This window comes from Zingiber officinale, chromosome 7A (assembly GCF_018446385.1).
Source record: "Zingiber officinale cultivar Zhangliang chromosome 7A, Zo_v1.1, whole genome shotgun sequence".
NCBI classification, from domain to species: Eukaryota; Viridiplantae; Streptophyta; class Magnoliopsida; order Zingiberales; family Zingiberaceae; genus Zingiber; species Zingiber officinale.
Window position 1 is genome coordinate 102,116,908 of NC_055998.1, and position 72,089 is coordinate 102,188,996.

The window sequence follows — 72,089 nt, forward strand, 5'->3', positions numbered from 1 at the left end:
GTATGCACCAGCCGACTGGTGCCTAGCCAACGACTCTCTACCAGTCGACTGCTAAAGTGTACCAGTCAACTGCTACAGTATACTAGTCGACTGCTACAACACACCAGTCGACTACTATATCGCACCAGTCAACTGTTACAGTGTCGTTAACTGCTACAGTGCCCGTTGGCTGCTATAGTACCCCTCCCCCCCGGATTTTTCCCTGAGTACAATCTCTCATGCGCTCGTACCCTCATGACTCACTTGACTTTTCTTTGTAGCCTTGACCTCTTGCCTTCAAGCCTACTTCCTTTGGCTCTCGCCCCTCGGATGCATCCAAGCTCACGGCTTGTCCCCAATGTCATCTTTCGCATATGCCTCAAAGTTGCTTCCCTCGACCCTTGTCCTTGCTACCTTGTCCACAGTCCCTCGGATGCTCCATCCTTCACGGACCCGAATCCATCAAGCTAAGTCATATGTGTATCTTGCAAATATGTACATTCACATGCACATATCAAATAACAAGAGTAAACCTAACTTAAACCCTTTGTCCAAACATCAAAAACATGGTCACACCGGACCATTGGGATTGCTCCAAGAATCTCCCCCTTTTTGATGTTTGGCAATACGTTTAAGTTAGGGAAAATAAATAGCAAATAACAATGCTAATAACAAATGGACTTACGTTGCCAAGACTACACACTTGAACTTACATCGCCGAACGGACTTACGTTCCTAAGGCTACACACTTTGACTTACACCGCCGAATGGACTTACGTTGTCAAGACTACACACTTGAACTTACACTGCCGAATCGAAATGCAAACATGCATTAGAACCTCCTATCACAAGGCTCCGCCTACACCTAAGCTCCCCAATGAGTTAGAATTTTTCCACAGGAATTTTTAAGAATCTATCACAAGGCTCCCCCTACACAAAGGCACTAAAGGTTTTCTCAACTAAATCTTACTTCTCCTTTTCCTACATTCAAAAAGCTCTTCAACAATATCCCAATTATTGAAAACTTATCATCTAAACTGACCATAAACTCATGTATTTATCCCCCATGGATCTCATACATCTGAACGAGTTGACACTATCAAAATTAGTGCTGAAAAATACTTTCAGGCTGGTACCAGTCAACTGCCCTCAAGTACCAGTCGACTGCCCCTTTTGATTTCAACTCAAAGAGCCCTCTGTGTTCGAAATTCACTATTACCAGTCTACTGGTATCTACACCAGTCGATCGGTACCCATCAAAATAAGCTTACAAAGATATTATGTGCTAAAAAATACTATTACCAACTGCACCAGTCGACTGATACCATATTTCTGTAAAAATCAACCTTTTTTAATCAACTTCATAAATACACCAGAAATTTCATAGACCTCCAAAAATTTTCAAATTTTGTAGAGAGGTCCATTGTACTCATGTCTACTTGGAAAAAATACATTACAAAATGTATCTATCACGAATCCCAAGATTGACATAAAACTCAAAACTATCTAAATGGTCCAATTGAACCTTGACCTAAAGTCTAGTTTTGGCTTCTTCTTGATATATTTGCTCATACTAACCCACAATACATCCCTAGTATTGGTTTATATGGAATCTATACATCCAAAATAAATTATCATGTAATATAACCCCAATGTCATATTTTCTTGCATGAAACACAAACCACGTGTGCCAATTCCCTAAGTTTGAGACTCAAATCCGTCTCGAAAACCCTTTGACACATTTCATGGCTCCTTTAGACTCCCAAATAAAATCAACTTGAGATCCATTGGCCATGGGTCCCAAATTAACTCTTTGAACTCCCCCTAGAGCTCTTAACCTTGATCACCTCCCTAGGTGACTCATCCACAATTGCTAGGTCATATTGGTGCACCTTCAATGACACTTAGCCTACAAACCTAACCCTTTTAACCTTGGACACCTTGTCCTTGGTTATTTTATTCTTACCATTAAATGTCTTTCCCTTGCCATTTATTTGTTTCTCCTTACTATAGTCATATGCAATCCTAGCATAAGACTTTCCCTTAGTCTTGGAGACACTAGATCGGTATCCCAAACCCGATATATATTTGTTGGATCTTTGGCTACCCAACACTATACTTAACCCTCTAGATCCAACATTGAATCTATCTAGAGTTTTCTCCAATTGATCAAGCTTTGCTTTCAAAGCTTGATTTTCCCTTTCTAGGTCCCTAACCCTAGAGTTGATTTGTTCACATTGGATATTCTTAGACCTACCCTTTCTAGACATGTGTCTCCCCTTCTTGGGATTAATGCCTTGGTTCTCCTTAGGTCTACCATTTTTAGAGTTATTATGAATGGGTCTCTTAGGGTTGTAATCTACATTGACCCTATCTCTATCATGATACCTAAAGCCAAAATTTTGCATGGGTAAATAATGAAAGTTATTTCTAGCTTACATAGGAGCATAAGAATTTAAATTTGAATTACACTTCAAATTAGGGTATACCTTCCTTATCCTTGAAGCTCCCCCTTGACTTGAGCTTCTCTTCTTCTCCCATTTATTAAATGCGCTAGCTTCTTCATCTCCCTCTTCTTAGGGCATTGGGTGTGGTAGTGGCCCTTCTCTCCACACGTGAAGCATATGATGCGCGATCTCTTTCTTTGGGTTTCTTTATTCCTATAACCCATGTTAGTATTTAAAATAACTTAATAGGATGTTGATGATGCTTCCTCATCCACACTTGTGGAGGGCATTTCTTCATCCTTCTCCTCCTTGGATGTTGAGCATGACTCAATTTTCGGTTGCTCCACCTCCTCTTCTTGAGCTATTAAACCCATCTCCTTGGGCTCTTCTTCTTCTTATATAGGTATAGACTCTTCTCATTGAACTTTCTTTATCTTGCTCCACAAATCGCGAGCATTTTCGTATTCACCTACATGACTCATCACATCATTCGGTAAAATATCAATCAAAATAAATATTATCTTTTAATTTACCTTCGATCATGTGATTTACTCCTTCGTCCAATATCGTGGTCGGAGCTTCTTCCCTTTCTTATCCTTCGGGACTTCAAATGGCTCATTGACAACCATCATGGTGTCCCAATCCGTGTCGAAGAAGACCTACATCTTCATCATCCAATAGGTGATGTCCCACAAGCCTTCGCCTTCAAATTTCGGTGGTTCAATCAAGCCGGTCATCCTCACTTCCTTGGCGGTTAGTCCGAAGGAGAGCATCCTTGTTCTGATGCCAATTGTTAGGGATCTTGCGGCCGGCTAGAAGGGAGGGGGTTGAATAGACGTTGACTCCAAATTATCGCTTCCTACATATTCATTAGTGCGCAAGAAAAAAATACAAATACTAATATGAATACAAAAGCTAAAGACAATGAGAAAGAACAATTAAACCAATGCATGTCAATATAACGTGGTTCAGAGATTAGGGCTCCTACTCCACGGCTGTCCTTGAGGTGGACGATCCCTCAATCCGTCAATGGATTAGTTCTCGAAAATTTCGGCTATCTCAAACCTCCTTATGGGTGGAGAAACCTCACCACAACACTCACTAAGAACACTTGGACATAAAGGAAACCGTGAGCACTTAGTGATTACTAATTAGACTTTAACCAAGTCTAATTTCGTCACCTTGGTCGGTCATCCCGAGCTCCTTCTTATAGAGCTTGAAAGAAAATAGCTCTGTTATTTTACTATTACCAATCGAATGGTGTATATGTCGACTGGTGCTTAGACAACGGCTCTCTACCAGTCAATTGCTATAGTGTACCAGTCGACTGCTACAGCGCACCAGTCGACTGCTACAACACACTAGTCGACTGCTACAGTGCCTATTGACTTCTACCGTACCTCGTTGACTATTACAGTACCCCCGGGATTTTTCCTTGAGTACAATCTCTCGTGCACTTGTACTCTCACGACTCACTTGACTCTTCTTTGCAACCTTGACCTCTTGCCTTCAGATCTACTTCATTTGTCTCTTGCCCCTCGGATGCATCCAAGCCCGTGATTCATCCCCAATGCCATCCTTAGTGTACGCCTCGAAGTCGTTTCCCTCAGCCCTTGTCCTTGGTTCCTTGTCCACAGTCCCTCGGATGCTTCATCCTTCACGGACTTAAAGCCATCAAGCTGAGTCATATATGTATCCTATAAATCTGCACACTCACATGCACATATCAAATAACAAGAGTAAACCTAACTTAAACCCTTTGCCCAAATATCAAAATACATGGTCACACCGGACCATTGAGATTCTTCTAACAAATACAAGTCGCCTCAGAGAAAAAACAAGTGACTACCGCCGACCACGTGTTTGTCACATAGAAATGGTCGTAAAACACCGACGACCAAGTCGAGAGGATAGTCATAGGTGTCCTTGGCTAGCTAGCGCTAGAAACGGCGCTGGAAAGATGACAATTGATTATAGTAGTCGGCAACCTCGCCACTGCATGGGGTGGCAGAAATGACATCGATGTGCTCATGGGCGTGGCTTCGGCGGAAGAAGCGGACATGATTCAGCGTTGGGCAGAAGACATGATTTCATGAAAAACAAAATAATGTTTATTATTAATGCATGTTAATTGCATATTAATAAAACGTAATTTGTTTTTATTACATTGCATGACATATCAATTAATTAATTGAGCCTAGATTTAATTAATTGGTTGGGTTTGACTTAAAATGAATTTGGTTCATTGAACTAAACTAAATTGGTTTGAACCACTTTAATTTAAAATCAGACCCGGGTCTGGTTCAAACTATTAGTTGGTTTAACCAAACTAAATTAGTCTAATTAGACCCATATATGATTTAAATCATTGATTGATTTAATCTGACCATGATGGTTCAATTAGACCCTGGTCTTATTCAAACCATTAGTTGGTTTAACCAAACCAGTTTGATATAAATTAGAATCGATTTGGGTTGATTTAATAGGGTTTGAACCAGATATGATCAAATGACCAGATTTATTCTGTGGGTCAAATTCGATCAAATAGATTAGATTTATTCTAATGGATCAGACTTAATCCAATGAAATTAGGTTGATCAAACGGACTTGAGTTTGATCAATAAGTCTGAGATTGGCTTAAATAGACTTAGATTAAATAATAATAGAACATAGGTACAAAAGATCTCTGTCTAATTAGATTAGTTCTAACGAGGACATTGGACTAAACTCAAGATCTGAATTCCTAATCGACCGATCAAATGGGTCAGTCGATTTAGACTCCTGAAAATCAAGAAGATTTGTTCTTGATTAATAATGTTAGTTCTATGCTTATATAAATTGAATTAATCCAATTTTGTACTAGTTAGTTGGTTTTGTACTAACTTATTTAATTTCAATTTATAGATGTCACAAATGATTACTAGTCCTAGAAACTCAAACAAGAAGAGTTTCTAATCCTGGATAATTATAGGACATAGGCATTGATTCGTTCATTGCTGGAGAATCCAAAGGTGGTAGCACACCAAATATGGAGGCTCTCCGAAGGGAGAATCTTATATGTAATATTGTGTGTAGAACTACTTCACCAGGAGTTCCTAGAGGAAGATCTTGAAGAATTTAAGAATGATCCAGAGGAGGATACTGAAGAATCTGAGGAGGATTCTGAAGAAGTTTCGATGATAGATCAAATTGAAAATCTTGAAGTTGGTCAATCTGAGATTATCTCAAATGAGTCCAGTTTGAAGGGGATTATGTTGACCACTACACTAGCGTCTTCCTAGTGGGAGTGGTGTTAGCCTATATAGTTTGTTAGAGTTCTGTTATTGTTACTGTCATTATGAATGAACAGTATTAGTCTATTTAGTTCATGTCAGTTTGCTATATGTTAACAATATGCAACATGTTTATGTGAATGATATGTTCATTTATATGCTGATTACTCTACATGATAAATGATTAGTTCATTTTATTAAATGATTAGTTCATTTAATTAAAGAAATCATGATAGAATAATGATTAGTTCATTTGTTGGGATATATGTAATAGTATTGATCAATGTTGATTTGATATGGTATCAAAAAAGGTATTTTAAGTAAAAACATTAGATTAAGGTGATAAGAAAAGTGGGACCGAAGGGGAGCCGTTAGATGGATTGATAAGGCAGTGGGCATAATGAGATAGGCGCATATCCAACGTCATAGGCATGCATGTCACCAATACGGAAATAGTATTGTTGGCCGATACAAAAGGTTACGTTCTCGAGATATTAAAACCATTACCAAGGTTGAACTTAAAAATTCTGAGATCCCAAAAGAGATTAAATATTATATACTTCTTGCATTATGAATTCGGTCGGTCATTACCAATTGATTGAATTATATATAAACTGATCGAGTCCGAAAATAAGTTAAAGATATATGTATATAAACTCGACCGGTCATTAAAGACCGATTGAGTATTAAATTGGAATGAAATTAAATATAGAAGTGAAGGTGCCCGGCCGATAAAGGTTGGATAAAAATTGTTAAGCTCGGACAACTGTTGTTAGCCGATCGAATCTAAAAATAAGTTAATGATATATGTGTATAAACTCGACCGGTCATTAAATACTAGTCAAGTATTAAATTTGAATAAAATTAAATATAGAAGTGAACGTACCCGGCCATTAAATATTGGACAAAAATTGTTATCAAGAAATGAGGTATAAATTAAAATAAGGATAATCTACTTGTAGGAAGATTAATAAATAGTAACCCTAAGGACAACGAAACAAATTTGAATGTAAACTCTGATTGAAAATACTAATTCAAACCTTCAATAATGAAACCAAATCAACTACAATCAACATAATGTCATATAAATTTCTGGGTACTCAACAAGTAAGTGTTGGGATGTATACTAAAAGCCTAACTTTTTGTATGAACATAAAAATTACATTGGTCAAATGTCTATATTTATGTTATATACAGTTGTCCATTTAATTTATATTGTAGATAACATGGTGTATGGTGCCACACAGAAGATCATGTTATCATTTCCTTATAAATTATAAATAGTAGCTCACAACCAAGATGGATTGGGACAAACCATTGGAATTGTTGTAGTGTAATTTGGTATTAGTTTATCTTGACTATAAAGTTACACTAGTACACTATGTGAGTATTGAGCAGGACCATTTGAGGTTATTTTTTTTATACTGACTGCATAAAAGAACAAAACCTCTATTATTATAGATGTGCGTACTCTTAATCCCGATATAATAACAAACACATAGACTTAGTATTTATTTCTTTAATTTATCAATAGGTGAGATTTAGTTCGTTAAATCAATAGGCCCAATGAGTTGGGAAATGATATTATTTATATTGTGTGTTGTTGATTATAGAAGGAAACTGTGTCCTAGTAATCTAGGTTGATGATGTCCCCTTGAGGAGCTCATAAGGATTGTCATGTAAACCCTGTAGGTGGACTTAGTCTGACATGACAATGAAGTTAAGTGGTACTACTCTTGGAGCTAGATATTAATTAAGTGAGTTGTCAGTAACTCATTTAATTAGTGGGCATTCGATATCTTAAACACCGGGAGATTAATGCACTCATAATAAGAAGGAGCCTATAATGTAATTTAGGATTAGTGCGGTAGTTCAATAATAACTCTTTAGTGGTATGAGTTATTATTGATGAACTTGAGTTGGATGTTCGGGGCGAACACAGGAAGCTCAAGCTCATCGAGAGACCAAAACCAATTTCTCCTCTCGGTCCCTGTTGTAGTCTCTATAAAGCCTTGTATCCACCTTAAGCCCATCTTCTAATACATGTTGTGGCCGACCAAGCACATCTTGGTGTCCAAGATGTGGCCGACCAAGCCCTTCATGGAGCCCAAATAGGGGTCGGCCAAGCCATGCTTGGTGACTAGGCATGGGGCCGGCCAAAGTAAAAGGAAAAGGAAGTTTTTGATTAAAAACAATTTTTTTTTAAAAATCTTTCCTTATTTGTAGTTATCTACAATGGTTAAAAGAGAGATTTTATTTTTATTAAAATCTTTCCTTTTTTGTAGTTATTTACAATGGTTAAAAGAAAGATTTTAATTTTGTTTAAAACTTTCCTTTTATAGCCATCTACTAAGGGAATTTAAAAGAGATATTTTAATCTTTCCTTTTATAGCCATCCACATGGTTTTAAAAGAGGGTTTTAAATTTTAAAATCTTTCCTTAAAAGAGAGATTTTAATTTTTGATAAAACTTTCCTTTTTTGTAACCATGATTTAAAAGAGAAGTTATAATTCTAATCTTTCCTTTTTTGTAGATGTCTACATGATTTAAAAGAGAGATATTAATTTTAAAACTTTCCTTTATTGTCATGTACAATAGGAAATTTAGAAAATAGAGATTTTAATTGTTGTTAAAATTTTCTTTTTTAAGGGGAGGCTACAAATAAGGAAGTTTTAATTATGTTTAAAACTTTCCCTTTTTGCCATGACCAAGGATTATAAAAGAGAAGGAGAATGGTGCCTCATGAGACACATAACCTAGGCTTTCTCCTCTTCTATTCCCTTGGTGGCCGACCCCCCTTCCCTTCCCTTCTCCTCTTGTTTTCCTTCCTTGAGGGTCGGCGGCTTGCTTGGAGGAAAGGAAACAAAAGGGTCGACGACATCAAGCATTGGAGATCTCTTGGTGGTCGGATTGTGTTGGTGCAGTGAGCACCAGATGATCGAACCTGAGTTTTGATTATGACAAAGAGTTCAAAGTTAAGCTGTGGTGTTATCTAACAAGGTTCATGGAGCTTGCAGGAAAGTCCTAAGTGATACTTAGGCAAAAGTCCTAGCTGCAGTTAGGCAAGGTGAAAATCCTAAGGGGCGGTAACCTTAGGTCCTAGGGGTGGTAACCCTAGGTGGAGAAAAACCCTAGGGGGCGGTAACCCTAGGTCCTAGGGGGTGGTAACCCTAGACGAAAAGTCCAGTCGGTCTGGAGGACCGGACTGACATCAGGTAATCTCTCCTGAGGGGAGTAGGTGAGGACGCGTTCCCCGGAAGAGGGAACAGTAGGCGTTGGTTCGACTTAGGGTTTCTGATAGAAAATCTGAAGTCAGAACTGGACAGTCCAGAGACTGTCAAAATATTCTATTCATATTATTGTTTTGTGCTAACTTTGTTTTGCAGGGTATTTTTGGGACTAACATACTTTGCAGGTACAAAAGAGCACCTTAAGCCTCGGATGAACAGTGTCCGAGGTGCCTCCATGGAGCTTGGAGGCACCTCGGGTGCAGAATGTGAGCTGGCCGCGAAGCAGTGCTGGAGGCGCCTTGGACCAAGGCTTGGAGGCGCCTTGGAGTGGCTTAAAGGCATCTTCAAGTTGATAAGGCGCGACGAGTTCAGCAATGATCCGTGCGGGTGACTCGGAGGCCTGGAGGCGCCTTGGATGGTCTTGGAGGTGCCTCCAACAGGCTTTAAAAGAAGGCTTCGAGTAGCAGGTTGAATCATCAATTGCTAAGCGATCATTCGACTATTGGCTGCTCAAGAGACGACCCAGAAGTGCTGAAGCAACACCCCGACAACCAGAAGCTGTAATTCTACTATTCTCTGTTGTCGGTATAAGATTTCTATTGTTTTACTTGTATTGCATTTTTGTAAAACTTTTAATGATTATAGTTGTTGCCCAAAGTAAACACTCAACAAGCGTGGGCCTTGGAGTAGGAGTCGCCCTAGGCTCCGAACCAAGTAAATTCTTGGGTCGTTCTGTGTGATTGTTCTTCTATTATTATTTCCGCTGCTTAAAGTCTCGAATGATTTCCAAATTCGAAACGCGTGAAAGCCACGAGTGTTATTCACCCCCCTCTAGCGCTTCTCGATCCAATAGATTGCTTAAAGAAGAGGAAGAAGAAGATAATGAAATTTCCTATTTTGGCATCCCTTGGTGGCTCGAGAGTCTTGGAGGAGAAGAAATGGTTCGGGTAGATTCTATCTTGGTAGATCATTGCCCACACAACATCCAAGAGGAGGAGAGGAGTACAACAGAAGATCAAGAGGGCATTAGCTACAAAGAAAGGTATAATTAATTAATGGTTTTCGCTTCAAATTAATTAGTTAGTTTTCCTTGTATGGATTCTGAAACACCAACACAAGAGGCTAGCGATTTTATTTTTCGATTTCGTGCTATTGATTTTGTATTTCGATTTTGCGTTTCGATCTTATGTTTCTATTGTGGTCTCTGTAGTTAAACCAAGGGTTACTGTAAGAAGTTAAATATCTAATTTCTTTGAAAAACTTTGTCTAGGAAGTTGTGGATGATCCCATAACCAAGAAGGCCTAGTGTCTCGTCATGTTTAACCTGGAAGTCAATCTTTGAAATAGATATTTAATCAACTTCTGTAATATGGTTTAACTTAGGAAGATCACATAGTTTAAACTTGGAGTAAAAATATTAAGTATCGTTTCCAATCCAAGTTTAACTTCTAAAGAGCATCTTGGATTAATAATGTTAAGCATTGTTTGTAATCCAAGTTTAATTTTAGTAGAGCACATGGGTAGCTACGTTAAGTTCTGTACTTGTACAAATTTTTGTATAGGGGAAACAGAACGGTATTCCGAGTAGCAACCAACAGTAAGGACAGAAACAAATTGCACAGATAGTTATAACATCATGAAAGGGTTAACATTCAAAATTGTTCTTCATCATAAAAACATCTTGTTAATGAGATAAAAAACTAGATCAGCTTAGGGAACAAATCAGGGGGTATGGTGTCAAGCAATTGCCGACGATCAAGAAAGTTAGCTGGAGGTTTAGAAGCTAAATGCCCTTTGTTTTTTTAGTTGCTTTATACCCCCCTCAACCCCATGAGTAAAAGCTCTGGCAATCGAGGTAGCAATGTGAGCATTAAATTTAGGAGATTCTAACAATATTCTTTTTCTCTTCTCAAATCTGTCATCTTCACCCTCCTTATAATCTGTCAAAGCATCTTGAGAAGGTTTTAATTCAAACTTTGGAGGAAATTCCGCTTTAGCTGCAGATAGAGATGAGTATAGAGAGTCTAGCTCAGAGTCTTTAGATTGTAAATCAAAGTCCTTAGCAGCCAATCCTAGAGCATGAGAATCCTTCAGCGCTTGCAATTGAGAGGATAATTGAGCATTTTTTGTAGTACATCTATCTAGTTTGGATGCTAGCTCAGCACGAAGGTTAGCCTCTAATTTAACTTGAGACTTAAAATTCTCTAAAGAGGTTTTCCATTGACTTGAATTTTTAGACTCTGCCTCAAGAAGTTTGCGGGTCTGTTTTAGCCGATCGGATAATTCCACTAATTCTTTAGAGGCATGAGAAGAAGACGCTTCAAGGGTTTGCTGCCTCATTGTGTCATTTTCTTGAGCCAAATCATATAATTGGCAGGCTATACTCATATTTATTATCCACTGCTGTATGAAGGAAAGTTATTGTTAAAATGCATTAATGAAAAAAAATAAAGGGACGAAAGGCATGCCACCTTAGTTTCCTCGAAAGAAAACCTATCAGCCAAATCAGCAAAGGTGAGCTTTTCAAGTTCTTTACATGCCTCTGTCCAAACTGGTTTTGGAAAGGTCATCATGAACTCAGGATCCAAACTGGCACTTTGAGTGGGAGGATCTTCTGGTGGTTGAATAGATGGGGATGTAAGCATAGGGTATAAGGAAGAGAGGGTAGGTTCCGGAGAAGAGGGTTGAATATCTCCTACAGGGATGCCCTTAGGAGTAGAAATAACTCATTTCTTGGGGAGATGCGCTAAGGTTAACCTCCGCCTAGGGCGTTTTCTCATAGGGGTAGTTTCAGGGACCTGCACTTGTAGGTCCAAAGGGGCATCCTCCATTAGGGGAAGTAAACTTGTGGAAGTCTGCTCAAAAGTAGTGTGAGAACTAGAAGCGAGCATAGATGGCTCAGGTAAAAGAGCATCGAAAGCTTGAGCTAATGCAATGTTAAGCTCCGCCTTGAGCTCTCATTCCTTAGTCAATAATGCCTCCTCTTCTTGGCATATTTCCTTATCAACCTAAGCTCTAAATACATCATCCACTACAACAAATAAAAAATTATTTTAGTTAGTAAAGGAGTAATAGTTACAATGTCAAAACTTACCAAAGGAACATTCTAGGCTCTTTTGAACAGGGCTTAGGCCAAAAAGGTATAGAACATCACTGCATATAAATTTGTGTATGTAAAAGCAATAACCCAGTAATTTGTTGGAATTTTCAGAGAAAATTGGTTGTTAATGAAGCTCTCTTATGTCAGGAAGAGGGGAAAAAGAAGATTGCCACTTAGTAGACCATGTGACAAGCCTAGGAAACTTGATAAAGAAAAAACATGATTTCCAACCCTTGATGGATGAAGACATTTCTTCAAAGAACATCATCTTTGGGCGAGATTGAAAAAGAAATACTCGTGGCTCCTATTTTTTAGGATAAGAGAACATGAAAAAATTTTGAGGAGTAGGAGGAATACTGAAGACGTGAAATATCATGTACAGCTCGCATAGATATCTAAAAGCATTTGGAGCAAATTGTTGTAAGGGAATACCAAAATATTGACTTATATCTGTCGAGAATGGAGAAATAGGAAAATGTAAACCTACAACTAGCTGACCTTTGAAAAAAGTAATGTAGTTATCAGGAGGAAGATAGGGATGAGCGTCAAGTTGTGGGACCTTAATGCGATATTCTTTAGGGATTTCTATTAGAGTGTATACTAAAAGCCTAGCTTTTGTAAACATTTATTTGAAATAAAAGAATCACATATGTCAATATTTGCATTTATTTGTTAAATGTAATTGTTCAATTAATTTATATAGTAGACAACATGGAGTGTGGTGTCACACTCAGAAAATCATGTTGTCGGTTCTCTATAAATTATAAACAATTGCTCACGACTAAGATGGAAAGGAACAAACCATCAGAATAGTCATAGTGTAATTAAGTATTAGTTTATCTTGACTAATAAATTACACTGATACACTTTAAGTGTATTGAGTAGGATCATTTAGGTAAGTTCTTTTTGTACTGACTTAGTAAAAGAACTAGACCTTAGTTATTGTGGAAGCGTGTGCTCTTAATCCTGATATAATAACAAGCACATATATTTAATATTTATTTCTTTGACTTATCAAAGGGTGAGGTTTAGCTCGATAAATCAATATGCCTGATAAGTTGGGAAATAATATTACTTATAGTGTGTGTTGTTGATTATAGAAGGAATCTGTGTCCTAGTTATCTAAGTTGAGAATGCCCCCAAGAGGAGCTCATAAGGATTGCCATGTTAAACACTGCAGGTGGACTTAGTCCGACATGATAATAAAGTTGAGTGGTACTACTCTTGGAGCTAGATATTAATTAAGTGAGTTGTCAGTAACTTACTTAATTAGTGGACATTCATAATCTTAAACACAGGGAGACTAACACATTCATGATAAGAAGGAGCCCATAATGTAATTTGGGATTGGTGCGGTAGTGCGGTAATAACTCTCTAGTGGAATGAGTTATTATCGATGAACTTGAGTTGTGTGTTCGGGGCGAGCACGGGATACTCAAGCTCATCGGAAGGCCAAAACCAATTTCTCCTCTAGGTCCCTATCGTAGCCTCATTATAGTCTTAAGTTCATCCAAATGTAAGGCTCTTCTTGGTGTCCAAGAAGTGGGCCGGTCCAATGCTTGGTGACCAAGCAAGGGCCGGCCACATCCTCTTCTATAGGGGTCGGCCCTTTGCTTGGTGACCAAGCATGAAGGGACCGACCACAATATTCAAACAAGGAGGGTTGTTTTTGAATTTTTAAAATCTTCTCTTTGTAGAAAACTATAAGTCTTAAAAGAGATATTTTAATTTTAAAAACTTTCCTTATTTGAATTTGGCCACATGTTTTAATAGAGAGTTTTAAAAGTTTTAAAACTTTCCTTTTTTAATCATCCTCATGGTTTAAGAAAAAAAGGGAGATAAGTTTTAAAATTAAAATTTTCTATCATCATGTTAAAAAAGGAAATATTATAAGAGAAGTTTTAAATTTTAAAACATGGTTTTAATTTTTTTTTAAAACTTTCCCTTTTTAACTCTAGGAAAGAGAGCTTGTAAAATTTTATAAGAATTTTTTCTCTTGTAAAATTTTATAAAAAAAATTATTATTCCTTTCCTAAAATATGGTGGTCGGCCACCTTGCTTGGTGCCCAAGCAAGGGGCCGCCCAAGCTTAATCCTAAACCAAATAGGATTGATCTCAACCATTGATTGATGATTGATTCAATCAAGAGGAAACAAAAGGAAAAATAAAAAGGGAAAAGGAAAAACTCTTGGATGATTTTATTTTTTGTAAAAGGTTTTTCCTTATTTGCCTTGGGCAAGTAATATAAAAGAAGGGGTGAGGGGGCTTCATGAGACACAACTCTTATTCTTTTGCTTGGACGATCTCTTGGTGGCCAGCCCTCTCTCTTCTTCCTTTCCCTTTGCTCTCTTCTCCTTGGTGGTGGTGGCGGCCGGATTTTAGAAGAATGAGGAAGCTTTTGGGTGGTGTTCATCTTGGAGGATCGTTGCCCACACGACGTCCAAGGTGAGGCGAGGAATACGGCAGAAGATCTTGAGGTCATTAGCTTACAAAGAGAAGGTATAACTAGTATTTTTCTTCCGCATCATACTAGTTATTTTTTCTTTGTATGAATTCTAAATACAAGAGGCAATTAGATCTAGTTTATCGAATTTATTTTTTGATTTTGTGTTTTCTTCTTTTTCGAATTTGTGATTCGATTGTTCTTTTTGGTTAACTTAGAGTTATTTAAGGAAATAAATATTAGCTTTCCTTAAAAGGCTTTGCCTAGGCGGTGGTGGTTGCTCCATTATCCAAGAAGGTCATGTGCCTCGCCATGCAGTCCTGGAAGCCAATTTAGGAAATTAATATTTATGGAATTAATAACTTAGGTAGATTTGAATCAATAGTGTTAAGTTCCGCTTGCGATTCAAATCTAAACCATTAAGAACAGATAAGTTAAATTTGGAATCAATGATGTTAAGTTCCGTCTCCTATTCCTAATTTAACTTCTAAAGAACACAATAGGTTATTTAAGGAAAGGTTCGACACTTGTACAAAAATTTTTGTACAGTGGAATTGGTACGTTTTCCTAGGATTAATCAACAATTTCATATTGAGAGCGGATGGAAATTTGATCAGCAGTATTAAAGGAAGAATGAATTTGAGCATACTAAGGGGTTAAGGATTCTTCAGCCAGGGTGAAATACAAAAATGCTTAAGGAGCAAGCGACTTACTGGAGCCTTAAGGATGGAAGGTAACAGAAGAAGGTCGGGGAGGATGAAGAAGGTCGAAAAAGAAAAGTGCTAGAAAATGAGTTAAGGAAGACGAAGAGTAAAGAAATAAAAAAGAGTTAGGGTTTAAGAGGGTATAAGGATCTCCGTCAAAACGAAATGGCTCACGATGGGAAAGGCATTGATTTGCTAAAGGGCATATGATAAAACATCAATAAAGAAGCATGTTAAAGGTTGCTTCAAGAAATAGAAAAAAAAGGACCACGTGGCGATCACTCATAAAGAGGCATTTATGATAGACAGAACAAACCAAATCATATGCCGAGATGCTATATCTTCGAACACCTCTGACATTCTCTTTTCGTTGAAGGACTAATTACCAAAGAGATCATTTTAAAAAACTACACGATTCTCAAAGTATAAAAGGAGAAGAAAGAAAAAATAATGACTTAGGCAAATAAAGTAAACAAACAAAATTGAAACTCATGTCTAGTCAGTCGTGTTGGTTGCTACTCAGAATATAGTACTGGTTCCCCTGTACAAAAATTTTGTACAAGTCCTGAACCTTTCCTAACAACCTATTGTGTTCTTTAGAAATTAAATTTGGAATCACAAACGGAACTTAACATTATTGATTTCAAATTTAACTTATCTGTTCTTAGTGCTTTAGACTTGGATCGCAAACGATGCTTAACATTATTGATCCAAATCCACCAATGTTACAAATTCAATTAAATATTTATTTCAGAGATTGACTTCCAGGTTAAACATGGCGAGGCACTAGGCCTTCTTGGTTATGGGAGCATCCACCACTTCCTCGACAAAGTCTTTCAACGAAATTCAATATTTAATCTCCTTATAGTAATCCTAGGTTTAACCAAAAAGAACAATTGAATCACAAGATCAAAAAAAAAAGAAATACAAATTGAATCACAAATCTGAAAAACCTAGAATCACTAGCCTCTTGTGTTTGGTATTTCAAGATCTAAACAAAAGATGAACTAGTTATGATGCGGAAACTAATAACTAGTTATACCTTTCGTAGCTTACAGACCTCATGATCTTCTGTCGTATTCCTCTTCTTATCTCAGACGTCGTGTGGGCGATGATCTACTGAGACGAGAATCCACCCAAGCTTCCTTCTTCTCCAAGCAAGTTTTGACCACCAACAATCTTCAAGGGATGGAGAACTTTCGGCCACCAACCAAGCTCCAAGGGATGCAAAGAAACAAAGCCTCCTATCTCTCCTTCTTCCTCTAACAAGATCCGGCCACCACCAAGCTCCTTGAGATGAAGATGTCACCGGCCACACAAGGAAGAAGAATAGGAGGAAGAAGAGGGATGAGGGCCAGCCACCACCAAGGAAGAGAAGAGAGGAATAATAGAAGTATTGTTGTGAGGTGAGGCACCTCTACCCTCTCTTTTATATTCCTTGGTCTTGGCAAATAAGGAAAGTTTTAATAAAAAACTTCCTTATTTTCCTTGCCAATGAAAGGAAAATTTAATTAAAATTTCCTTTTCTTTTTTCTATTGGCCGACCACCTCAAATCCTCCATACAAGGAAAGTTTTAAACACAAAATTAAAACTTCCTATTTTGTTTCTGAAAATTTTTAAAATAAAAATTTTTATTTAAAAAATTCTCTTCATGGTTGGTTGTAAAAGGAAACTTTTATAAATTAAAATCTCTCTATTAAAACATGTGGATGATTACAATAAGGAAAGTTTTCTCCAAAATTAAAATCTTCCTTTCAATTTACAAATAAAGAAAGATATCAAATCTTTCTTTTAATCTTTTGTAGAAAGCTACAAAAGGAAAGATTTATAATTTTTAAAACTCTCTTTTAAAACCATGAGGATGGTTATAAAAAAGGAAAGTTTTATCAAAAATTAAAATCTTCATTTAACTACAAATAAGGAAAAATACCAAACCTTTCTCTTAATCCTTTGTAGAAAGCTATAAAAGGAAAGATTTATAATTTTTAAAACTCTCTTTTAAAACCATGAGGATGGTTACAAAAAAGGAAAGTTTTATCAAAAATTAAAATCTTCATTTAACTACAAATAAGGAAAAATACCAAACCTTTCTCTTAATCCTTTGTAGAAAGCTATAAAAGGAAAGATTTATAATTTTTAAAACTCTCTTTTAAAACCATGAGGATGGTTACAAAAAAGAAAGTTTTATCAAAAATTAAAATCTTCCTTTTAACTACAAATAAGGAAAGATATCAAACATTTCTCTTAATCCTTTGTAGAAAGGTATAAAAGGAAATATTTAAATTTTAAACTCTCTTTTAAAATCATGGCTTCCACATAAGAAAAGATTTTAAAAATTAAATCCCTTTTAATTTTATTGTGGTCGGCCACCTAAGCTTGGGTTCAAGCTAGGGCCGGCCACCTACTTAACTCATCTAACCTAGGTTTGGCCGACCCTAGCTTGGGCTCCAAGCTAAGCTTGGTCGGCCACCTTAAGGTGGGTAAGAAGGTGGGTATGGGTGGGTATAACACTTTATAAATAAGAGGTTACGACAGGGACCGAGAGGAGGAATTGGTTTTGGTCTCCCGATGAACTTGAGCTTCTCGTGTTCATCCCAAACACACAACTCGAGTTCATCAATAATAACTCATACCACTAAAGAGTTATTATTGAACTACCACACCAATCCCATATTACTATATGGGCTCCTTCTTATCATGAGTGTGTTAATCTCCCTGTGTTTAAGATATCTAATGTCAACTAATTAAATGAGTTACTGGCAACTCACTTAATTAATATCTAGCTCCAAGAGTAGTACCACTCAAATTTATTGTCATGTCGAACTAAGTCCACCTGCAGGGTTTACATGACAATCCTTATGAACTCCTCTTTGGGACATCATCAACCTAGATTCCTAGGACACAGTTTCCTTCTATAATCAACAACACACACTATAAATAATATTATTTCCCAACTTATCGGTCCTATTGATTTAACGAACTAAATTGCACCCTTTGATAAATTAAAGAAATAAATATTAAGTATACGTGCTTGTTATTATATTAGGATTAAGAGCACACACTTCCATAATAACAGAGGTCTTGTTCTTTTATTTAGCCAGTATAAAAAGAAACTACCTCAAATGGTCCTGCTCAATACACTCAGAGTGTACTAGTGTAATTTTATAGTTAAGATAAACTAATACTAAATTACACTATGACTATTTCAATGGTTTGTTCCTATCCATCATAGTCGTAAGCTACTATTTATAATTTATAAGGAACTGATAACATGATCTTCTGTGTGTGACACCACACACCATGTTATCTACAATATAAATTAATTAAACAACTACACTTAATTTATAAATGTAGACATTTGACCAATGTGATTCTGATTTCTAAATAAATGTTTATACAAAAAGCTAGGATTTTAGTATACACTCTAACAATCTCCCACTTATACTAAAAGACTATGCTGCCATATACCCAGCCATACATCTCATTCCCAACCCTTCAACATGCCCATTAAAAGCTCTTGCCTTAAGGGCCTTAGTGAAAGGGTCTCCTAGGTTATCATCTGATGCAATTTAGGCGACAACAACTTCTCCTCGTTATACGATGTCTCGTATTGGGTGGTGCTTGAGCTCAATGTGTTTACTTGCCTTATGGGCTTGTGGTTCCTTCGAGCATAGGTCAGGGTACGCGGACAAGAGCTCTTATGATTGAGTCTACTCATCAGAGAGTGAACGCGGACAAGAAGAGGAAGCAGACTGATCGGACTTCCGGACAAATCCAGCAGCCACAGATTACGGGACAACAGCAGAGCAGTCGCACTCAGATAGGTCAGGGTACTTCTGGGTCAACTGGACGACCCCGGAAGTCAGGACGATCTTCATCTGGACGTTCCCGATCGGGACAGTCAGTTTGTTATTAATGTAAACTGCCGAGGCACATGAGCCGAGATTGTTCGCTGAAGGCTCAGCATGTAGCTTCCGGGATTTCTGTTCCGGGAGGACAGTTTGGTCAGTCTGGGACTCAGCGAGGCGGGCCGAAAGCCAAATCTTCACATCGTTAGCATAGGACAGCCCCCCCTGCAGCTGCATATGACATGCATGGGCAGGAGCAGTCCGGTGTCCTTGTGGAGAACCCCACAGTATTCCGCTTTAGTGTTCTCCTGTACTATTCGTCAAGAAGAAGGATAGTACTCTGAGGTTGTGCATCGATTATAGGCAACTAAATGCAGTGACTATCAGAAATAAGTACCTCTTGCCACGGATTGAGGATTTATTTGATCAACTTAGAGATACATCAGAGTATTCTAAGATTGATCTGCGGTCTGAATATCATCAGCTGAGAGTTAGAGATTCTGATATTCAGAAGACAGCATTTCGCACCAGATACGGACATTACGAGTTTTTGGTAATGTCATTTGGGCTTACCAATGCTCCAGCAGTATTTATGGATTTGATGAACCGTATCTTTCTGGAGTATCTAGATCAGTTCGTTATTGTATTTATCGATGACATATTGATCTATTCGCGTTCCGAGGAAACATCTTCGCATAGTCTTGGAGACTCTTGACGACATCATCTATAGTTGAGCAAGTGTGCATTTGGCTTCCCTCGGTTGGTTTTCTAGGACATGTGGTTTCTAGCTGAGGTATTTCAGATCCTCAAGATCGAGGCTATCACTAGTCGGGAGTGATCCGTAGTTTCTTGGGATTGGCTGGATATTACCGACGATTCGTTGAGGGTTTCTCCAGCATTGCTATGCCGTTGACACGTCTGACCCGGAAAGGCGTGAAATTCACGTGGTCAGAGGCTTGTGAGACCAGCTTCCAGGAGCTGAAGCGGAGATTAGTATCCGCACTAGTTTTGATTTTACCTTCTGGTGATGACGGATTCGTACTTTACACAGATGCATCCCTTCAGGGCTTAGGCACTGTTTTGATGCAGCACGGTAGGGTAGTCTCGTATGCTTCTCGTCAGTTGAAGGAGCATGAGAAGAACTACCCAGTACATGATTTAGAACTAGCCGCTATTATCTTTGCTTTGAAGATTTGGCGATATCATCTTTATGGTATTACTTTTGAGATTTTTACTGATCATAAGAGTTTCAAATATATTTTTACACAGAAGGAACTCAATTTCCGACAGAGGAGATGGATGGAGTTCCTGAAGGATTATGATTGTACTATTAGCTACCATCCGGGTAAAGCTAAGGTGGTTGCTGATGCACTGAGCAGGAAGTCCAGAGGGACTTTAGCTTGTCATCGAGTTACAGTCACGGACTTGATTCAGGGATTCGCCGAGTTGGGCCTTGAGGAGCAGGGACGGACAGAGTAGGGTATTCTTGTTACCATGGTTGCTCAGTCGTCGATCAGGATGAGGATTCGAGAGGCCCAGGCCGGAGATCAGCATTTACAGTTCATTAGTAGTCAGATAGCTTCCGGACAGCAGACCAAGTTTACACGAGATGACGAGGGTATTGTTTATTTCCGAGGCAGATTGTGTGTGTCTCAGTCTCACCCGGTCATGGAGGAGTTACTTCAGGAGGCTCATCGTTTTAGATTTGCTATCCACCCAGGTGGGACTCGTATGTATCGCGATTTGAGACGTTCCTATTGGTGGAACGGCATGAAGAAAGACATCGCAGATTTTGTTGCTAGATGTCTTATCTGTCAGCAGGTGAAGGCTGAGCACCAGACTTCAGAGGATCCCTATTCCGGAGTGGAAGTGGGAGCATATTACTATGGATTTCGTGGTAGGATTGCCTAGGACTCGACGAGGCCATGATGCGATTTGGGTAATCATTGACCGATTAACCAAATCACATTTTATAGCGATCCGTAAGAGCGATTCTCGGATCGATTAGCGAGTTATACCGAGAGATTATCAGATTGCGGAGTTCCGTTGAGTATTATATCGAGATAGAGACCCACGATTCACGTCCGATTCGCAGTCGGCGGGCCTTGGGCACACCGCTCAAGACGGCATTCCATCCGCAGCGGATGGGCGGTGACCATTCAGACTTTGGAGGACTTGCGAGGTCGTGCGTTATGGATTTCGGAGGCGTTGGGAGGACCACCCGCCATTAGTGGAGTTCGCCTACAACAACAGCTATCATTCGGCTATCCAGATGGCACCGCTTGAGGAGTTGTATGGTAGGCCTTGTCGGACACCCACCCTTTGGGAAGAGGTTGGGAGGCCCATGATAGGGCCTCGAGAGCTCAGAGATGCGAGTTGATTCGTACTATACGGAGGATGTCGAGGCTGGGACCGTCGAAGAGTTATCTTGATCGGTGAGACCCCGGAGTTCTCCATTGGTGATCATGTATTTCTTAGAGTTTCACCCACGAAAGGGGTGAAGAGATTTGGTCTCCGAGGTAAGCTAGCTCCCCGATATATTGGACCATTCCAGATCTTGGAGAGGATTGGAGCAGTAGCTTACCGTCTGGCGCTACCACCATCTCTAGCTGGCATTCACGATGTATTCCATGTATCTATGCTGAGGAGATACGTATCCGATTCGGCACATGTTCTGTTAGATATATCTGTTCCTATTCAGCCTGATGTTACTTACGAGGAGGTTCCGGTGCGGATTCTGGACCATAGAGAGCGTCAGCTGCGGAACAAGACTATCCGACTGGTTAAAGTCGGATGGCAGCATCATTCTGACGAGGAGGCTACTTGGGAGCTGGAGGATACGATTCGAGCCCGATACCCTCATCTCTTTACTTGAGGTATGTGGGTTAGAGTTTCTTTCAGCATTTATACTGTTTGGTTATATTATACTGTGGGCTGTTGGTTATAGCGAAATTTGGGGACCAAATTTTTATTAGTAGGGGAGGATGTGAGATCTCGGAAAATTTAATTAATAGAGTTATTTGAGAAATAGTCTTATAGAATTTTTCCAGAATTTTTAGAAGTTTTCTGGGAATTTTTCGGAGCTCGTACGACGAGTTTTGAGGGGATTAATTTCGAGCGCAGATAAAGCTTGTTTGGGGATACCGTTTAATGGAGGAAATGTTTTATTTATAAAACATTTTCATTTTCTTTTTATTTCTCCCAAACGCCGAACCCGACCCTCCTCTTCACTGCGATTTCCTCTTCTTCCCCGACTCCCTCTCTCGGTTCCTCCTTGAGCCGAATCCTCTCTTCTTCCTCTCGCCCGATCTCTCTCGATTTCTCTCGCCTTCGCCGCCGATCCTGAGGAGCTCATCGCCGGATCTTGACGGTGCCGAGGAAGACCAGGCTGCCTTCGGCCGAGGGGTCTCTGCTCCAGTGGTTCTTGCGGCCGAACGACGACCCTTGGTGGCTAGGGCACGGTGAGGAACAAGGTTCGTGTCATCTCCCAACCTACCGACTCCCTCGTCCATCTTCCTCTAGTTATTCATGGAGCGATCTGCGTCTTCTCTAGCCGAATCAGACAGTGATGCCATCGGGAGGTGATCTAGAGAGGTAAGGCTTCGTTAGATCTGTGTTGATTCATGGATTCTAGCTAGATTAGGGTTCTTATTTCGGTATTGACTCGTCTTGTGCTGGATTTTTCTCCCGATCAGATTGGTCCTCCTCTTCTTGCGGTTGAGTGGGGAATTCGGTTGAAGAGGTTGAGACCAGTGAGTGGTGCTTGGGCTGTAGGGCAGAGACTTTAGGTGTTGATGCTTGATCAGTAGTCTTCCTGCTTGATTCCACTGTGATCCGATTGATTTCCTGTGAGGTTGAGTGTCCTGTGGATCTGGAATTGTGGTTCCGGCAACACCTCAACCAGTAGCTCCTTTGGTTTCAACAATCAACAGCGGTTGCTAATTGAGGATCTTGTCTGGTCCAGCAGATCACTTTGTTTTCCAACAGCTCAATTGAGGTATGTTGAGGAGTAATTGATACATGTTGTTGAATTAGGATTGATGTGTTGAATTGTTGATTCTTGATCCGATTGAATCCAATCCAGTGAGGTTCTGTTGCTGTGATGCTGGAATTGTGATCTTTGAGGTGTATCCAGCAGCTTTCCCTAACCGGCAGCAACACCTTTGATTGTGATCTATTGGTGATCACTTTGGGTTTGAGGTAAGGAATAGGATAATTGATCTTGTTGTAGATCATGTTTCGAATTTGAATACTAGTTGGATGATCTTGTCCTAGATGGATTAGGTTAAGTGTAATTGGTTAGTTGATTGTGATTAGATATAATTGTTGGAATTAATCTAATGGGTTAATTAGGGTTAGGGTAATTAACCCTAATTAACTATTAGATTTAAATTAGGAAGGTTGAGATGATATCGATTTGGGTTTTGCCCTAATTTGTTATTAGGAATTTTATTTAGTTATTCTTTTGGATTTATCTAAATAAAATATATATATATTGTTTGATACAGGACTCTGATTTGAGACAGGCGTCTCGACGTTGGATTTAGCGTGATTGTACCTTCTATTTGAGGCGGGTACCCTTTGACTTATCTTTTGATAATGTCTTATGACATGTGTAGCTTATATATACTTACTAGTGGTAGATAGTAGATTATTCTTTCTCTTGGTCTTAGCTAGTTGATACCTATCACATGCTTCATTTGTTAGTTGCGTTACTTCAGGATTGGGTATTTTATCTCTTGCCAGGTGTATATATGTTCATAGAGATGCATAGCTATAGTGCTCTACTCTACTGGATTAGTTGCTTTACATGGGTGATACATGCTCTTCGATTCATGATACTTACATCCTTGTTATATGTGATATCTTTGGATTTATGCTGTTTATATCATGGTTATATATACGCGTTTACCTTTTGGGCACACACATATATGGAGGAGGCTATGTTCAGGTATGTCATATTGTAGCCGCATGCACCATATCGCATGATTGCATGTTTGATCGATTACTCCATTATTGTTGAGCTCGTCGGCTACACACAACGTGTTTCCGCATGGGTAGTGGCACGACAGGGGTGGGGTATGGCTGTGCGCAGCTCTGTGGTGATCCGTGGTCCTCCTCGGGTAGTGTCAGCAGGCAGCAGACGGGATCCCTCCCGTCATCGCGTCTGCGGAGTTGAGGCATCTCCCTCACTATGTTTGAGGTAGGAGGATAGGTGTACTCCAGAAGCATCCGTCCCGTCCACTCGGCCACTCTTGAGGCGGTGATGGCGAGTGCACGGTCACAGCCCTACCCACTCGGTCTCACCATTGTGTGTGTGTGGTGGCTCGTTGTGGGGGTGACCATGTATTGCATCATATGCAATTGCATTCGTTATGATTGATGCATTTTGGTGATTGTATGATTGACATGCATACGGGATACATGCTTTTGCTCACTATTTTTTATCTCGTATGTTGTGACCGATGCCGAAGCCTCGCTGAGCCTCATTTCTTATCAGAATCATTCTTATTACTTCTGTCTCAGACATACATACCTCTATTCACATTACATCGTTATTGCTAGACTGTTAGTCTATCTTGTAGGTCCTATGGTTTGGAGGTACCTTAGGATATTCTTAGTAGTTATATGTGTTTTGTACATATCTATTGGATTACCAACGAGTTCTTGAACTCATCCCGTTATACTACTTTTAGGGTGTTGAGGCAGAGAGATCCTCCCGCGTTGTATCGCGAGGATTTTCTTTGTTTATATTTTGCTTTGCATCTTATATACTTGTATTGTGGGTGTATTGTGGACTTCATTGAACATTCGGGTTTGCTACTTTTGTCACAGCGTTGTATTGTCATTACCTTGGATTTGTTTCTTCTTGGTAGTGGGTAGGTATTGCATATATCTTCGAGGTTCTATATCGCTTTCCTTATTGAATCGTGATTGATCATATATTATATACATGTGGAATGTTGATATAAATAATGGGCTTGTTCTTTTGTATTATTACGTATAGTGTGTGGGGGTAGAGATGAGATGTATATCTGAGCTTGCTTCATATTGTCCATGGAGATGCTGCCAAAATTTCTTCGGACGGGGACTACCGACGTGACAATTTTTGGTATCGAGCAAAGTTTTGCGATACCTACTTGTCGGGTTTCGGATTTACGAGGCTTACTTTCGTAAGCATTTCTCGGTATTTCGGATTGTACAGATTTTCGTCGATTTTATCATTTCGGAATTCCGAGGTATTTTGACGCGGTTTTATTGGTTCTATTTGGGGCTAAGCAGTGACAGGACATCTCCAGACGGCAATAGGTAGATGCGGTAATTTTTTAGTTTTCATACCTGTAGTGATATCTGGATAACATTTTTTTACATATATGATACGTGTTCTAGTACTTAAACGTGGTCGCACATGTATGAGGGCGATCGATTCTCTAGAGACAGAGTCTCCAGAGAGTTCTGTTAGGGTTGAGCCTGTCCGTCAGGGATAGACTCCTCAGGGTATTGTGACCACGTTAGGCTCCGGATCCCGATCACCGACCGGTTCGGGCTTGTACCTACCTCGCATGTACCGCCAGTGGTACCTACAGGTACTCGACACCTTCTCTAGCCAGTGCTCTGCGTACTCGGTACCACCACGGACATCATCTTTGGTTACTACATACTCGGTACGCACGCAGTGATCGGTTACTCCTTATCCGTCGTCCACCATGCCTCCAGATCGCCCCTACTTACGCCTACTGCCGGTTCCACCACACATCCACTCCGGTTGCTCTGGCGGCAGAGTGGTACCTCTTCCGCTTATACCTCGGTACCACCCATAGGACCACTCGGTGGTTCTACCTAGTTCATGATTCCTAACGACCTAGTTGCGGCGCGAGCACGGATCGCTTTAGCGAGTCGGTGAAGAGCCGATTCACGTATTCCGCGGAGACCGATCCGAGCGTGGCTCAATCTTGGATAGAGTCTATGGAGCGGACATTCTTTACATGGCCTGCTCCGAGTGGGAGAAGGTGAGTGGTGCACCACTTACGAGACGGGGCAGAGATCTGTGGGACACGCAGCGCTCGATTATAGGCGAGCGGCATGTTATATATACGAGATTTAGGGAGGCATTTGAGAGTCAGTTTTTTCCCGCGTATCGGATGACACGCGGTGAATTTCCTTAGTCTTCGGCAGAATAACCGCTCAGTGATGGAGTATAATGCGAATTTAATCGATTGGCCAGATTTTGTCCCGAGTTGTTGTCGAGGATTGATCTCGTATGCTTGAGTTGTCCAGGCCGGGCATCTTCTTAGGTGAAGATTGCTGGTTTGGTCATTCATCATACTCTGGAGGCCTTGGGTAGAGCTCTTATGATTGAGTCTACTCATCAGAGAGACGCGGACAAGAAGAGGAAGCAGATCGGACTTGACAAATCGACCACAGTTACGGGACAACAAGCAGCGGCTTTCAGATAGGTCGTACTTCGGTCAATTGGCCGACCTAAGTCGGGACGATCTTCATCTGGATGTTCCCGGTCTTCTAAGCAGAACCGAAAATAACCCACCGGTGACACTGCACCCGATGCGGATCCCGAGATCACATCACCTGTGCATGCACCTTGGGACAGTCAGTTTGCTATTATTGTAAACTGCCTGAGCACTTGAGCCGAGACTGTTCGCTGAAGGCCGGGAGGACAGTTTGGTCAGTCTGGGACTCAGCGAGGCGGGCCGAAAGCCCAATCTTCGCATCTTTAGCAGAGGACAGCTCCCCCTGCAGCTGCATATGGCATGCATGGGCAGGAGCACTCCGGTGTCCTTGTGGAGAACCCCACAGTATTCCGCCTTAGGATTCTCCTATACTATTCGTCAAGAAGAAGGATGGTACTCTGAGGTTGTGCATCGATTACAGGCAGCTGAATGCAGTGACTATTAGAAATAAGTACCCCTTGCCACGGATTGAGGATTTATTTGATCAGCTCAGAGATACATCAGTGTATTCTAAGATTGATCTGCGGTCTGGATATCATCAGCTGAGAGTTAGAGATTGTGATATTCAGAAGACAGCATTTCGTACTAGATACGGACATTATGAGTTTTTGGTAATGCCATTTGGGCTTACCAATGCTCCTGCAGCATTTATGGATTTGATGAACCGTATCTTTCTGGAGTATCTAGATCAGTTCGTTATTGTATTTATCGATGACATATTGATCTATTCGCGTTCCGAGGAGGAACATGCGCAGCACCTTCGCATAGTCTTGGAGACTCTTCGACGACATCATCTGTATGCGAAGTTCAGCAAGTGTGCATTTTGGCTTCCCTCAGTTGGTTTTCTAGGACATGTGGTTTCTAGCCGAGGTATTTCAGTAGATCCTCAGAAGATCGAGGCTATCACTAGCTGGGAGCAGCCGAAGTCAGTCCTGGAGGTCCGTAGTTTCTTGGGATTGGCTGGATATTACCGACGATTCGTTGAGGGTTTCTCCAGCATTGCTATGCCGCTGTCACGTCTGACCTGGAACGTGGTCGAGGCTTGTGAGACCAGCTTCCAGGAGCTGAAGCGGAGATTAGTATCCGCACTAGTTTTGATTTTACCTTCGGTGATGACGGATTCGTACTTTACACGGATGCATCCCTTCAGGCTTTAGGCACTGTTTTGATGCAGCACGGTAGGGTAGTCTCGTATGCTTCTCGTCGGTTGAAGGAGCATGAGAAGAACTACCCAGTACATGATTTAGAACTAGCCGCTATTATCTTTGCTTTGAAGATTTGGCGATATCATCTTTATGGTATTACTTTTGAGATTCTTACCGATCATAAGAGTCTCAAATATATTTTTACACAGAAGGAACTCAATTTCCGACGGAGGAGATGGATGGAGTTCCTGAAGGATTATGATTGTACTATTAGCTACCATCCGGTAAAGCTAAGGTGGTTGCTGATGCACTTAGCAGGAAGTCGGAGGGACTTTAGCTTGTCATCGAGTTCTAGTCACGGACTTGATTCTGGGATTCCCGAGTTGGGCCTTGAGGAGCAGGGACAGACGAGTAGGGTATTCTTGTTACCATGGTTGCTCGGTCGCCGATCGGGATGAGGATTCGAGAGGCCCAGGGAGATCGGCATTCTGATTCATTAGTAGTCGGATAGCTTAGGACAGCGAGACCAAGTTTACGAGATGGCCGAGGTATTGTTTATTTCGAGCAGATTTGTGTGTCTCGGTCTCACCGGTCATGGAGGAGTTACTTGAGGCTCATCGTTTTAGATTTGCTATCCACCCAGGTGGGACTCGTATGTATCGCGATTTGAGACGTTTCTATTGGTGGAGCGGCATGAAGAAAGACATCGCGATTTTGTTGCTAGATGTCTTATCCACGTGGTGAAGGTTGAGCACGAGACCGCTGGTTTACTTGAAGGATCCCTATTCCAGTGGAAGTGGGAGCATATTACTATGGATTTCGTGGTAGGATTGCCTAGGACTCGCGGGCCGATGACGATTTGGTCGTTGGCGGGATTAAACACATTTATAGCGATCGACAGGCGATTAGCGATGTTATCTTCGAGATTATCAGTTAGCGTGCGAGTTGGTATTATATCAGATAGACGATTCCACGTCCGATTCTCATGGGCACGGGGCATGCACGGCATTCCTCTGCGGCTCGATTCGCATCTGCAGGCGGACCATTCCATGACGACTTTGGAGGACTTCCGCGGAGGACTTAAAGCAGGTCGTATGATTTCGTATGAGTGTAGTTGGGAGGACCACACGATGGCCTGATCGTTGGGCTATCACGCCGCAACATGGTAGGCCTTCGGACGGACACACCACCCTGCAGAAGGTTGGCGGGAGGCCATTGATAGGACCTGCTCGGACACTCACCCTATCGAGAGGTTGAGTCTATCAGACGGATAGGATGTCGAGGCTCATACGAGAAGTTATCTTCTATCGATCGGACCCGATTCTCCATTGGTGATCATGTATTTCTTAAGTTTCACCGACGGGGTGAAGAGATTTAGTCTCTCGAGTGAAGAGCTGAGCTACCGATATATTGGACCATGGATCATGGCTTTGGAAGGTAAGTTGGACGCTACCACCATCTCTAGGCATTCACGATGTATTCTATGTATCTATCTTTGAGAAGATCGTATCGATCCGGCACATGTTACATCGGATATATATGTTCCTATTCACTGATGTTACACGAGGAGGTCCGGATTACGGACCATAGAGAGCGTCGTGCCGGAACAAGACTATCCAAGTGGTTTAAAGTCGGATGGCGACATCATACGGCGAGGAGGCTACTTGGGGTGGAGGATCTGAGCTTATAATACCCTCATCTCTTTACTTGAGGTATGTGGGTTAGAGTTTCTTCGGCATTTATCTGTTTGGTTATATTATCTATGAAATGTTGGTTATAGCGAAATTTGGGGACAAATTTTTATTAGTAGGGAGGATGTGAGATCTCGGAAAATTTAATTAATAGGGTTATTTGATAAATAGCCTTATCAGAATTTTAGTAATTTACTTGGATAACGTACGATGAGTTTGAGGGATTAATTTGTGCGGATAAAGCTTGTTTGGGAGATCCTTAATGGAGAAATTGTTTTAAAACATTTTCATTTCTTTATTTCTCCCAAGCGGAGACCCCTCCTCTTCCTCTCATTCCTCCTCTTCCCGACTCTCTCCGCCTCCTAGTCGAATCCTCTCTCTCTTCCTGATCTCTCGATTTCTCTGGCGCCGATCTGAGGAGCTCGTCACGGATCTTGACTTGGAAGGAGAAGGCGCCGAGGGTCTCTCTCGGGTGGTTCTTGCGGCGAGCAGCGACCCTTGGTGGCTAGGGCACGGTGAGGAACAAGGTTCGTGTCATCTCCCAACCTACCGACTCCCTCGTCCATCTTCCTCTAGTTATTCATGGAGCGATCTTCGCCGAATCAGACAGTGATGCCATCGGGAGGTGATCTAGAGAGGTAAGGCTTCGTTAGATTTGTGTTGATTCATGGATTCTAGCTAGATTAGGGTTCTTATTTCGGTATTGACTCGTCTTGTTCAGGATTTTTCTCCCGATCAGATTGGTCCTCCTCTTCTTGCGACTGAGTGGGGAATTCGGTTGAAGAGGTTGAGACCAGTGAGTGGTGCTTGGGCTGTAGGGCAGAGACTTCAGGTGTTGATGCTTGATCAGTAGTCTTCCTGCTTGATTCCACTGTGATCCGATTGATTTCCAGTGAGGTTGAGTGTCCTGTGGATCTGGAATTGTGGTTCCGGCAACACCTCAACCAGTAGCTCCTTTGGTTTCAACAATCAACAGCGGTTGCTAATTGAGGATCTTGTCTGGTCCAGCAGATCACTTTGTTTTCCAACAGCTCAATTGAGGTATGTTGAGGAGTAATTGATACATGTTGTTGAATTAGGATTGATGTGTTGAATTGTTGATTCTTGATCCGATTGAATCCAATCCAGTGAGGTTCTGTTGCTGTGATGCTGGAATTGTGATCTTTGAGGTGTATCCAGCAGCTTTCCCTAACCGGCAGCAACACCTTTGATTGTGATCTATTGGTGATCACTTTGGGTTTGAGGTAAGGAATAGGATAATTGATCTTGTTGTAGATCATGTTTCGAATTTGAATACTAGTTGGATGATCTTGTCCTAGATGGATTAGGTTAAGTGTAATTGGTTAGTTGATTGTGATTAGATATAATTGTTGGAATTAATCTAATGGGTTAATTAGGGTTAGGGTAATTAACCCTAATTAACTATTAGATTTAAATTAGGAAGGTTGAGATGATATCGATTAGGGTTTTGCCCTAATTTGTTATTAGGAATTTTATTTAGTTATTCTTTTGGATTTATCTAAATAATATATATATATATTGTTTGATACAGGACTCTGATTTGAGACAGGCGTCTCGACGTTGGATTTAGCGTGATTGTACCTTCTATTTGAGGCGGGTACCCTTTGACTTATCTTTTGATAATGTCTTATATATACTTACTAGTGGTAGATAGTAGATTATTCTTTCTCTTGGTCTTAGCTAGTTGATACCTATCACATGCTTCATTTGTTAGTTGCGTTACTTCAGGATTGGGTATTTTATCTCTTGCCAGGTGTATATATGTTCATAGAGATGCATAGCTATAGTGCTCTACTCTACTGGATTAGTTGCTTTACATGGGTGATACATGCTCTTCGATTCATGATACTTACATCCTTGTTATATGTGATATCTTTGGATTTATGCTGTTTATATCATGGTTATATATACGCGTTTACCTTTTGGGCACACACATATATGGAGGAGGCTATGTTCAGGTATGTCATATTGTAGCCGCATGCACCATATCACATGATTGCATGCTGGGCGATTGACGACTCCATTATTGTTGAGCTCGTCGGCCGGCTACATAGGCCTGCACACAACGTGTTTCACTGCATGGGTAGTGGCACGGCACGATGGGGTGTGTATGGCGGTAGCTCTGTAGTGCTCCATTGGTCTGCTCATGGGTAGTGTGTGCAGCGTGGTAGGCGAGACGGATCCTCCCGTCATCGCGTCTGCGGAGTTGAGAGCATTGCGCTCCTCACTATGTTTGAGGTAGGAGGATAGGTGTACTCCGACAAGCATCCGTCCACTCGGTCACTCTTGAGGGGTGATGGCGAGTGCACAGGTGTCACACCTACCCACTCGGTCTCACCATTGTGTGTGAGATGACTGGCGTCAGAGGTGACCATGTCATATTGCATCATATGCACGGATTGCATTCGTTATGATTGATGCATTTTGGTGATTGCATATGATTGACATGCATCTGGGATACATGCTTTTGCTCGACTATTTTTATCTCGTATGTTGTGATCAGATTTGCCCAAGCTCGCTGTGAAGCACGATTTATTTCGTTATGCATTTCTTATTATTCTTCTGTAAACTTCATTACATGCTTCGGTTACTCATTATCGTTTATTCAGCTATGCATACTGTTATATTGTTAGGAGATCAGTAGGTCCTATGGTTTAGAGACTGATACCTTAGGATATTACCGTAGTTATATGTTCTTCTTACATATCTATTGGATTACCGGTGAGTTCTTTGAACTCACCCGTTACTACTTTTCGGTTGGTCGAGGTCAGAGAGATCGCCCCAGTTAGCCCTGCTCGAGGATTTCTTTGTCGGATTATATTTTGCTTTTGCATCTTATATACTTGTATTGTGGGTTTGTATTGTGGACTTCATGAACATTCGGTTTGCTACTTTTGTTTTTCACGCGTTGTATTGTATTGTCATTACTTGGATTTGTTTTCTTCGTTGTAGTGGAGTAGGGTTTTCATATATCTCTTGAGGTTCTATATCGTCTTTTCTTATTGAACTGTGTGGATTGATCATATATTATATCATGTGGAATGATATAAAAAGTGGCTTGTTCTTTTATATTGTATTGTATTATTCCGTAGTGTGGTAGAGGTATGGAGATGTATGTAACTCGAGCTTCATATTGTCCGCCGACAGGGAGATCTTCAAATTTCTTCTGTGACTACAGGCGTTGCCTCTACCGATCATCAATTCACTATAATAATTTTGGGCAAACCAGGAATCAGATCTAAGTCCATCATGAAGTTTTTGAGCCATACAACTTCTATGGTTGCCTCAGAGGCTGTCACATACTCAGCTTCCCTGGTGGAATCCGAAAAAACACCTATGCTTTACATTCCTCTATAGTTATGACTTCACCTCCTAAAGTAAACATAAAACCCCAAAGTTGACTCACTATTGTCCCTATCAGATTGGAAGTCTGAATCCTTGTAACCCACAGAAAGCAAATCATCTGCCTTTATAAACTAGCATATAATCTTTAGTCCTTCTCAGGTACTTTAATATATGCTTTACGGCAGTCCAATGTCCCTGTTCTAGATTACTTTGATATCTGCTAACCATTCCCTCAGTAAAACAGATATCCGGTCTCGTGCATAGCATACATTAAGCTTCCTACAGCCGAAACATAAGGAAATACCTTCATGTCCTCTATATCCTTTGATGTCTTCGGAGACATCTCTTTAGATAAAGCTACTCCATACCTAAAAGGTAGAAAACCTTTCTTGGGGTTTTGCATGCTAAAACGAGCTAGGATCGAATCGATATATGAAGTTTAGGATAAGCACAACATTCTTTTCTTGCGATCCCTTATTACTTTGATCCCGAGAATATGTGTGCATTCTCCCAAGTCTTTCATATTGAATTGCTTGGATAACCATACCCTTACTTCCGACAACACTTTGATATTGTTTCTAACTATCAAAAATGTCATCTATGTATAGTACAAGAAATACCATCACGTTTCCATCACACTTCTTGTATACACAAAACTCATCCGGGTACTGAATAAATCCATAAGACTGGATTACAACCGGATGTTCCAAGACCTTGAAGCTTGCTTCAATCCATAGACTGATTAAGCTTACATACAAGATGTTTTTTTTCCCTTTGCAATAAATCCCTCTGGTTGCTTCATATGGATGTTTTCTTCAAGACTTCCATTAAGGAAAGCTGTCTTGGCATCCATTTGCTAAATCTCATAATCCATATGAGCAGCAATAAATAAAAGAATCTGGATAGACTTAAGCATGGCTACCGGTGAAAAGGTTTCCTCATAATCGATTCCCTCTTTCTGAGTGTACCCTTTCGCAACAAGCCTTCCTTTGAAGATTTCCACCTTCCCATTTGTCCCTCTTTTCCTTTTGTAGACCTATTTATATCCAATGGCTTTTACACCATTTGATGGTTCTACAAGCTCCCAGACTTACATAGATTCTATTGCTCTTTGCCAAGATGTTGCATCTTTATCTTGGAGTGCTTCATCATATGTCCGAGGATCAGGTTCATGTTGTTGGTTGCTATGCGGAATATCATACCGGTTCCCCTGTACAAAAATTTTGTACAAGTCCTAAACCCTTACTAACAACCTATTGTGTTCTTTAGAAATTAAATTAGGAATCGCAAGCGGAACTTAACATTATTGATTCCAAATTTAACTTATATGTTCATAGAGGTTTAGACTTGGATCACAAACGATGTTTAACATTATTGATTCAAATCCACTTATGTTACAAAGTCAATTAAATATTTATTTCTAAAATTGACTTTCAGGACTGCATGGCGAGGCACTAAGCCTTCTTGGGTATGGGAACATCCACCACCGCCTAGACAAAGCCTTTTAAAGAAATTCAATATTTAATTTCCTTATAGTAACCATAGGATTAACCAAAAAGAACAATCGAATCACAAATTCAAAAAATAAAAAAAAAACACAAACTCGAATCATAAATTCGAAACCTAAGATTGTGAGATCTCGGAAAATTTAATTAATAGGGTTATTTGAGAAATAGCCTTATAGAATTTTTCCGGAATTTTTAGGAATTTTCTGGGAATTTTTCGGATCTCGTACGACGAGTTTTGAGGGGATCAATTTTGGGTTCGGATTAAACCTATTTGGGATACCCGTTTAATTGAGGAAATGTTTTATTTATAAAACATTTTCCTTTTATTTTTCTTTCCCCAACTCAACGGCGACCCCAACCCTCTCCTCACCCGAACCCTTGTGATCCCGACTTTTCTTCCTCCCCCGACGCCGAGTTCTTCCTTCTTCTTTCCTCTGGCTCCGATCTCTCTCGGTTTCTCTTGCCTTCATCGCCGATCCTGAGGAGCTCGTCGCCAGATCTCGACGGTGCTGAGGAAGACAAGCTGGATCTGGCCGAGGGATCTCTATTTCGGTGGCTTCTTGCGCTGATCATCGGCGACTCCTTGGTGGCTAGGGCATGGTGAGGAGCAAGACTCGCATTGTTTCCCAGCCAATCGTCCACCGAAGCTTGGAGAGGTGCTCTGGTCTGGATTTTGTGCCACTCGATCGCCGGCGTGGGTAAGCTAGCCTTAACCGAAAACCCCTCTTCCCGAATTGCCTCTTGATTCATCACTGGATCCTTGTATATTCAAGGGTTTAGCTAGATTAGGGTTCTCCTTTTGGAATTTAACTATTCTTGTGCTGGATTCTTTCCCGGATCAGATTGGTCATCTTCTTGTGGTTGGTTTTAGGTTTTGGTTGAAGATGATGGGCTCTTGAGCTATCGGGCAGAGGCTAGAAAGTTTTGCTTGATCATTGCTTTCTCCTTCTTGAACCGATTGATCAGTGAAGGTCAGTTCTGTGATGTTCTTGATCCAGTAGCTACTCACCTCACGTCTGGCAGTAAACCATCCAGCAGCAACAGCAATTGGGATTGAGGTAAGTGGAGAGGAATCCAGTAGGTGGTTCTGTGAGATTTCTTGCTCTTGGTTCTGTTAACATTCCCACCTGCAATTTCCCCTAGTTCCAGCAGATCACTTTGTATTCCAGCAACACAGCAACTGGAATTGGGAGGGAGGTTCGTTCTGTGCTGTGGGGTTATCCTTGTTCCGACAGCACTCCTTCCAGCAGCTTCTTTTTGGCTGCGGAACAAGAGCAGTGGCTGAATTGAGGTACGTGTAGAGGTAGTTTATACATGCTGTATTGGATTAGGAATTAATTGGAGATGATATGTTAGTATATTATTAGTTGAATATAGGTAATTGATCTTGGATGTAGATAATATGGATTAGGTTAAGAGTAATTGGTTAGTTGATGGTGATTAGATATAATTGGTTGAATTAATCTAATAGGGTAATTAGGGTTAGGGTAATTAACCCTAATTAACTGTTAGATTTAATTTAAATGGTGATACGTGTTATGATTAGATATAATTGCTTAGATTTAATCTAATGGAATGATAAGGGTTAAGACAATTAACCCTAGTCAACTATTGGATTTAAATTAAGTTTATATTTCTAATCTAATTGTTGATTAGGGTTTTGCCCTAATTTAGTTTTGGGAATTTTATTTAGCTATTTCATTTGAATTTAGCTAAATAAAATATATATATTGTTTGACGCAGGATTTGATTCGAGACAGGCGTCTCGACGTTGACTTCGGATTTGGATTGTACCTTCTACTTGAGGCGGGTACCCTTTGACTTATCTTTTGATACTGTCTTATGATATGTATAGTTTATATATAGTTACTAGTGATAGATGGTAGATTTATTTCTTCCCTGGTCTTAGCTTAGTTGATACCTATCACATGCTTCTACTGTTAGATGCTTTACATTAGTCTGGTTTACTTTTATCTCCTGCCATGTGTATATGTGTTCGTGGTTATGGTTACTTATAGTGCTATCTACCCATGATTAGATGTTGGAGATACTTGTTATATATTGCTGGATTCATGTTGTTTATATCTCTGTTATATATCTACGTTTACCTTTTTGGCACCTACATATATGGAGGAGGATACGTTCAGGTATGACATTCTGCATCCGCCGCATGATTGCATGCTGGGCGATGGACGACTCCATTATTGTTGAGCTCGTCGGCCGGCTACATGAGGGCCTGCACACGACATGTCTACTGCATGGGTAGTGGCACAGCACTCAGGGTGTGTATGGCAGGTTGCTCGGTGGTGCACCGCCGGGGTACTCATGGGTAGCACGATACAGCGGGGTTGCGGTAGGATCCCTCCCCCGTCATCGTGTCGGGAGTTGAGAGCATTGCGCTCCCTCACTATGTTTGGTAGGAGGATAGGTGTACTCGACATCCGTCCACTCGGTCACTCTTGAGGGTAGTGGGGCAGTGCAGTGTCACACTACTACACCGGTCTCACCATGTGTGTGATGTCGGTGCGTCGGTGACCATGTATCATATTGCATCATGCATGCATTGCATTTATTGTGATTGTTGCATATTGGATGATGCACTTGGGTGATTGCATATGATTGACATGCATACAGGATACATGCGATTTGTTACGACTATCTTTATATGTGTATGTCCAGATCATTCGGACCTCAGGTGAGTCTGATTTATTTCAGTTATGCATTTCTTATTATTCTTCGTAAAATTCATATTATGTAGTTACTCATTCTGTTTTGTTATTATGCATGTACATTATATTGTTAGGCCATCTTAGGTCCTATGGTTTAGGAGGCCATTTAGGATATTTCTTTATGGTAGTTATATATATCTGCATATCTATTGGATTACCTGTTGAGTTCTTTGAACTCACCCCGTTATTACTATTTTTCGAGTTGAGGCCGTCGGGATATTCGATCGCTAGCCCCATTATCGCGAGGATTTTCTTTGTCGGATTATATTTTGCTTTTGCATCTTCTATACTTGTATTGTGGGTTTGTATTGTGGACTTTACATTGAACATTCGGGTTTGCTACTTTTGTTTTCCTGCGTGTTGTATTTTCATTACTTGATGGATTTGTTTTCTTCGTTGTAGTGGGAGTAATGCATATATCTTGAGGTTCTATATCTTTCCTTATTAAACTGCATTGGATTGATCATATATTATATCCGTAGAAATATTGAATATAATCTGTGGATTGTTTTACTATTTGTATTATTGGCGGTAGAGTGTGGTCGGTATTGATATATATCTGAAGCTTCATATTGTCATGCGACAGGGAGATCTTGTCGAAATTTCTTGTGACAGGACTACTACAGGCGTGACAATTTATTTGGTATCGAGCTAGGCTCACGATACTTGCTCTTCGTTTGGATTTTGAGGTTTATCGATACAATTTATTTGGTATATGAGCTACGCGATATCTACTTGTCGAGCTTGTTCTGAGGCTTACTTGTGAGCATTTCTGTATTTGGATTTGTATGGATTTTCGTCGATCTTCCTCTCGTTTGAATTCGAGTATTTTGTGAGTTCTATTTGGGGCTAGCTGACAGGACATCTCAACGGCAATAGGTAAATCGGTAATTTTATAGTTTTCATACGTAGTGATATCTGGATAACATTTTCTTACATATATGATCGTGTTCTAGTACTTAGCGTGGCACATGTATGAGGCGATCGATTCTCTAGAGGCAGTCTCTCCTCAGGAGTTGAGTTAATGTGGATAGATTCCTCGAGTGTTGTGACCACGTTAGGTTAGATCCGTGATTCCGACCTTGATGAGGTACCTACCTCGCTGTGCCGCGATGGTACCTCACAGTGCTCGGCACCTTCTCTAGCCGTGCTCATGCGCTGCTCAGTTGCCACCACAGGCGAGGTCACATGCTGGCCGCACCGACACCCTATACCGCCAGTTACATCACCTCCGCCCATCGTACCTTTAGTCGTCCCTACTTATGCCTACTCTGTAGTTCCACTAGTGGTTCCTACCCTGCTTATGTGGAAGCACCGGTGGCACCTCTTCCAACCTATCCATCAGGACCACCCATAAGATCAACTCCGATGATTCTGCCCGACTGCAATGATATCTACGGATATGTTGGCACGAGGGATCCCAGCCTTGAGTTGGTGAAAAGCCAATTCAATGCGGACGCCTCGTGGCTCAATCTTGGATAGAGTCTATGGAGCGGACATTCTTTTACATGGCCCCGCTCAGGGAGAAGGCGGCCGCTTACCAGAGGCGGGTAGAGATTGCAGGACATGGATTTAGCGAGTGGTGAAGGCATGTTATATATACGATTTGAGAGGCATTCGAGTAGATTTTTCCTCGGGCGACACGGATGACACGTTCGGCGATTTTGAGTCTTGACGCATCTGCTCGATGATGCGATATAATGTCGAATTTAATTGGTTGGCTAGATTCTATCACAGGTTGGGTTGTTCCGGGCAGATCTCGTATGCTCTAGTTTGTCCAGGACTAGAAGGGCATCTTGATTGAAGATTGTTGGTTTTAGTACTTCATCATCATACGAGACCTTTGGATGAGCTCTCATGATTGAGTCTACTCGGGAGTGAATCAGATAGGAAGAGGAAGGTGATCGGACTCGACACAAAGCAGACCACATGATGACGGACGGCGGCAAGCGACTCAGAGACGCAGGGTATACTGGTCATCGGCCAGGCCAAAGTCGGGCTGTCAGAGCGTTTCGTCTTAGAACCGGAGCGTCACCGGTGACTCTCCTCGATGTGGATCCGAGATCACATCATCTCGGCATGTACTGGGACACGTCAGTTATTTTGCAAACCGCCGGACATTTGAGAGGTCGAGGTGAAGTCGTCATAACGTTCGGGTTTGGTCGCCGGGACTCAGGAGGCGGCCGAAAGCCCAATCGCATCGACGGTAGCTCCCTCACCTGCAACCATATGGCATGCACGACGGCAAGCATCGGTGTCTTGGGAGAACCCCACTGATTCCGCCTTAGTGTTCTCCTGTACTATTCGTCAAGAAGGAGGATGGTACTCGAGGTGGTGCATCGATTATAGGCACCGAATGCAGTGACTATCGAAATAAGTACCCCTCGCCACGGATTGAGGATTTATTTGATCAACTTAGAGATACCTCAGTATTCCAAGATTGATCTGCGGATATCATCATCGGAGAGTCGAGATTACGATATTCAAGGCGATTTCGCACGGATCTACGGACATTACGAGTTTTTGGTAATGCCATTTGGGCTTACCAATGCTCCAACGATGTTATGGATTTGATGAACCGTATCTTTTTGGAGTATTTAGATCAGTTGTGATTGTGTTTATCGATGACATATTGATCTATTCACGTTCCGAGGAGGAACATGCACCTAGTCCCGGAGACTCTTCGACGACATCATTTGTATGCGAAGTTCAGCAAGTGTGCATTTTGGCTTTCCTCGGTTGGTTTTCTAGGACATGTGGTTTCTAGCCGAGGTATTTCAGTAGATCCTCGGAAGATCGAGGCTATCACCATCACCGAGCAGCAAGATCCAAGAGATTCGCAGCTTGGCTTGCTGGATATTACACACGAATCTGTTGAGGTTTCTCCATATATGCCATTGCCTGACACGTCGACTAGGAAAGGCGTGAAGTTCACGTGGTCGGAGGCTTGAGACAGACTTCCGAGGAGTGAGCGGAGATTAGTATCGACGTCTTGGTTTTACCCTCGGTGATGACGATCATACTTTATACAGCTGCATTCTGTGGCTTGGAGGTTTTGATTGTAGGGTAGTCTCCATGCTTCTCGTCGGTGAAGGAGCATGAGAAGAACTACCGAAGACATGATTTAGAGCTAGCCGCCATTATCTTTGCTTGAAGATTTGGCGACATCATCTTTATGGTATTACTTTTGAGATTCTAATCATAAGAGTCTCAAATATATTTTCACCCAGAAGGAACTCAATCGACAGAGGAGATGGATGGAGTTCTGAAGGATTATGATTGTACTATTAGCTACCATCGGTAAAGCTAATGTGGTTCCGATGCACTTAGTAGGAAGTCGAGAGGACTTTAGCTTGTCACCGAGTTTTAGTCACGGATTTGATTCTGGATTCTCGAGTTGGGCCTTGAGAGGGGATGGAGAAGGGTATTCTTGTTACCATGGTTGCTCGGTCATCGATCGGGATGAGGATTCGAGAGGCCCAGCGGGAGATCATTCTGGTTCATTAGACGGATAGCTTCCTGCCATACAGAGGTTTACGAGATGATGAGGATTGTTTATTTCCAGGGTAGATTATGTGTACCTCGGTCTCCCCGGTCATGGAGGAGTTACTCCGGAGGCTCATCGCTCTAGATTTGCTATCCACGGTGGGACCCGTATGTATCGTGATTTGAGGCGTCCTATTGGTGGAAACGTATGAAGAAAGACATCACGGAGTTTGTAGCAGATGTCTTATGCGGTGAAGGCCGGTGGCATCGAGACCTGCCTGGGTTACCAGAGGATCCTATTCCGAGTGGAAGTGGGCATATTACTATGGATTTTGTGGTAGGATTGCCTTGGACTCGGACGAGGCCATGATGCGATTGGTAATCGCGTTGACCGATTAACCAACAATTTTGGCGATCCGAAGGACGATTCTGGATCGATTAGCTCAAGTACCGCCGAGATTATCGATTGCATGGAGTTCAGGAGCATTATATCATAGAGACCCACGGTTCACGCCGTCCGTCTCAGCACGCAGCGGTGGCACACGATTTTTCAAGAGCATTCCATCGCAAACGAGATGGGGTCAAGGCGGACTATTCGAGACATTGGAGGACTTCGAGGTCTTGCGTTATGGATTCGGAGGCGGTTGGGAGGACCACACGCCATTAGTGGAGTTCGCCTACAACAACAGCTATCATTCGGTTATCCAGATGGCACCGTTTGAGGTGTTGTATGGTAGGCCTTGTCGGACACCTACCCTCCGGGAAGAGGTTGGGGAGACCCATTGATAGGACCTCGGAGGCTCAGATCACGAGTTAGTTGTCGTACTATCGACGGAGGATGTCGAGGCTCAAGGCCGAAAAGTTATCGATCGAGACGGAGACCCCTGGAGTTCTCCATTGGTGATCATGTATTTCTTAGAGTTTCACCCACGAAAGGGGTGAAGAGATTTGGTCTCCGAGGTAAGCTAGCTCCCGATATGTTGGGCCATTCCGGATCTTGGAGAGGATTGGAGCAATAACTTATCGTCTGCCCTCGACGCTACCACCATCTCTTCGGCATCTATGATGGAGATCGAATGTAGTTGGACATACCATTTACATCTGAACATTTTGGTCATATTAATTAGGTAGATGAGTTGCGGAAGAACGGTGGGCTCATAACCCATAGAATAAGATTGTGTACCTTAAAGTGGATCATCATGTAGTGTTACGAGGTATCCTTACTCCCTAACTGTTAGAAACTATTGAGGCTACAAGAATGGGTTAGTTTAGTATATATGGTCTAGTGTTATCTTTAAATGATTATACCTTAGTGTTAGTTAAGTTGAAAATTTGGGGACCAAATTTTTATTAGTCGGGGAGGATGTGAGATCTCGGAAAATTTAATTAATAGGGTTATTTGAGAAATAGCCTTATAGAATTTTTCCGGAATTTTTAGGAATTTTCAGGGAATTTTTCGGAGCTCGTACGACGAGTTTTGAGGGGATCAATTTTGGGTTCGGATTAAACCTATTTGGGATACCCGTTTAATTGAGGAAATGTTTTATTTATAAAACATTTTCCTTTTATTTTTCTTTCCCCAACTCAACGGCGACCCCAACCCTCTCCTCACCCGAACCCTTGTGATCCCGACCTTTCTTCCTCCCCCGACGCCGAGTTCTTCCTTCTTCTTTCCTCTGGCTCCGATCTCTCTCGGTTTCTCTTGCCTTCATCGCCGATCCTGAGGAGCTCGTCGCCAGATCTCTGTTAGAGTGTATACTAAAAGCCTAGCTTCTGGTATAAACATTTATCTAGAAATAAGAATCACATTGGTCAAATGTCTACATTTGTGATAAATGTAGTTGTTCAATTAATTTATATTGTAGATAACATGGTGTGTGGTGTCACACACAGAGGATCATGTTATCAGTACCTTATAAATTATAAACAGTAGCTCACGACCAAAATGGAAAGGAACAAACCATTAGAAGATCGTAGTGTAATTAGGTATCAGTTTATCTTGACTGTATAATTACACTAGTACACTTAGAGTGTATTGAGTAGGACCATTTGAGGTCGTTTCTTTTATACTGATTTTATAAAGAAACAAAGACCTCGGTTATTATGGAAGTGTGTGCTCTTAATCCTAATATAATAACAAACACATATATTTGATATTTATTTCTTTAATTTATCAATGGGTGAGATTTAGTTCGATGAATCAATAAGCCCGATAAGTTGGGAAATGGTATCACTTATAGTGTGTGTTGTTGATTATAGAAGGAAAGCGTGTCCTAGAGATACTAGGTTGATAATGTCCTCAAGAGAAGCTCATAAGGATTGTCATGTTAAACCCTCGTGGACCTAGTCCGACATGATGATAAGGTTGAGTGGTACTACTCTTGACTAAGATATTAATTAAGTGAGTTGTCAAGAACTTACTTAATTAGTGGACATTGTTATCTTAAACACGGAGACTAACACACTCATAATAAGAAGGAGCCCAAATGTAATTTGGGATTGGTGCGTAGTTCAATAATAGTTCTCTAGTGGAATGAATTATTATTGATAAAATTAAGTTGTGTGTTCGGCGAACAGGGATGCTTAATTTTATCGGAGACCAAAACCAATTCCTCCTCTCGGTCCCTATCGTAGCCTCTAGTATATAGAGATTTATACCCACCGCATACCCACCTTCTTACCCATCCTATGGGGGCTAGCTTGAAACCAAAGCTAGGCCGCCAAGACCAAGTGGATGAGCCATGAAGGTGGGCCAAAGCTTGGGTCCCAAGCTTAGGTGGCCACCACTAGAATATTAAAAAGGATTTTATTAAAATTATTTCTTATGTGGATATCATGTTTTTGAAAGAGAGTTAAAAATTAAAAATTTCCTTTTATAACTTTCTACAAAAGATTAAGAGAAGAGATTAATCTCTTTCCTTATTTGTAGTTTAAAAGGATGGTTTTAATTTTGGTAAAACTTTCCTTATTTGTAAATCATCTACATGATTAAAGAGAGTTTAAAATTTGAAATCTTTCCTTATTTGTTGATTAAAGGAGGATTTTAAATTTTAAGAAAACTTTCCTTTTAAACATGTTCATGATTTAAAGAGAGTTTAAAATTAAATATTCTCTTTTATAAGTTTCTAAAAAGATTAAGAAAAGATTTGATATCTTTCCTTATTTGTAGATTGAAAGAGATTTTAACTTTCTTTTTATCCACATGTTTAAAAGAAAGATTTTAATTTATTAAATTTCCTTTTTATAAACCAATCATGAAGGGATAAAATTATTGGAGAAATTTTTATAAATTTCCGGAAACAAATTAGGAAGTTTTAATTCTTGTTTAATTAAAACTCTCCTTGATTTGAGGAAATAAGTGGCCGACCATGTTTTAGTGAGAAGAAAAATTATTTTAATTAAAATAAAATTTTCCTTTTCATGGCAAAAGAATTAAGGAAGTTTTTATTAAAATTTCCTTATTTGCCAAGACCAAGGATTATAAAAGAGGAGGTAGAGGAGCCTTCAAGGGTGAACAACCTCTATTATTTTCTCCCTCTTTTTTCTTCCTTGGTGTGGCCGGCCTCCTTCCTTTCTCTTCTCTCCATCTTGTGGCCAGACCTCTCTTCCTCCTTGAAGATCAAGTGGTGGCCGGATTTTAGCTTGGAGAAGAAGGAGAGAAAGCTTACATCCCTTGGAGCTTGATTGATGGAAAAAGATCTTCATCTCTTGGAAGCATAGTGCTTGGCCGAAACTTGAAGAAAGGAGAAGAAGGTGCTTTGGTGGTTTCTCATCTCGGAAGATCGTTGCCCACACAACGTCCGAGGTTAGAAGAGGAATACGGTAGAAGATCAAGAGGTTTTTCTATAAAGTATAACTAGTAATTTTTCTTTCCGCATCATACTAGTTATTTATGGAAATAATACCAAATACAAGAGGCTTACGATTCTAGTATTTCGAATATGTTTTTCGAAGTTGTGTTCTTTTATTTTTCTTTTCCTTGTGATTTGATTGTTCCTTTTGGTTGACCTAAAGTTATTTTAGGAAATTAAATATTAGCTTTCCATAAAAGGTTTTGTCTAGTCGGTGGTGGTTGTTCCCATATCCAAGAAGGCCATGTGCCTCGCCACGTCAAGATTGGGAACCAATTATGGAAATTAATATTTAATGGAATTAATAACTTAGGTGATTTAGATCAAACGTGTTAAGTTCCGCAGGAGATCCAAGTCTAAACCTTAAAGAACAAATAGATTAAGTTTTGGATCAAACGTGTTAAGTTCCGCAGGCGATCCAAAATTTAATTTAAAAGAACACATGGTAGCTAGGAAAAGGTTCAGACCTTTGTACAAAATTTTTGTACAGTGGAACCTCTAGGTTTTCCGAGTAGCAACCAACAATTGGTATCAGAGCTAGGGTTTTGCCTCTGTGTATTTGGTATTAGTTTAATTATGCACATGTCATACATAATTTAGGCAGGATAATAGTAGGATGTGCTAACTTTGTGGATGCAGGATCCAACTATTATGGCTTATAGTTTTATGTGTGTGATTGGACCCTTGGACATGTCAAGGGCATTTATATGTGTGTGCATGATTGTATTATAAAAATAAAGAGTTGTATTTAGTTTTATTAGGATTTTATTTTTGATCTAGATACATGTACATTCCTTTTATGGAATATAGGATCAAAATTGTAAAATTCTATTTATGTCATGGATCGAATCTTGCAAAGCGTGGAACCTTCTAAGGACCAGCAGCAGAACAAGGAGCAAGATGGATGCGAGACTAGACCCGTGGCGGTGGCCAAATATGGCAGCAGCTTGGGATGACAACACACGGAGGATAACTAGAGATAAAAGCCATAATAGTTGAAAATTAGATTTTCTATTTATTGCTTTTATATTGTGCTTGTGCATGTTAGTTTACAAGTTTAGTAGGCTAGCATAGTTAAAATTCCTCATTAATAAATAACTAAGTGGGAGAGGATTTTAAGTAAATCCCATGGTCTCCATTACTGGTTTGTAAGTGATGCAAACAAGCTTGCGCGTTGGCTCGAGTGCCTTCCTCCATAACGGATGAGTTTGTTTGCGGATCACTAGACCAAACTTCCATTTTGGATGACTATAGGAAGTTAATTAAGAGCGTGTGATCTTCCCCAACGGAAGGGGCATAATCTTATTAATGGGCTTAGTGTCAAGTAATGGTATACACTTAGACACATCTAATAGTATCCTCCCCATCGAGTCATTGCTATTATTTGTGTGACCAAATGAAACCAACTATTAATTTGTCATAAAACTAGGTTGACAAGATAATAAAATTAAAGGGTTAAAACCCTCTTACAAATGATTGATTTTGTATACGTTCACACTAACGTGGCATACAAAATTAACGGTGTTTGAGATAATTTTATTTGTCATAAAGTTACGTTGACAAGATAGTTAATGGGTAAAACCCTCCTCTTACAAATGTTGATTTTGTATACGTCCACACTAACGTGGCATGCAAAATTCACGGTGTTTGAGGTGTTGGTAAATTTAAATAGTATTGTTAGAGGAATCAATATTATTTTAAATTTAGAGTCTTGACCAAATATTTGATTAAAGATAGACCAACTATTAATTTTATTCGTCATAAAGTAAGGTTGACGAGATAATAAAATTAAATGATAAAATTTCCTCTTTGAATTTGTATACGTCCACACTAACGTGGCATACAAAATTCATGGGGATTTTTTAAGGAGTTGGTCTTAACCAAATATTTTTGTGATTCTTAGGAAGATGGTCAAACCCTAGCTGATATACTTTAGGATAGACTTAGTGGTCCCAATTATAATTGATTGGAAATAGAATTTGGACATTAAGGTAGACTGTTCTCTTAGAACTAAGAACAATATAGGTGTATTTTATTCATTAGTTGATACATGTTTAGTGGAGTTATCTACCGGTACCTGGTGTGTAGATACAAGATGCCATTAATCATGTCTGCAATTCATTGCAGGGTTCCAGGAAACCCGACAACTAAATGAAAGGTAAATCACCATCCACATGGGCACTACTGTAATAGTGGTAGCTGTTGCAGTGGGAGATGTTTATCTTTTGATAAGAATAAAATTTGGATTTTAAGTAATTGTCTTTACGTACCAAGTTTAGAAAGAACCTGATTTCAGTTTCTAAACTATTATAGATATTGTGTCTATTTTGATAACAAAGTTGTTATCAAGAAAAATAGGGAAGTTATCTATTCTGGTATGATGGTTGACAATTTATAATCCAATAACTCCCACGATGCAACAAATGGAAATTAGTAACACATCTTCTAATTTTAAGAGAAAGCAACCTTCAGAAATGAACCAATTATATCTTTGGCATCTAAAGCTAGGTTATATTAACTTAAGTAGGATTCATTGGTAGCTGATGAACTTTTGTGTTCATTAGTAGTGGAAATCTTTCCAACCTACAAGTCTTACTTGAAAGGAAAAATAACCAAGAAGCTTTTAAGTCTAAGGAATGGAGTCAAAGATATATTGGAATTGGTTCATTCGATTTGTGTGATCCTATGACAATCCGGACAAGAGGTAGTATCGAATATTTCGTCTATTTTATAGACAACTATTCAAGATACAAATACATTTACTTAATGTACCGCAAGACTAAGTGCTTTGATTAGTTCAAAGAGTACAAGGCTGATGCGGAGAAATGTTAAAGTAAAAAGTCACTATGGAAAATCGTAGTGGCAAGTACCTCTTGAGAGATTTTAGGAGTCACTTATCAGAAGTTGGATTTCAATCCCAACTAACTGCATCTGGAACACCCCAACAGAATGGTGTAGTAGAAAGAAGGTATAGGACTCTTATGGAATAATTAGATAGATGATGAGTTATTCAGAAAATTACCAAATTTGTTTTAAGGATATGCTCTGGAAACGGAAGTGAACTTTCCAAAGTCATAACTCTCTGCTCATATAGAATTGCTGAATAGGTGTAAGCCTATTTTGAAGCATATTCGGATTCGGGTAATCCAGCACATATGTTAAAGAGAGATAATGATAAGTTGGATAGGAGTTCACTTGTTTGTAAGATATCCTAGATAAACAAAAGTAGGTTTATAGTCTTAAAATCAGAAGGTCATTGTTAGCATAAATGACTGATTTTTAGAAAATGACTATATAATGAACCACGTGCTCATAAGTAAATTTGTTCTTAAGGAAATAATAAAGGACATGTCTAACCTAGTACCAACTGTACAAGATGAGATACCACAAGAAAACTGCAACTCGTATCACAAATTGATACACAATTACAGAAAGTGTCTTATTGTAGTGGGAGGGTTGTTGACAACCTCAATAGGTTCATGTTTTGGGAGAGTTTTGGACTCGATCTCTGGAGGGCATGAACACGATCGGTCATATGATGAAGCACTCCAAGATAAAGATGCAGATCTTGGCAAAGAGTAATGAATAAAGAATTAGAATATATGTATTCTAATAAAACTGAAGCTTGTAGAATCACCAAATGGTGTAAAAGCGTTGGGTATAAAAGGTCTATAATAGGAAAAGAGGGATAGACAGGAAGGTAGTAACTTTCAAAGCAAGGCTTGATGAAAAAGGAAACTTTTTCACTGGTAGTCATGCTTAAGTTTATCCGGATTCTTTTATCTATTTGGCAAGTGAATGTCAAGACAGCATTCCTTAAAGGAAGTCTTGAAGAAAACATCCATATAAAGCAACCAGAAGGGTTCATTGCAAAGGGCTAAGAGCATCTTGTGTGTAAGCTCAATCAGTCTATGGACTGAGGCAAAGCTTCAAGGTCTTGGAACATCTGATTTATCAAAGTAATCCAGATCTATGGATTTAGTAACCGGATAAGTCTTGTGTATACAAAAGATGTGATGGAAACGTGGTGGTATTTCTTGTACTATACTTAGATAACATTTTTGGTAGTTGGAAACAATATCAAAATGTTGTCAGAAGTAAGGGTATGGTTGTCCAAACAATTCGATATAAAGGACTTGGGAGAATGTATATATTCTTGAGATCAAAGTAATAAGGGAAAGCAAGAAAAGAATATTTTACTTATCCCAAGCTTCATACATCGGAAAAATCCTTGCTCGTTTTAAGCATACAAAACTCCAAGAAAGGTTTCTTACCTTTTCAGGATGGAGTAACTTTATCTAAAGATATGTCTCTGTAGACATCAAAGGAGATAAAGGAAATAAAGGCAGTTCTTTATGCTACGGCTGTTGGAAGCCTAATGTATGCTATGCACGAGATCAGAAATCTGTTTTGCCAAGGGCATAGTTAGCAGATATCAAAGTAACCCTGGACAAGGACAGTGGACTGCAGTAAAGCATATATTGTAGTACCTTAGAGGCACTAGAGATTATATGCTAGCTTACAAGGCAGTTAATTTAGTCCTTGTGGGTTGCAAGGATTTTGACTTCCAATCGGATAGGGACAATAATAAGTCAACCACGGGGTTTTGTGTTTACTTTAGGAGGTAAAGTCATAACTATGGAAGAGTGATAAGCATAGGTGTTTTCTGGACTCCACCATAGAAGCTTAGCATATGGCAAGCCTCGAGGTAGCCATAAAAGTTGAATGACTCAATAACCTCAAGATAGACTTAGATATGATTTCTAGTTTGTCCAAAAATTATTACAATTTATTGTAATAATGTTGGTGCAATAGCAAACTCAAGAAACCATAAGTCTATAAGAACACATGGTAGCTAAAAATAGGCAGATCGTATAAAATGAGAGGAAGTTATAGGCTTTCCGATTGCATCCAACGGTGATGACCTATAGATCCTTTCACTAAGGTCCTTAAGGCAAGAGCTTTTGATGGGCATGTTGAAGGGATGGGAATCAGATGTACGGCAGCAGATATGGCAGCTTAGTCTTTTAGTATAAGTGGGAGATTGTTAGAGTGTATACTAAAAGCCTAGCTTTTGGTATAAACATTTATCTAGAAATAAGAATCACATTGGTCAAATGTCTACATTTGTGATAAATGTAGTTATTCAATTAATTTATATTGTAGATAACATGGTGTGTGGTGTCACACACAGAGGATCATGTTATCAGTACCTTATAAATTATAAACAGTAGCTCACGACCAAAATGGAAAGGAACAAACCATTAGAAGATCGTAGTGTAATTAGGTATCAGTTTATCTTGACTGTATAATTACACTAGTACACTTAGAGTGTATTGAGTAGGACCATTTGAGGTCGTTTCTTTTATACTGATTTTATAAAGAAACAAAGACCTCGGTTATTATGGAAGTGTGTGCTCTTAATCCTAATATAATAACAAGCACATATATTTGATATTTATTTCTTTAATTTATCAATGGGTGAGATTTAGTTCGATGAATCAATAAGCCCGATAAGTTGGGAAATGGTATCACTTATAGTGTGTGTTGTTGATTATAGAAGGAAACTGTGTCCTAGAGATACTAGGTTGATAATGTCCTCAAGAGAAGCTCATAAGGATTGTCATGTTAAACCTGCAGTGGACCTAGTCCGACATGATGATAAGGTTGAGTGGTACTACTCTTGGACTAAGATATTAATTAAGTGAGTTGTCAAGAACTTACTTAATTAGTGGACATTGTTATCTTAAACACAGGAGACTAACACACTCATAATAAGAAGGAGCCCAAATGTAATTTGGGATTGGTGCGGTAGTTCAATAATAGTTCTCTAGTGGAATGATTATTATTGATAAAATTAAGTTGTGTGTTCGGCGAACACGGGATGCTTAATTTTATCGGAGACCAAACCAATTCCTCCTCTCGGTCCCTATCGTAGCCTCTAGTATATAGAGATTTATACCCACCGATACCACCTTCTTACCCATCCAATGGGGCCGCCAAGCTAGCTTGAAACCAAAGCTAGGGCCGGCCAAGACCAAGTGGATGAGCCATGAAGGTGGGTGGCCGGCCAAAGCTTGGGTCCCAAGCTTAGGTGGCCGACCACTAGAATATTAAAAGGATTTTATTAAAATTATTTCTTATGTGGATATCATGTTTTTAAAGAGAGTTAAAAATTAAAATTTCCTTTTATAACTTTCTACAAAAGATTAAGAGAAGAGATTAATCTCTTTCCTTATTTGTAGTTTAAAAGGAGGGTTTTAATTTTGGTAAAACTTTCCTTATTTGTAAATCATCTACATAATTAAAAGAGAGTTTAAAATTTGAAATCTTTCCTTATTTGTTGATTAAAGGAGGATTTTAAATTTTAAGAAAACTTTCCTTTTTAAACATGTTCATGATTTAAAAGAGAGTTTAAAAATTAAATATTCTCTTTTATAAGTTTCTACAAAAGATTAAGAAAAGATTTGATATCTTTCCTTATTTGTAGATTGAAAGAGATTTTAATTTTTAGAGATAACTTTCTTTTTATCCACTTGTTTAAAAGAAAGATTTTAATTTATTAAATTTCCTTTTTTATAAACCAATCATGAAGGGATAAAATTATTAGAGAAATTTTTATAAATTTCCGGAAACAAATTAGGAAGTTTTAATTCTTGTTTAATTAAAACTCTCCTTGATTTGAGGAAATAAGTGGCCGGCCATGTTTTAGTGAGAAGAAAAATTATTTTAATTAAAATAAAATTTTCCTTTTCATGGCAAAAGAATTAAGGAAGTTTTTTATTAAAATTTCCTTATTTGCCAAGACCAAGGATTATAAAAGAGGAGGTAGAGGAGCTTTCATGGGTGAACAACCTCTATTATTTTCTCCCTCTTTTCTTCCTTGGTGTGGCCGGCCTCCTTCCTTTCTCTTCTCTCCATCTTGTGGCCGGACCTCTCTTCCTCCTTGAAGATCAAGTGGTGGCCGGATTTTAGCTTGGAGAAGAAGGAGAGAAAGTTTACATCCCTTGGAGCTTGATTGGTGGAAAAAGATCTTCATCTCTTGGAAGCATAGTGCTTGGCCGAAACTTGAAGAAAGGAGAAGAAGGTGCTTTGGTGGTTTCTCATCTCGGAAGATCGTTGCCCACACAACGTCCGAGGTTAGAAGAGGAATACGGTAGAAGATCAAGAGGTTTTTCTATAAGGTATAACTAGTAATTTTTCTTTCCGCATCATACTAGTTATTTATGGAAATAATACCAAATACAAGACGCTTACGATTGTAGTATTTTGAATATGTTTTTCAAAGTTGTGTTCTTTTATTTTTCTTTTCCTTGTGATTTGATTGTTCCTTTTGGTTGACCTAAAGTTATTTTAGGAAATTAGATATTAGCTTTCCATAAAAGGTTTTGTCTAGTCGGTGGTGGTTGTTCCCATATCCAAGAAGGCCATGTGCCTCGCCACGTCAGTACTGGGAACCAATTATGGAAATTAATATTTAATGGAATTAATAACTTAGGTGATTTGGATCAAACGTGTTAAGTTCCGCAGGAGATCCAAGTCTAAACCTTAAAGAACAAATAGATTAAGTTTTGGATCAAACGTGTTAAGTTCCGCAGGCGATCCAAAATTTAATTTAAAAGAACACATGGTAGCTAGGAAAAGGTTCAGACCTTTGTACAAAATTTTTGTACAGTGGAACCTCTAGGTTTTCCGAGTAGCAACCAACAATCTCGACGGTGCTGAGGAAGACAAGCTGGATCTGGCCGAGGGATCTCTATTTCGGTGGCTTCTTGCGCTGATCATCGGCGACTCCTTGGTGGCTAGGGTACGGTGAGGAGCAAGACTCGCATTGTTTCCCAGCCAATCGTCCACCGAAGCTTGGAGAGGTGCTCTGGTCCGGATTTTGTGCTACTCGATCGCCGGCGTGGGTAAGCTAGCCTTAACCGAAAACCCCTCTTCCCGAATTGCCTCTTGATTCATCACTGGATCCTTGTATATTCAAGGGTTTAGCTAGATTAGGGTTCTCCTTTTGGAATTTAACTATTCTTGTGCTGGATTCTTTCCCGGATCAGATTGGTCATCTTCTTGTGGTTGGTTTTAGGTTTTGGTTGAAGATGATGGGCTCTTGAGCTATCGGGCAGAGGCTAGAATGTTTTGCTTGATGACTGCTTTCTCCTTCTTGAGCCGATTGATCAGTGAAGGTCAGTTCTGTGATGTTCTTGATCCAGTAGCTACTCACCTCATGTCTGGCAGTAAACCATCCAGCAGCAACAGCAACTGGGATTGAGGTAAGTGGAGAGGAATCCAGTAGGTGGTTCTGTGAGATTTCTTGCTCTTGGTTCTGTTAATATTCCCACCTGCAATTTCCCCTAGTTCCAGCAGATCACTTTGTATTCCAGCAACACAGCAACTGGAATTGGGAGGGAGGTTCGTTCTGTGCTGTGGGGTTATCCTTGTTCCGACAGCACTCCTTCCAGCAGCTTCTTTTTGGCTGCGGAACAAGAGCAGTGGCTGAATTGAGGTACGTGTAGAGGTAGTTGATACATGCTGTATTGGATTAGGAATTAATTGGAGATGATATGTTAGTATATTATTAGTTGAATATAGGTAATTGATCTTGGATGTAGATCATATGGATTAGGTTAAGAGTAATTGGTTAGTTGATGGTGATTAGATATAATTGGTTGCATTAATCTAATAGGGTAATTAGGGTTAGGGTAATTAACCCTAATTAACTGTTAGATTTAATTTAAATGGTGATACGTGTTATGATTAGATATAATTGCTTAGATTTAATCTAATGGAATGATAAGGGTTAAGACAATTAACCCTAGTCAACTATTGGATTTAAATTAAGTTTATATTTCTAATCTAATTGTTGATTAGGGTTTTGCCCTAATTTAGTTTTGGGAATTTTATTTAGCTATTTCATTTGAATTTAGCTAAATAAAATATATATATTGTTTGACGCAGGATTTGATTCGAGACAGGCGTCTCGACGTTGACTTCGGATTTGGATTGTACCTTCTACTTGAGGCAGGTACCCTTTGACTTATCTTTTGATACTATCTTATGATATGTATAGTTTATATATAGTTACTAGTGATAGATGGTAGATTTATTTCTTCCCTGGTCTTAGCTTAGTTGATACCTATCACATGCTTCTCATCGTTAGATGCTTTAGTCGCTAGTCTTTATCTCTCGCCATGTGTATATGTGTTCGTGGTTATGGTTACTTATAGTGCTTATCTACCCATGATTAGATGTTGGAGATACTTGTTATATATTGTTGGATTCATGTTGTTTTATATCTCTCGTATATCTTTTTTTGGCACGATGTAGGAGGAGGATAGTATGACATTGTAGCCGATGCACCATAGCGTGATGATTGCATTTGCGATGACGACTCCATTATTGTTGAGCCTGCCGTGTTAGCTACATGAGGCTCACAACATTGCACTGGGTAGTGGCACTTTCGACGGTGTGTATGGCAGTTGCTCGGTGGTGCACCCGGGTGCTCATGTGCACTGACAACAATGATGTTGGATCCATCCCCGCCTCGCATCGTCAGGAGTTGAGAGCATTGCGCCCCTCACTATGTTTGAGGTAGGAGGATAGGTGTACTCAGCGCCCGTCACGGTCACTCGGTCACTCTTGGTGCGGTGGACACACGCACACTACCCACCAGGGTCTCACCATTGTGTGAGATCAGCGTCGGGGTGACCATGTCATATTGCATCATATGCATGATTGCATTTATTGTGATTGTTGCATATTGGATGATGCACTTGGGTGATCAGATATGATTGGCATGCACAGGATACATGCGATTTGTTCGACTATCTTTATCATGTATTCGCCCAAGCCTCGCAGTGAGTACGGTTTATTTCAATGCATTTCTTATTATTCTTGTAAACTATATTACATGCTTCAGTTACTCATTATTTATTCATGCATGCCTATATTGTTAGAGACTGTCGTAGGTCCTATGGTTTAGAGACCTTAGGATATTCGTAGTTATATGTATATCTATTGATTACCTGAGTTCTTTGAACTCACCGTCATTACTATTTTTCGAGTTGAGGCCGTAGGAGATATTCCTAGCCCCATTATCGTGAGGATTTTCATTGTCGGATTATATTTTGCTTTTGCATCTTATATACTTGTATTGTGGGTTTGTATTGTGGACTTTACATTGAACATTCGGGTTTGCTACTTTTGTTTTCCGCTGCGGTTGTATTTTCATTACTTCGTGGATTTGTTTTCTTCGTTGTAGTGGAGTAGGCTGTTTACATATATCTTCAGGGTTCTATATCGTCTTTCCTTATTAAACTGCGTGGATTGATCATATATTATATCTGTGTAGAAATATTGAATATAACTGCGTGGATTGTTTTACTATTTGTCTGTATTGTTCCGGCCGAGTGTGGCCGAGGTATTGATATATGTATACTGAGCTTCATATTGTCCGCCGTACAGGGGAGATGCTGTCGAAATTTCTTCGGACAGGGACTACCTGGGGCGTGACAAAGATCATATGCCTCTTGTGTTTGGTATTTCAAAAACTATACAAAGAAGACTAGTATGATGCGGAATAGAATTACTAGTTATACCTTCCTTTGTAAGCAATAACCTCTTGATCTTCTATCGTATTCCTCTTCTTATCTCGAACGTTGTGTGGGTGACGATCTACCAAGACGAGAATCGAGCTTCGTCCTTCTTCTTGTGAGTTTTGGCCACCATAAGAATTCCAAGAATAGATGAGGTTCGGCCACACCACCAAGCTCCAAGGGATGCTAGAAACAAAACCTCCTATCTCTTCTTCTTCCTCTAGCAAAATCCGGCCATCACCGAGCTCCAAGGGATGAAGATGTCACTGGCCACAAAGGAAAAGAATAGGAGAAGAGAAGGAAGAAAGGGTCGGCCACCAACCAAGGAATAGAAGAGATATTGTTGTGTTAAGAGGTGAGGCACCTCTACCCTCTCTTTTATATTCTTTTGTCTTGGAAAAATAAGGAAAGTTTTAATAAAAACTTCCTTATCTTCCTTGCCATTGAAAAGAAAATTTTAATAAAATTTTCTCTTTTAAACTTCTCATGGCCGGCCACACCACTTCTCCAAGCAAGGAAAATTTTAAACACAAAATTAAAACTTCCTAATTTGTTTCCAGAAATTTTTAAAATAAAAATTTCTCTTTTGAAAATTCCCTTCATGGTTGGTCATAAAAGGAAATTTTTATAAATTAAAATCTCTCTATTGAAACATGTGAATGATTAACAAAAAGAAAAGTTTTCTCTAAAATTAAAATATTCCTATCAATGTACAAATAAGGAAAGATATCAAATCTTTTCTTAATCTTTTGTAGAAACTATATTTTAAAACTCTCTTTTAAATCATGAACATGATTACAAAAAAGGAAAGTTTTATCAAAAATTAAAATCTTCCTTTTAACTACAAATAAGGAAAGATTTCAAACCTTTCTCTTAATCTTTTGTAGAAAGTTATAAAAGGAAATATTTAAATTTTAAACTCTCTTTTAAAACCATGGCTTCCACATAAGAAAGATTTTAAAAAAATAAAAACCCTTTTAATTTATTGTGGCTGGCCCACCTAGCTTGGGTTCAAGCTAGGGTCGGCCACCAATTCACCTTGGTTTGGCCGGCCCTAGCTTGGGCTCCAAGCTAGGCTTGGCCGGCCACCTTAAGGTGGGTAAGAAGGTGGGTATAAGTAGGTATAACACTTTATAAATAAGAGGCTACGATAGGGACCGAGAGGAGGAATTGGTTTTGGTCTCCCGATGAACTTGGGCTTCCCGTGTTCACCCCGAACACACAACTCAAATTCATCAATAAAAACTCATACCTCTAAAAAGTTATTATTGAACTACCGCACCAATCCCAAATTACATTTTGGGCTCCTTCTTATCATGAGTGTGTTAGTCTCCCTGTGTTTAAGATATAGAATGTCTACTAATTAAATGAGTTACTGACAACTCACTTAATTAATATCTAGCTCCAAGAGTAGTACCACTTAACCTTATCGTCATGTCAGACTAAGTCCACCTGCAGGGTTTACATGACAATCCTTATGAGCTTCTCTTGGGGGCATCATCAACCTAGATTACTAAGACACAGTTTCCTTCTATAATCAACAACACACACTATAAATAATATTATTTCCCAACTTATCGGGCCTATTGATTTATCGAACTAAATCACACCCTTCGATAAATCGAAGAAATAAATATTTAGTATATGTGCTTGTTATTATATTAGGATTAAGAGCACACACTTCGATAATAACAGAGGTCTATGTTCTTTTATTTAGTCAGTATAAAAAGAAACTATCTCAAATGGTCCTGCTCAATACACTCAGAGTGTACTAGTGTAATTTTATAGTTAAGATAAACTAATACTAAATTACATTACGACTATTCCAATGGTTTGTTCCTTTCTATCTTAGTCGGGAGCTACTGTTTGTAATTTATAAGGAATTGATAACATGATCTTCTGTGTGTGACACAACACATCATGTTATCTACAATATAAATTAATTAAACAACTACACTTAGTATATAAATATAGACATTTGACCAATGTGATTCTTATTTCTAAATAAATATTTATACAAAAGCTAGACTTTTAGTATACACTCTAACACATGTTCACCAGGGATCAAGTCCAAAGACTCTACTAAAACATGAATCTTTCAGGTTGCCTAACAACCCTCCCACTACGACGAGGTACCGTCTGTAACTGTGCATCATTTATGATACGTGTTGTAGTTTCTTGTGATATTTCATCTTGTACTGTTGGTACTAGACTGGACATGTCCTTTATTATTTCCTTAAGAACAATTATACTCATGGGCTTGTGATTTATAACATAGTCCTTTTCTAAAAATCAGGTATTGGTTCCAACAATGACCTTCTGATCTTTAGGACTATAAAATAAACCACCTTTCGTTTATCTAGGATAACCCACAACTAAGTGAACTTCTGTACTTGATCAGTGTCTCCCTTCAGCACATGTGCTGGACTACCCCAAATTTGAATATGCTTCAGACTAGGCTTATGTCTATTCTATAATTCTATTGGAGTAGAGGGTACTGACTTAGAAGGTACTATGTTCATTGCCATTTCTAGAGTATATCCCTTCAACGAATTTGGAAATTCTTAATAACTCATCATTGATCTAACCATTTCCATATGAGTCCTATACCTTCATTTTGCCACACCGTTCTGTTGGGGTGTCCCAGGTGTAGATAATTGGGATTGAATTCTGACCTTTGATAAGTAATTCCTAAACTCTCCAAAGAGGTATTCGCCACCACGATCAGACCGTAGTGTCTTGATACTTTTACCATGATGTTTCCCCACATCAGCCTTGTACTCTTTGAACTTATCAAAGTATTCAGACTTGCAGCACATTATGTAAATGTACCCGTATCTTGAATAGTCATCTAAAAAGGGACGAAATATTCGAAACCACCTCTTGCTTGGATAGTCATAGGTCCACACAAATCAGAATGAACTAATTCCAACACGTCTTTGGCTCTATACCCCTTAGACTTAAAAGGCCTCTAGGTCATTTTTTCTTCCAAGTAAAACTCTTAGGTTGGAAAGTTTTCCACCACCAATGAATCCAAAAGTTCATCGGTTATTATCCTTTGAATCCTACTCAAGTTAATATGACCTAGCCTTAGATGCCAAAGATATGATTGGTTCATTTCCGAAGGTTGCTTTCTCTTACTAGAGTTAGAAGATATGTTATTAATTTCCATTTGTTGCATCGTGAGAGTTATTGGATTTTAGAATATATAAATTACCAACCAACGTACCAAAATAAATAACTTCTCTATTTTTCTTGATAACAACTTTGTTATCAAAATAGACAGAATATCAAGTTCTTTGAATAGTTTAGAAACTGAAATCAAGTTCTTTCTAAAACTTGGTATGTAAAGACAATTTCTCAAAATCCATGTTTTATTCCTATCAGAGGATAAACATCTCCCACTGCAACAACTACTATTTTTACAGCAGTGCCCATGTAGATGGTGATTTATATAGTTGTCGGGTTTCCTGGAACCCCTGCAATGAATTGCAGACATGATCAGTGGCTCCCGTATCTACACACCAGGTACTGGTAGATAACACCATAACTAATGAATAAAATTCACCTTTATTGTTCTCAGTTCTGAGAGGATAGTCCACCTTAGTGTCTAAGTTTTGTTTCTATAATTGGGACTACTAAGTGTATTCTATAGTATAACAGCCAGGGGATTGAAAAACATTTGAAATCCTAAGAATCATAAAAATATTTGGTTAAGACCAACACTTCAAAATCCCCGTGAATTTTGTATGCCACGTTAGTGTGGACGTATACAAATTCAAACATTTGTAAGAGGAGGTTTTATTAATTTTATTATCTTGTCAACCTATCTTTATGACAAATAAAATTAATAGTTGGTCTTCCTTCAATCAAATATTTAGTCAAAACTTTAGAATTTAAAATAATATTGATTCCTCAAAACAATATCATTTAAATTCACCAACACCTCAAACACCATGAATTTTGTATGCCACGTTAGTGTGGGCGTATACAAATTCAAACATTTGTAAGAGGAGGGTTTTACCCATTAATTATCTTGTCAACCTCACTTTATGACAAATAAAATTACCTCAAACACCGTGAATTTTGTATGTCACGTTAGTGTGGACATATACAAATTCAAACATTTGTAAGAGGGGTCTTACCCATTAATTTTATTATCTTGTCAACCTAGTTTTATGACAAATTAATAGTTGGTTTTCCTTCGGTCACACATATAATAGCAGTGACTCCATTGGGGAAGATACTATTAAATGTGCCTAAGTGTAGACCATTACTTGATACTAAGTCCATTAAATAGAATTGTGCCCCTTCAGTTGGAGATACACTAGGTTGACTCCGTTGGGACACAATTCGATTTAATGGACTTAGTATCAAGTAATGGTATACACTTAGGCACATTTAATAGTATCCTCCCAATGGAGTCACTGCTATTATATGTGTGACCGAAGGAAAACCAACTATTAATTTGTCATAAAATTAGGTTGGCAAGATAATAAAATTAATGGGTAAAACCCCTCTTACAAATGTTTGAATTTGTATACGTCAACACTAACGTGACATAGAAAATTCACGGTGTTTGAGGTAATTTTATTTGTCATAAAGTGAGGTTGACAAGATAATTAATGGGTAAAACCCTCCTCTTACAAATGTTTGAATTTGTATACATCCACACTAACGTGGCATACAAAATTCATGGTGTTTGAGATGTTGGTGAATTTAAATGATATTGTTTTGAGGAATCAATATTATTTTAAATTCTAAAGTTTTGACTAAATATTTGATCAAAGGAAGACCAACTATTAATTTTATTCGTCATAAAGATAGGTTGACAAGATAATAAAATTAATAAAATCTCCTCTTACAAATGCTTGAATTTGTATACGTCCACACTAATGTGGCATACAAAATTCACGGGGATTTTGAAGTGTTGGTCTTGACCAAATATTTTTGTGATTATTAGGATTTTAAATGTTTTTCAATTCCCTAGCTGTTATACTATAGAATAGACTTAGTAGTCCCAATTATAGAAACAAAACTTGGACACTAAGGTGGACTGTCCTCTCAAAATTGAGAACAATAAAGGTGTATTTTATTCATTAGTTGTGGTGTTATCTACCGGTACCTGGTGTGTAGATACGGGAGCCACTAATCATGTCTACAATTCATTGCAGGGGTTCCAGGAAACCCGACAACTATATAAATCACCATCTACATGGGCACTGCTGTAAAAATAGTAGTTGTTGCAGTGGGAGATGTTTATCCTCTGATAGGAATAAAACATGGATTTTGAGAAATTGTCTTTACGTACCAAGTTTTAGAAAGAACTTGATTTCAGTTTCTAAACTATTCAAAGAACTTGATATTCTGTTTATTTTGATAACAAAGTTGTTATCAAGAAAAATAAAGAAGTTATCTGTTCTGGTACGTTGGTTAGCAAATTATATATTCTAAAATCCAACAACTCCCATGATACAATAAATGGAAATTAATAACACATCTTCTAACTCTAGTAAGAGAAAGCAACCATCGGAAATGAACCAATCATATCTTTGGCATCTAAGGCTAGGTCATATTAACTTGAGTAGGATTCAAAGGATAATAATCGATGAACTTTTGGATTCATTGGTGGTGGAAAACTTTCCAACCTGCGAGTCTTACTTGGAAGGAAAAATGACCTAGAGGCCTTTTAAGTCTAAGGGGTATAGAGCCAAAGACGTGTTGGAATTAGTTCATTCTGATTTGTGTGGACCTATGACTATCCAAGAAAGAGGTGGTTTTGAATATTTCGTCTCTTTTTAGATGACTATTCAAGATACGGGTACATTTACATAATGCGCCGCAAGCCTGAATGCTTTGATAAGTTCAAAGAGTACAAGGCTGATGTGGAAAAACATCATTGTAAAAGTATCAAGACACTACGGTCTGATCGTGGTGGCGAATACCTCTTTGGAGAGTTTAGGAATTACTTATCAGAGGTCGAAATTCAATCCCAATTATCTGCACCTGGGACACCCCAACAGAATGGTGTGGCAAAACGAATGTATAGGACTCATATGGAAATGGTTAGATCAATGATGAGTTATTAAGAATTTCCAAATTTGTTGAAGGGATATACTCTAGAAATGGCAATGAACATAGTACCTTCTAAGTCAGTGCCCTCTACTCCAATAGAATTGTAGAATGGGCGTAAGCCTAGTCTGAAGCATATTCGGATTTAGGGTAGTCCAACACATGTGCTGAAGGGAGACACTGATCACGTACAGAAGTTCACTTGATTGTGGGTTATCCTAGATAAATGAAAGGTGGTTTATTTTATAGTCCTAAAGATCAGAAGGTCATTGTTGGAACCAATGCCTAATTTTTATAAAAGGACTATGTTATAAATCACAAGCCTATGAGTATAATTGTTCTTAAGGAAATAATAAAGGACACGTCCAGTCTAGTACCAACAGTATAAGATGAAATATCACAAGAAATTGTAACACGTGTCACAAATAATGCACAATTACAGATGGTGCCTCGTCGTAGTGGGAGGGTTGTTAGGCAACCTAAAAGATTCATGTTTTAGGAGAGTCTTTCGACTTGATCCCTGGTGAACATGAACCTGATCCCCGGACATATGACGAAGCACTCCAAGATAAAGATGCAACATCTTGGCAAAGAGCAATGAATATAGAAATAGAATCTATGTAAGTCTGGGAGCTTGTAGAACTACCAAATAGTGTAAAAGCCATTGGGTGTAAATAGGTCTTCAAAAGGAAAAGAGGGACAGACGGGAAGGTGGAAACCTTCAACCAAGACTTGTTGGGAAAAGGTATCAATTTTGAGGAAACCTTTTCACCGATAGCCATGTTTAAGTCTATCCAGATTTTTTATCTATTGTTGCTCATATGGATTATGAGATTTAGTAAATGGATGTCAAGACAGCTTTCCTTAATGGAAGTCTTGAAGAAAATATCCATATGAAACAAACCAGAAGGATTCATTGCAAAGGGAAAAGAGCATCTTGTATGTAAGCTCAATCGGTCTATGGGCTGAAGCAAGCTTTAAGGTCTTGGAACATCCGGTTGTAATCCAGTCTTATGAATTTATTCAGTGTCCGGATGAGTCTTGTGTATATAAGAAGTGTGATGGAAATGTGGTGGTATTTCTTATACTATACATAGATGACATGTTTGATAGTTGGAAACAATATCAAAGTATTATCGGAAGTAAGGGTATGGTTGTCCAAGCAATTCGATATGAAGGACTTGGGAGAATGCACACATATTCTCAAGATCAAAGTAATAAGGGATCACAAGAAAAGAATGTTGTGCTTATCCCAAGCTTCATATATCGATACAATCTTAGCTCGTTTTAGCATGCAAGACTCCAAGAAAGGTTTTCTATCTTTTAGGCATGGAGTAGCTTTATCTAAAGATATGTCTCCGAAGACATCAAAGGCGATAGAGGATATGAAGGCAATTCCTTATGCTTCAGCAGTAGGAAGCCTAATGTATGCTATGTTATACACGAGACCGGATATCTGTTTTGCTGAGAGCATGGTTAGCAAATATCAAAGTAATCTAGAACAGGGACATTAGACTGCTGTAAAGCATATATATTAAAGTACTTGAGAAGGACTAGAGATTATATGCGAGTTTACAAAGGCAGATGATTTGCTCCATGTGGGTTATAAGGATTCGGACTTCCAATCTAATAGGGGCAATTGTAAGTCAACCTCGGGGTTTTTGTTTACTTTAGGAGGTAAAGCCATAACAATGGAGGAGTGATAAGCATAGATGCTTTTCGGACTCTACCATGGAAGCTGAGTATGTGGCAGCCTCTGAGGTAGCCATAGAAGTTGTATGGCTTAGAAACTTCATGATGGACTTAGATGTGATTCCTGGTTTGCCCAAAAATTATTACAGTGTATTGTAATAATAAGTGGTGTAGTATCAAACTCGAAGGAACCACAAGCTCATAAGGCAAGTAAACACATAGAGCGCAAGTACCACCCAATATGAGACATCGTATAACGAGGAGAAGTTGTTTTCGCCTAGATTGCATCAGATGATAACCTGGGAGATCCTTTCACTAAGGCCCTTAAGGCAAGAACTTTTGATGGGCATGTTGAAGGGTTGGGAATCAGATGTATGGCAGGGTATATGGCAGCATAGTCTTTTAGTATAAGTGGGAGATTGTTAGAGTGTATACTAAAAGCCTAGTTTTTTGTATAAACATTTATTTAGAAATAAGAATCACATTGGTCAAATGTCTACATTTATGCTAAGTGTAGTTGTCTATTTAATTTATATTGTAGATAATATGGTGTGAGGAGACACACAAAAGTTTATGTTATCAGTTCCTTAGAAATTATAGACAGTTGCTCGCGACCAAGATGGAATGGGACAAACCATTGAAGTGGTTGTAGTGTTATTAGGTATTAGTTTATTTTGACTAATAAATTACACTAGTACACTATGAGTGTATTGAGCAGGACCAATTGAGGTAGTATTTTTTATACTGACAATATAAAAGAACAATACCTCTGTTATTATAGAAGTGTGTACTCTTAATCATGATATAATAACAAGCACATATACTTAGTATTTATTTCTTTGATTTATCAAAGGTGCGATTTAACTTGTTAAATCAATAGGCCTGATAAATTGGGAAATGATATTATTTATATGGTGTGTTGTTGATTATAGAATGAAATTGTTTCCTAGTAATCTAGGTTGATGATGTCCCCTTGAGGAGCTCATAAGGATTGTCATGTAAACCCTGCAAGTGGACTTAGTCCGACATGACAATAAGGTTGAGTTGTACTACTCTTGGAGCTAGATATTAATTAAGTGAGTTGTCAGTAACTCATTTAATTAGTGGGCATTCTATATCTTAAACACAGGGAGTCTAACACACTCATGATAAAAGGAGCTCATATTGTAATATGGGATTGGTGCGGTAGTTCAATAATAACTCTTTAGTGGTATCAGTTATTATTGATGAACTTGAGTTGAGTGTTCGGGGCAAACACGGGAAGCTCAAGTTCATCGAGAGACCAAAACCAATTCCTCCTCTCGGTCCCTGTCGTAGTCTCTTAATTATAAAGTGTTATACCCACTCATACCAACCTTCTTACCCATCCTAAGGTGACGGTCAAGCCAAGCTTGGAGCCCAAGCAAGGGCCGACCATGATAAGCTTTGGATGGTTCAAGTGGTGGCCGGCCAAGATAAGCTTTGGATGGTTCAAGTGGTGGTCGGTCCTAGCTTGGAGCCCAAGCTTAGGTGGTCGGCCACAACACAATAAAAGGATTTTAATTTTTAAGATTTTTTCTTATGTGGAAGACATGGTTTTAAAAGAGAGTTTAAAATTTAAATCTTTCCTTTTATAACTTTCTACAAAGGATTAAGAGAAATGATTGATATCTTTCCTTATTTGTAGTTATAAGGAAGATTTTAATTTTTTATAAAACTTTTCTTTTTGTAACCATCCTCATGGTTTTAAAAGAGAGTTTTAAAAATTATAAATCTTTCCTTTTATAGATATCTACAAAAGATTAAAAGAAAGATTTGATATCTTTCCTTATTTGTAGATTGAAAAGGAAGATTTTAATTTTTGATAAAACTTTTCTTTTTTGTAACCATCCTCATGGTTTTAAAAGAAAGTTTTAAAAATTATAAATCTTTTCTTTTATAACTTTCTATAAAAGTTTAAAAGAAAGATTTGATATCTTTCCTTATTTGTAGATTGAAAAGGAAGATTTTAATTTTGAGAAAACTTTCCTTGTAACCATCCACATATTTTAAAAGAGATATTTTAATTTATAAAAGTTTCCTTTTATAACCAACCATGAAGGGAATTTTGAAAGAGAAATTTTTATTTTAAAAATTTCCAGAAACAAATTAGGAAGTTTTAATTTTGTGTTTAAAACTTTTCTTATTTAGAGGAGATGGTGGTGGTCGACCATTAAGGGTTTATAAGGAAATTTTTAATTAAATTTTCCTTCTTAAATATTGGCAAGGAATATAAGGAAGTTTTATTTATAAAACTTTCCATATTTGCCAAGACCAAGGAATATAAAAGAGAGGGTAGAGGTGCCTCACCTCAGAACATATCATCTAGTATTCCTCTCTTCTCTTCCTTGGTGGTGGTTGGCCCTCTCTTCCTCCTTTTCTCCTATTCTTCTTCCTTGTGTGGTCGGTGGCATCTTCATCTCAAGGAGCTTGGTGGTGGCCGGATCTTGTTAAAGGAAGAAGGAGAGATAGGAGGCTTTGTTTCTTAGCATCCCTTGGAACTTGGTTGGTGGCCGAAAGTTCTTCATCTCTTGAAGATTGTTGGTGACTGAAACTTGCTTGGAGGAGAAGGAAGCTTGGGTGGATTCTCATCTCGGTAGATTGTCACCCACACGCCGTCCGAGATAAGAAGAGGAATACGACAAAAGATCGTGAGGTCTATAAGCTACAAAAGGTATAACTAGTTATTAGTTTCCACATCATAAATAGTTCATTCTTTTGTTTAGATCTTGAAAAACCAAACACAAGAGGCTAGTGATTCTAGGTTTCAAATTTATGATTCGATCTGTGTTTCTTTTATTTTTTTTGATCTTATGATTCGATTGTTCTTTTTGGTTAAACCTAGGGTTACTATAAGGAGATTAAATATTGAATTTCGTTGAAAGGCTTTGTCTAGGAAGTAGTGGATGATCCCATACCCAAGAAGGTCTAGTGTCTCACTATGTTTAACCTGGAAGTCGATCTCTGAAATAAATATTTAATCGAATTTATAACATGGGTGGATTTGGATCAATAATGTTAAGCATCGTTTGTGATCTAAGTCTAAACCACTAAGAATAGATAAGTTGAATTTGGAATTAATAATGTTAAGTGATGTTTGCGATTCCAAATTTAATTTCTAAAGAACACAATGTAACACCCGCCCTTCCCGTGCTCAGAAGGGACGGTGTTACCAATGCTACATACATACATGCATATACATATGGGGTCATGGCAGCGGAAGAAAATTGTCATTTCATTTAATCATATGCATGTTAACAACATAATATGGAGAACAATATCATCTTGTAACATATTAAACATGTGAACATGCTAGTGTCCATAATTTGACTTGATATCTACCACTTGATACATGATACATGCTTGTTTAACTAGAGCATAAAGTGTACCAAATATGAAGGAACTAACATGGATATTATTATTCTCTAGAGTTCATGATAACTAACAAGGTTTCATGCAACAGGAGATAGTATAAGTTCACATACAAAAGTTTAAAACATATATAAGTCTTAAAAACATAAGCAGATCACTTCCACCATGCCACTGCCACACACACACACTTGCCTTTCCTGCTGCTCCCTTTAGTTTAACCATTCTTTACCATTTTCTGCAGTACAAGGAAATTAAACTATAAGCACATATGCTTAGTAAGATCCCTTTCCTACTCACAAAACCATGAATCATAACATGAAAAAAAAAAACATAAAAACATGAATAATAAACATTGCATATGAGAGCATAAGCATAAGGTAATAGCATGTTCATCTAGGCATTTTAGGCATAACTCAAGAGAGTATGAAAACATAGTATATGAAAGCATAAAGAAAGTCATATAGCATGTTCATATGCAAGATGTTCTTTTGAAAACTTATGATAATGCATATATGCAAGATGTTCTTTTGAAAACATATATTACATAGGTACTTAAACATAATCTCAATATGAGGGCCCGAGTTTATACTACATACATGAATTTACGCGCATCCTAAATTAATCCGAGGTAGCTAATCTCGAACCTATTAGGAACTAGGCCTGTTTCTTTGACCATCGACCTAGGGGCAACTTAGGAGCCCATCCCTTACTAGGCCCGCTTCATTGACCATCGACCTAGGGGCAACTTAGGACCCCATCCCATGGACCATTCTTAGGGTCCGGTACAAGCCAATACAAAAGTAAAATAACATATCATGTTCTTGTCATATCATAAAGCATAGCATATGTAACGACCCGACTCTTTGGCCTCTTGGGCGGCCCAACTGGCGGCCCTTATGTCGTCGGCCCATTTGGAGACCTCTCATGTCGTCGACCGACGACCCTTTTGCTGTGCCGTTACTCACTAGGTCTTTCCACCCATGGCAGTGGATTTTTGTCTCCCCCAGGATTCGAACTCTAAAACTCCAGGCTTAAGTATTAGAGTTTATAAATCCTGGTAACCAAGTGAGATCATCTCACTTGGTTACCAGGATTAATAAACTCTAATACTTAAGCCTGGAGGTTTAGAGTTCGAATCCTGGGGGAGGCAAAAATCCACTGCCAGGGGTGGAAAGACCTAGTGAGTAACGGCACGGCCAAAGGGTCGTCGGTCGACGACATGAGAGGTCGCCAAATGGGCCGACGACATAAGGGCCACCCAAGAGGCCAAAGGGTCGGGTCGTTACAATAAAAGGCGCCTTTTATTGTAACGACCCGACCCTTTGGCCTCTTGGGCGGCCCTTGTGGCGGTCCTTATGTCGTCGGCCCATTTGGTGACCTCTCATGTCGTCGACCGACGACCCTTTGGCCGTGCCGTTACTCACTAGGTCTTTCCACCCCTGGCAATGGATTTTTGCCTCCCCCAGGATTCAAACTCTAAACCTCCAGGCTTAAGTATTAGAGTTTATGAATCCTGGTAACCAAGTGAGATCATCTCATTTGGTTACCAGGATTCATAAATTCTAGTTCTTAAGCCTGGAGGTCTAGAGTTCGAATCCTGGGGGAGGCAAAAATCCACTGGCCATGGGTGGAAAGTCCTAGAGAGTAACGGCACGACTGACGGTCGACGATCGACGATCCGAGGGTCACCAAATGGGCCGCCAAATGGGTCGGGTCGTTACAATAAAAAGGCACCTTTTTATTGTAACGACCCGACCCATTTGGCGGCCCATTTGGCGACCCTCGGGTCGTCGACCGTCGGTCGTGCCGTTACTCACTAGGAATTTCCACCCCTGATAGTGGATTTTTGTCTCCCCCAAGATTCAAACTCTAAACCTCCAGGCTTAAGTATTAGAGTTTATGAATCCTGGTAACCAAGTGAGATGAATAGGAAGGAGAAATATCACGAGGAATCTCACTTGGTTACCAGGATTCATAAATTCTAGTACTTAAGCCTGGAAGTCTAGACTTTGAATCCTGGGGGAGACAAAAATCCACTGGCCATGGGTGGAAAGTCCTAGAGAGTAACGGCACGACCGACGGTCGACGGTCGACGATCCGAGGGTCGCCAAATGGGTCGGGTCGTTACAATAAAAGGGTGTCTTTTATTGTAACGACCCGCCCCTTTTTGCCTCTTGGGCAGCCCTTGTGGCGGTCCAACTGGCGGCCCTTATGTCGTCGGCCCATTTGGCGACCTCACTTGGTTACCAGGATTCATAAACTCTAATACTTAAGCCTGGAGGTTTAGAGTTCGAATCCTGGGGGAGGCAAAAATCCACTGCCAGGGGTGGAAAGTCCTAGTGAGTAACGGCACGACCAAAGGGTCATCGGTCGAGGACATGAGAGGTCGCCAAATGGGCTGACGACATAAGGGCCGCCAGTTGGAGCACCACAAGGGCTGCCCAAGAGGCCAAAAGAGCCGGGTCGTTACAGCATATTCTTATCATATCATAAAGCATAGCATGTTCTTGTCATGTCATGAGGTATAGCATGTTCTTGTCATATCATGGAGCATAGCATGTTCTTGTCATATCATGAAGAGTGCTCTTGATCCCAACTTATAGGGAAGCAACTCTTATAGCATATCATCATACATATGTCTTGCATAAGCATAATATGGTAACATGAAGTTCACATATCACATAGCATATCATAGAGAGTCATTATCATGCATAGTTAGAATTCTTTTTTTTTTTTTAAACTTACTACAAGCCCTAATCATGACTTGGCCGAAACTTGCAAGGGTTATGGTCTTGGATCTTAAGCAAAATTTTAAACAAGGAAGGCATCACATTAGTATCACATGGTTTTATCATAACATAGAAGACCTTTAGCAACATAAACCCTAGTTTTCTTGGTTTGGCCGAAACCTACATGTCATGGTTCTAGGTTTTTCAAGCAACATTTAAACATGGCTCAATTATCTAATGTTTCATGTTACATAGCATCACATGTGAGAACTTTAGCAAACACAAACTCTAGTTCCTTGGTTTGGCTGAAACCTACATGTCATGGTTCTAGGTTTTTCAAGCAACATTTAAACATGGCTCAATTATCTAATGTTTCATGAATACATAGCATCACATGTGAGACCTTTAGCAAACACAAACTCTAGTTCCTTGGTTTGGCCGAAGACTACATGTCATGGTTCTAGGTTTTTCAAGCAACATTTAAACATGAAGAACCTAAACTACATCATATAGGAGATCATACATCATAAAGAATCATAAACAAGCATAGTTAGGTTTTTTAGACTTTCTCCAATTCCTTTATTCTTTCTTGGCTGAAACTCTAGGAGCATGGTTCTAAACTTTTCAAATAACATATGGCATGAAAAACTTAAACTAACATCATATAGGAGATCATACATCATAAGTAATCATGAACAAGCATAGTTAGGTTTCAAAACTTTTCTCTAAACCTTTTATCTATTCTTGGCCGAAACCTAAGGAGATGGTTCCAAACTTTTCAAGTAACATATGGCATGAAAACTTAAACTAACATCATATAGGAGATCATACATCATAAGAAATCATGAACAAGTATAGTTAGGTTTCAAAACTTTTCTCTAAACCTTTTATCTATTCTTGGCCGAAACCTAAGGAGATGGTTCCAAACTTTTCAAGTAACATATGGCATGAAAACTTAAACTAACATCATATAGGAGATCATACATCATAAGCAATCATGAACAAGCATAGTTAGGTTTCAAAACTTTTCTCTAAATCTTTTATCTATTCTTGGCCGAAATCTAAGGAGATGGTTCCAAACTTTTCAAGTAACATATGGCATGAAAACTTAAACTAACATCATATAGGAGATCATACATCATAAGAAATCATGAACAAGCATAGTTAGGTTTCAAAACTTTTCTCTAAATCTTTTATCTATTCTTGGCCGAAACCTAAAGGAGATGGTTCTAAACTTTTCAAGTAACATATGGCATGAAAACTTAAACTAACATCATATAGGAGATCATACATCATAAGAAATCATGAACAAGCATAGTTAGGTTTCAAACTTTTCTCTAAATCTTTTATCTATTCTTGGCCGAAACCTAAAGGAGATGGTTCTAAACTTTTCAAGTAACATATGGCATGAAAACTTAAACTAACATCATATAGGAGATCATACATCATAAGAAATCATGAACAAGTAAAGGAGATGGTTCTAAACTTTTCAAGTAACATATGGCATGAAAACTTAAACTAACATCATATAGGAGATCATACATCATAAGAAATCATGAACAAGTATAGTTAGGTTTCAAAACTTTTCTCTAAACCTTTAAGCATAGAAGCATACGTAAGCTACTTGTACTGCAGTGAGGGGAATACTTACATCCTTTCGCTTGGTTTACTAAGGAAGAGTACCCTTGCTTGAGAAGTTTTTCCTAGGAAGGAGGCTTTTAGCTTGATTTCGGCAATGAGGGAAGAAAGGTTTGGGTTTTGTTGGAGGAAGGAGAAGGAGGAGGAAGAGAGAAAAAGAATAGTTTTTTTCTTTCTTTCTTTTTTTTTTCTATTTATTCTCCATGAAAGGGAGAAGGCAAAACACCTTTGTATTCTTCCTTTCATTTATTCTAAATGAAGGGAGAAGAGAAAAATGGATTCTTCATGCTAAATAAAGAGGAGAAAGAAAAGATAAACTTTTCTTCTAAGTGAAGGAGAAATGTCCCTTCACCATTCCTACTTTTAACTACAAGTTCCCTTTTCTTCCTACCAATACTTTCTTTTGGTCTATTGGTTATCCCATACTACTTAAACTTGCTACTTGTTAAGAGGTTCAAGGTTCAAACCTTGGTCATGCCTCTTTTTGGTTCTATTTTTCATTCCCTTTTTTTTTAAGAAGAAGAAGAACCCACATAAAGCCTATTCTAATTATGCATAAATTCATATAAAATTGCTAGAGACCTTACGGGTGTTACACACAATAGGTTGTTAGGAAAGATTCAGGACTTGTACAAAATTTTTGTACAGGGGAACCGATACGATATTCCGAGTAGTAACCAACAATTAGGAAAAATAGTGTTTATACAATTGACTTACCAACCTCCTCACTAAAGTGTCTACTGACACAACAAGAGGAAGTCAAGTTGTGGCACAGAAGATTGGGTCACACTCATATCAGACTCATTTCAAAAATGAGTCAAAATGACTTAGTTAGAGGTTTACTCAAATTAAAAAACTTAGAAAATTTAATTTGTAATGTTTGTCAACAAAGTAAACAAACTAAGTCAATCGACAAATCAACAAACTTAAATCGAACCAACTCAATGCTTGAGCTCCTACATTTAGACCTATTTGATTCACACAGAGCCAAATCAATAAGTAGAAACCAATACTGCTTGGTAATAATTGATGATTACTCAAGATTACTTATGTAAAATTTCTAAAAACCAAAGCTTAAGTTTTTAAAATCTTTAATAATTTTTTTAAATTAATAGAAAATGAAAAAGACACCAAAATTAAAAGAATTAGAAGTGATCATATAGGAGAATTTGAAAATCATAAATTTATTGAATTTTGTAAAATTAATGGAAATAATCATGAGTTTTCATGCCCTAGAACTCTCCAATAAAATGGTCTAGTAGAATGAAAGAATAGAACATTACAAGAAGCTGCTAGAACTATGTTGAACGAATATAATCTTAGTAACCAATATCACGCCCCCAAAGGAGCACCTACCGAAAAATTTCGGCAGCACCTCCCCTGTATCGGTGACAATCTGAAGCATAAATACATACAAAATACATCAGCCACATGCGGCTGGAATATATACACAACCACGCAGTTATAAAATCAGCTCACTCGGCTGAAACAAGAATAAAACACAACCACGCAGTTATATATATACAATAGACAGCCCACTCAGCTATATTAAACCAACACAGCGGAAAAAACGATAACGAAAGCCCAATGCAACACAAATCAATACACTGCTAGCCGACTAGGCTTTATACAACAACCACAACAACAAATACAACAACACACCAAATACAACAAATATCGAATACAAATAAAAGATATACAAAACCC

At 39.1% G+C, this 72,089-nt stretch overlaps 2 long non-coding RNA genes across 2 annotated transcripts; both read left to right on the forward strand.

Annotated features, from left to right (window-relative positions):
- The first annotated feature begins 22,454 nt into the window (after positions 1-22,454).
- LOC122000321 lies at positions 22,455-23,225 on the forward strand. The gene is made up of 3 exons (XR_006117077.1): positions 22,455-22,618; positions 22,720-23,021; positions 23,109-23,225. It is a non-coding gene; the product is annotated as an uncharacterized LOC122000321 (long non-coding RNA).
- A 6,700-nt stretch (positions 23,226-29,925) lies between these two features.
- On the forward strand, positions 29,926-30,574 carry LOC122000322. The gene is made up of 3 exons (XR_006117078.1): positions 29,926-29,967; positions 30,069-30,370; positions 30,458-30,574. It is a non-coding gene; the product is annotated as an uncharacterized LOC122000322 (long non-coding RNA).
- The last annotated feature ends 41,515 nt before the right edge of the window (positions 30,575-72,089 follow it).